The sequence below is a fragment of the Chenopodium quinoa genome, unplaced genomic scaffold (assembly GCF_001683475.1).
Source record: "Chenopodium quinoa cultivar QQ74 unplaced genomic scaffold, ASM168347v1, whole genome shotgun sequence".
Taxonomy (NCBI): Eukaryota; Viridiplantae; Streptophyta; class Magnoliopsida; order Caryophyllales; family Amaranthaceae; genus Chenopodium; species Chenopodium quinoa.
In genome coordinates, this window is record NW_018745054.1 from 555,769 (window position 1) to 627,857 (window position 72,089).

The 72,089-nt window shown below is 38.3% G+C and overlaps 4 protein-coding genes across 10 annotated transcripts in view; 2 read left to right on the plus strand and 2 right to left on the minus strand.

Annotated features, from left to right (window-relative positions):
- Positions 1 to 25,638: 25,638 nt before the first annotated feature.
- Positions 25,639 to 28,962, minus strand: LOC110709160 (origin of replication complex subunit 4-like). 7 transcript variants are annotated; one of them, XR_002508867.1, is made up of 5 exons: positions 28,511 to 28,962; positions 27,624 to 28,337; positions 27,039 to 27,131; positions 26,902 to 26,966; positions 25,639 to 26,180 (listed from the first exon to the last, which is right to left on the minus strand). XR_002508867.1 is itself a non-coding variant. In XM_021887374.1 (4 exons), exons 1-4 carry the CDS (start codon positions 28,496 to 28,498, stop codon positions 25,992 to 25,994), a joined length of 369 nt encoding a protein of 122 aa, XP_021743066.1. In that variant the 5' UTR covers positions 28,499 to 28,943; the 3' UTR covers positions 25,708 to 25,991. The 7 variants fall into 7 exon arrangements, 2 of the variants coding, with proteins under 2 accessions (XP_021743066.1, XP_021743067.1); XR_002508864.1 differs by having other exon boundaries at positions 25,708 to 26,180; positions 27,624 to 27,784; positions 28,218 to 28,956; XR_002508865.1 differs by having other exon boundaries at positions 25,708 to 26,180; positions 27,628 to 28,949.
- A 1,780-nt stretch (positions 28,963 to 30,742) lies between these two features.
- Positions 30,743 to 35,678, plus strand: LOC110709213 (zinc finger MYM-type protein 1-like). Its single transcript, XM_021887424.1, has 4 exons — positions 30,743 to 30,763; positions 31,074 to 31,911; positions 31,960 to 33,078; positions 35,605 to 35,678. The coding sequence occupies exons 1-4, from the start codon at positions 30,743 to 30,745 to the stop codon at positions 35,676 to 35,678; spliced, it is 2,052 nt and encodes a 683-aa protein (XP_021743116.1).
- A 1,268-nt stretch (positions 35,679 to 36,946) lies between these two features.
- On the minus strand, positions 36,947 to 52,117 carry LOC110709214 (putative transporter svop-1). The gene is given in 8 exon segments (XM_021887425.1): positions 36,947 to 38,997; positions 39,078 to 39,448; positions 39,450 to 39,511; positions 39,999 to 40,153; positions 50,556 to 50,864; positions 51,169 to 51,211; positions 51,578 to 51,870; positions 51,994 to 52,117. Coding segments are annotated over 8 exon segments (1,572 nt in total). The 3' UTR covers positions 36,947 to 38,782.
- A 19,535-nt stretch (positions 52,118 to 71,652) lies between these two features.
- The window catches only part of LOC110709215 (protein FAR1-RELATED SEQUENCE 2-like), a 489-nt gene continuing 52 nt past the window's right edge, over positions 71,653 to 72,089 (plus strand). The window contains exon 1 of the mRNA XM_021887426.1: positions 71,653 to 72,089. This exon is cut by the window's right edge and continues 52 nt beyond it. Within this exon, the coding sequence (XP_021743118.1) occupies positions 71,653 to 72,089 (437 nt within the window).

The window sequence follows — 72,089 nt, forward strand, 5'->3', positions numbered from 1 at the left end:
GTGATTATGTGTCGAAGTGGGTGGAAGCAATACCCACTAGGACTGACGATTCTAAAGTGGTTTCAGGTTTTATCAAATCTTACATATTTTCTAGGTTTGGAATCCCGAGGGCGTTGATAAGTGACCGAGGAACGCACTTTTGCAACCGTACAGTGGGTGCTATGTTGAGGAAGTACTCCGTTCACCACAAAATCTCCACGGCTTATCACCCACAAACCAATGGGCAAGCCGAGGTGTCCAATAGAGAGGTGAAGTCAATTCTGCAGAAAACGGTTAATCCGGATAGGAAGGATTGGAGTTTGAGGTTGGAGGATGCTCTATGGGCGTACCGCACCGCATACAAAACACCTATCGGGATGTCCCCTTACCGCCTTGTCTTCGGAAAACCGTGCCATCTTCCGGTTGAGCTTGAGCATAAAGCATATTGGGCGGTTAAGTCATTTAACATGCAATTGGATGAAGCGGGTAAACATCGGAAATTGCAACTCCAAGAACTAGAGGAGATCCAACTTGAGTCCTATGAGAATGTCGATACTTATAAAGCAAAGACCAAGCTATGGCATGATCGAATGATCACGCGGAAGGAGTTCAAAGTCGGTGACAAAGTACTCCTATATCAATCCCGACTTAGATTATTTCCGGGAAAACTTCGGTCCCGTTGGGAGGGCCCTTTTCAAGTGGTGAACGTATATCCGCATGGAGCAGTTGAAATTCAAAGCCTCGAGACCGATAAGGTTTTCAAAGTCAATGGACAAAGGCTCAAACCCTACTTCGAGGGTTTCTAAACCGAGAACGTGGAGAGCATCGATCTCTACGAGCCATCAATGGAGTAGCGAAGTGGGATGAGCCGCGTCGAGCCAACGACGTAAAACAAAGGCGCTAATCGGGAGGCAACCCGATCGAAAACTCTTCCCCATTTCTTTTCGTAGTTTATTTTTTTTTTAATTTTTCTTGTGATGTGAAGAGTGTTTTTGTTGTTTCTATGTAGGTGGAGGCCTCGGGAGCATCTTTTATGCCCGAAACACAGCAAAAACAAGCTGAAACAGAGCCAAAGGGGACATTCCCTGCTGAAGCCGCTGGCAGCTGCTCTGCAGCCGCTACCAGCGGGTCTTCAGGCAGCCCAAAAACCCCAGGCTCTGTCCCAGCCGCTGGTAGCTGCTGCAGAGCCGCTACCAGCGGCACCCCCCCTCAAAAAAAAAATAAAAAAAATAAAAATAAAAAAAGAATCAGTATCAGCCGCTACCAGCGGCTTCACCAGCCTCCCCAATATTTTCCCCCTTATTTCCCCCTTTCCAACTCCTACCTTCATTACTCCTTTCATAAACCCCAATTCCCACAAACCCTTACTTCTTTTCTCCTCCTTCTCTCTATTCTTTCATCCCCTTACTCCAATTGCACCGATCCCCTACCAATCTCCCTTTCCAAGTCCTTGCCTTTCATCCACTCCTCAATTCCCATCACAATTACAACCTAGATTTTCCATTTTCTCTTGATTTCAAGTGTGACATTGAGTTGGTTGTGAAGTTGTGCAAGTTGAATTTCTCGTAATTGAAAGTGAAGGTAAAGGTACAAGCATACAATTAGAGTCATGGGTGGGGATAACAAGAGGTCTAAGGCATCATCTCCATCAAGACCCCCAGGGGGCAAGAAGCAAGGTGCTTCTTCTAGTCAAGGTAAGGCACCTCCATTGCCTCGAGGGGATGGATTCATGGGTATGCGGTTGAATTCCAAGGAGAAGGGGATATGGACTAAGCTTCAACAACCACGACGAACGGTGCAATGCACCAAGTTTTTTGACTTAGAAGCTTTGCAAGAGCTAGACATGGAGGAAGTAGTGCGGCTCTTGCTACGGAAAGTGGGTCTGGAGAATTTCATGACCAAATGCGCCCCCACCTATGTCAGGTATACCTATGAATTCCTTTCAACTCTTACTAAAGGACGTGATCAAATATCCTTTAATTTGAATAATAGGAATTATGTTGTGTCTTATGATGATATGCGAATGGCATTTGGTTGGGATGCACCCCCATTGGTGAACCATTGGGGTGATTATAGCACGTACTCGTCCCGAACATTTTGGAGGGCTATAACTGGTTGTGAAGTTGACCCTCATGGTGATCATAGCTTCAAGATCACTCACCCATGCCTTAGACTCGTTCATAGGTTTATTTCGTCCACCATACTATGTCAAGGAGAAGCTACTAAGGTTCCCAAGGCTACATTATCTTATTTGTGGGCGATGACCCCTGAGGGTGTCGGCACCCCCAATTGGGTCGATATTTTTGTAGATAGCTGTGTGAAAGTGCGGTCAAATTCAAGTGGCCACATTAGCATGGGTGGTATGGTCTCCCTGCTCGCTTGTTATTTAAATGTTCCACCCCCCGCAGATCTTGTGCCAGTAGATTCGACGTACCTAACTTATAACATCATGACTCTGGTCAAGATTGGTTTGTTATCGCGTTCCCCCGTCGTCGGTAGTTATTTCTGGCGATATGGGCCACAGGGCCTGAACTATTTGAGAATTCCTCGTCCCGAGGGACGAGCTTTTCCTTATCGCCTTGCCATCACAGACTTCCTCCTTGCGCCCGACCCAGATGTTGCTCCTTATTTAGGAGATGCCGAAGTAATAGTTGAGAACATGGGGGAGGAGAATCCCGATGTTCAAATGGGCGGGGAGTATGTGGATGAAGAAGGGGGTGAGGATGCTGCTGAAGTACGGCATGATGATTGGCCTCACTGGAGGGCTGATGTAGATGATAGACTAGAGGAGGTGTGCGATGGGATGCAAGAGCTGCTTGCATATCAGAGAAGCATGAGTCGGTTTTATACCGCTCAATATCCACAGTATGAGCCCCCAACTGAGGCGTTCATGGATCACCTGGCATCCCGTGCTTTGCGTCGTTCCGAGAGGCGTGCTTCTCGGGGTGATGCCGGCTCTTCTGGCTCTGGAGGTCCCTCTCATTGAGATGGTAACGATTTTCTTCCTTTTCCCTTACTTTTGGTTTCATTGTAGTTGTTCTTGCATCGAGGACAATGCCTCATTTAAGTAGGGGGGGAAGCTTTTCATTGCATATTTTTGAAATTTTGTATAGTTATCTTGATTTCATGTTTTGTATAACTATCTTAATTGTGGTTCAATGAAAAAAAAATGCAAAAAGAAAAAGAAAAAGAAAAAAAATTGAAAAAAAAGAAAGAAAAAGAAAAAGAAACCCGCTAAGCCGAAAACCTAAAAAGGCGGCTTAGGCAAAAATGGGGGCCCGGTTAGGTTGAAAACCCGAAAGGGCGACCTAAGCAAAAAAGTGGCTAATGAGTGGGTGAGAAAGTGAGATTTGGAAAAAGATGAGAGGCTAGGATGAAAACCCGAAAGGGCTCCTAGGCAAAATGAGAGAAGAGAGAGAAAAATTCGTGAATTTGCGCATCTATTTGCCGGAGTCGGTGTCATAAGGGGAGGAGAAATATGGAGGTGTCGGGTAGGTCTCATCTTGATGTTTTCGGGAGATAGTTGAAGTTCGGGTGAAGTGTTGATCATGCTTAGAAAGCTAGAGTTATTTTTCTTGACTTTTGAGTGTGGAAGTGTTTTTTTTTTTTGTGGACTTTTGGTTTAGTTGAGTCTTGTTTGCCCAATTTTATCAAAATTTTCGTGTGGTAGGATAGTTGAGAATATCTATGCTCTTGGCTATGTGCTTGTTGTTCTAGGTTGGTTTTGGGGGATGAGTTGAATGTAAAAAAAATGAAAAAGGGAGTTTGTGAAGTGAGAAGGCGGTTATTTGGTGGTTGCTAGGATGTCTTCTTGAGTTTAAATGCGTAGAGCTTGTTCGGTTCCGCCATCTTCTGTTTTGAACCTTAATGGGGAGATGTGTTTTATTCTCTAAGTTTACTCGAGGGCGAGTAAAGGTTCAAGTATGGGGGAATTTGATAAGCCGTCTTATCAAGGGTTGAGAGAAGAGTTTTAGGGTGTGTTTTGATGTTGTGCATGAGTTTTTAATAGCTTTTGTGAGTTTCGGGCGGTGATCTCACTTGTGTGCAAAAGCCGGGATTTATAGGTGTTAGTGAGTGAGTTCGGGAACTAATGAGGAGGATTATAGAGTATGGACCTTAGCTCGTGATTTGAGAAGCGTGATGGAGCTTGGAAGAGCAAGGGAGAAAGCTTGAGTAAAGGTGAAGCAAAGCTAGAAGAAAGAGCAAAGAAGACAGCAGAAGACAGCAGAACCGCTGCCAGGGCCGCTGGCAGCGGGTCAGCCAGAGAGGACGAAGTGTTTTGCTGCTTTAGCCGCTGCCAGCGGGTCCCGAGCAGCTGGCAGCGGGTCTTCCAGATTTCGGGGCCTGTTTTGGTTATTTTTCAGTAGTTTGCTTTGTCTTGGCTCGTGTTTTGTATTTATTTATTATTTTTATTATTGTTTTATGTTATTTAAGTATGGAAACATATATATAGTCTATTTTTATGAAGATTTAGGAGAAGTTAATGAGTGAAAATTAAGTTAGAGAGAAGTAAAAGTTTTCTAGGGTTCTTGGCAAATTTCAGAAATCTTTGTTTTTGAATTAGAATCCATGGAAGCTTAATCTTCCGGATTCTTGGTTAAAGATTGAAGCTTTTGGCTACGAATTGTGAGACTTCTCTTCTCTTTATTATCTATTGAATGTTTATTATTCCTTTGAATTATTTCATGATTTGCTTTAATCAATTGCTAGGTTAGAATTGTTAGATTCGCTTGCATCTAATTAATCTTTCCAAAGTAGCAACTTTGGGTTATGTATGCAAGGTTTTGATTGATAACTTAAAGAGGGAATAATATTATTGAAGAAATTAGACCGCTTGTGTTAATTTATTCAATCCTTGTTGATTTCTCCGTTTATGTTCTTCTTGTGGATGATTTAGAGCGCTTGTCTTAAATTATACATTAGAAAGGGTTAGAAAGGAGCGCTTTGCTATTTCTAACTAGCTTATGAGAATTTAGAATTTAGAATTCTACAACAAGGTGTTCAATAGTGTTTGATTGAAGAGGCTTCTATGATCAATTTGTATGTTCAATTGTGGATTTCGCATAACCAAGACCGTTATTCTCATTGATTGCATACTATTTACGTTCATTGTTCTGATTTAGTTTAATTGTCACCATTGCTTGTCAAAACCCCCTTGTTACTTAGATTACTACGTTCCTAGAGTAATTCCACTTAGGTTTGCAGTTATTAGTCCCTTTTTTCCTGTGGATTCGAACTCGACTCCCCTAACTACGTTTATTTGCAGTTAGCTTAGTTGTGATATTTTTGGTTGCATACGACTGAGGCACACCATCTTGTCTCTTGGAAGCAAGTTTGCCTTCCTAGATCTAGAGGGGGGTGGAATGTCATTTCTTTAGTTGAGTGGAATATTGCTGCTATTTTCAAAGTGCTTTGGGACATCACTCATAAATCTGACTCGTTATGGGTTAAGTGGGTGCATATATACTATTTCAAGAATAAGAATTTTTGAGATGCTCCTGCTCCTCAAAAGAGTTCTTGGGTTTTGAAGAAAATCCTTAAATGAAGGGAAGTTGTTGATCGAATAGGTGGTTGGGATACAGTTCAGCAAGGAGGGAAAATGAGAATTAGGAAGGTTTATGACCTTCTTCGACACCAAGCCCCCATAGTGTGTTGGAAGAGGTTACTTTATAATAATAAAGCCTCCCCTAAGAGTCTTTTTGTTCTGTGGCTTGCAATTTGGGGGCTATTGTTGACTAGTGAGAGATTGCTAATGTGGAATATTAACTGTGATCCTATTTGCTTACTTTGCCTCTGGGAACTGGAAACCATTCAACATCTTTCCTTTCGTTGTAGTTACTCTCGAAAAATTTGGCAACATGTTTTGGATTTGCTGATGAATTGCAGGAAGATAGTGTAGAATTTTGATTTGGAAGTTGAGTGGGCAATCCGATATTACAAGAAATCTAAGCCTACTAGCAGGTTGCATGTAATTTTCCTTGATGAATCTCTTTACAGCATTTGGTTGCAGAGAAATGCAACAATGTTCCAAGGCAAATGTGATCCAATTGATGTTGTTTTTAAAGAGATTGTTTTTAAGGTTGCTTGCCTCTATATTACTCATGATAGGAAATTGCTGCTAATTTCTTATTGAGGTTTCGCATGCACTATTTGTTTGTAGTTGTTCTTTGTTCAGCCTGCTGTTTCTATTCCACTACTTTCTTGGCTGTTGCGCCTTTGCTCTTGTTGTGTTGCTACTGCCTGGTTGATTGTGGATGGATTTGTTGGGTGCTAGTATTGACGCTGCTTTTGCTCAGTTTTCTAGTGCTTCTCCGCCTGTTTGGTTCTACTGCTGCTTCCTGCCTGGTTCTGCTGATGCCAAGTGCTGCTGCTGAAGCCTTGCTGGCTCTACAGGGGCTGCTTTTGTTCTCTAGTAGTTTCTTCCATCTAGGAACTGTTTGCTGCTGCTCTATTGTTTGTTTGACTGTCACTAGGTTCTCAGCTGCTGCATGCTGCTTTTTTTTCTAGCTACTGCATGCTAGTGTTGCTTCAACCTGTTGCTTCCTTTGTGTTGGCTAGTGGTAACTAGGAAAGTTGCCTTTGAGGGCCCAAATACCTAGGCAAGCCCAGTCAGTCCTTGGTTTCTGAAAACCTAGTACTGGGCACAAATTTCAAGACCCTATACAAGGGAGATGTTACCTTCGAGGAACATCATTCTGGAATTCCCAAAACACACGTGTACATTGATTGCTGCGCATTAAATCCAGCATTAATTGCACTCTTTGAGAGCTAAGGCTCGGATATTGAGACTATCTCAGGCAGTCGGATGATCACTCCCCTTTTGAGAGGAGCCTGTTCCCTTTACTTTCCGTGCTTTTTACATCCGAACACGTTCTAACTTGATCGTTGGAGGCGGAACTCCAACCCACAGGAGTCTTCGTTGTTTTGCAGGTACAGGCATCTAGAGGTCAGTCTTGATGTTGTAACTCTCCCGCAGGACATCCAGAAATGAGCTCATGACTCTCATGATAAGTTTCAAAGGGGAGATTAAGGACCTAATTGACAATTAGACGGTTTATTCCACCAGGGACCAGTCGGCCAAGAAGCCCTCTCATTCTTGGAGGAATAAGTTGGTTAAAGACCGAGAGGCCACTCCTTACCCTAAACCTAGGGAACGGTAGAGGCCCTTGTTAAATTTGGCTAAACTCCGATTCCCTGAGCAAGAGAAGAGGAAGGCCATCCGGCATGTACAGCCGAATGGTTCAAAGAAAACTTTTTCTGATGCTCGAAATCCAGCAGAAGAAGAACATGCAACTGTCGGAGTCGGCTTCAACGTCGAAATTGCAAGACATCTTTCAGAACAACTCAATAAGGTATTCACAATCAAATCGAGAGAATCAGACAGGCGACATGTCTACCCACTCTAGTCCTCAGATGCTCCATGCATACCGTATGCGCAACCTCGTATGCGCCTCAACAACCATACATACCGTATGGACAACCTTATATGCAGCCAACTCTCTTCGGGGGTCAGGCGGCACATAATGTCCAACCCTTAGACTGCCAGCTTTGACTACTAAGACAAGGGGAACAGCCCTCTGTGTTTTCCAAGGAAATAACCGAGGCTGCCCAGCCGTCCAAGGTGAAAAATGTGTTGGTAGGTGCCTATCACAGTACCACATATCCAGAACCTCACCTTATGGCATACACCAACCTAATGTATCTACAAGGGTTGGTTGATGCCGCATGGTGTCGACGCTTCTCGGCCACATTGAAGGATGTCGCCCAACAATGGTTCGGCAACCTGCCAGCCGGATGCATCAATAATTTCAGGACGCTTGCATACTTGTTTGTGTCCAACTTCTTAATGAACATCCCTACGAAGAAAATACGTCTTGACTTGGGAGCTATATAACAAGGAGAGAAGGAATGCCTACGATCATACATCAGGCGGTTCAATCTGATAAGACTTCAGATTCAAGGACTGTCTGATGAGGTGGCCTAACAGACTTTATCAAAGGTTTGAAAGACGGGTCGGCCTTTAAGTTCGACCTTGACAGGAAGAGGGTTGCTACCCTCCAAGAAACGCTGATGGAGGCGGACGCCTATATATAGACTACCGAGCTCTGCAACATTAGTAAACAGTCGGACTCAAAGAAGTCTGACAAAAAAGAGAGTCGGCCATTACAGCCGGTTAAGATAGAAAAGAAAAGAAAAGAAGTCTGGGAGGCTGATACTTCTAAACAGCCGTCCTAGAAGAAAAATAGAGAAACAAAAATGTACTACCCAAGGTACAAATTCAATAAAGACTGTCACTCCATCGTCATGAAGATTAAGGACCGGGTCTCCATTGAGAAGTCGATTGCTATGAAAGGTTCCGCCAAAAATCGGAACAAAAATAAATATTGCCACTACCATGAGGATATTGGCCATGACACCAACAAATGGTTTAGTCTCAAGCGACTGTTGGACCGTTTGGCTGATAAAGGAGTTCTCAAGTCTTATATCTTGAGGTCCAAGGTTACCTTGCAAACTAACCCTGGTCAGTCGTCTAAGAAGAAACCCCATTCTGCTAATAGTTCGGACACTGATGAAACTCCAATATATACAATAGCAGCGAGCTTTGCTGGAGGCGGCCCAACGATCCGGGGTAACAAGGACTACATCAGACGGCTCGACGTCAACTCGGTCGACAAGGGGCACACGTCTAAGGACTCCTTCTCTGAAGTTGTAATGTAATCATTGAGGATGACAGGGGTAAAGTCAGGAGGCCGCATGATGACCCTATTGTCATCGAATGCAAAGTGAGCAACTAAAGAGTTGGCCAAATCCTCATTGACACTGGGAGTTCGTTTGATCTCATCAGTCACAAGTGTCTGCCCAAGCTCAGGTACACGCCCGAGAGCATGCACCAGGTCTCTCATCCCTTAGTGGGATTTGGGGGTGGTGTGGTACATCCGGTAGGTCGAATAGACCTACCCATTCGTCTGGGCGAAAAAGGGGAGGGCCGCCACATGGTGGTTCGGTTCTTCGTTGTTGAAGAGCTGACGGCCAATAACAAGATTTTGGGGCGCCCCACCCTGAATGAATCCAAGGCTGTAATCAATCCTTCTCTTATGCTCTTCAAGTTTGAGAAGGATGATGGAATAGTTAGCTCCCTTCGGGGAGACCAAAAGATGGCCACGTAGTGTTATCTCTCTGATGTCAAACCCACTGTGGTCGCAGCCGGCCCTAGTGGAGAAAATACTGACCTTGACCAAGTCAAGGAAGCAGCGCGTGCTGCCACAGCAGCCGGCAAGAAGAGAAAGCCCAGCCAAATGGTGGCCGGAAAAAATGACAACCAATAGCAATCACTGACCGGTGAACGGCCGGATGAACTCTGTCCCCAGCCAGCTGGTGAGCACATGAACATCGTTCTGGATGAATCTCGTCCTAAACGAACTATCAAGGTGGGGACGATTGCTTTTGCTAAACTTGGTGTAGAATTGCACAACTTGCTAAAGGAATTCAAACAAATCTTTGCCTTTGAGGTGGACGAGATGTCAAGCATCAGCCCGGATCTAGCCGTCCACAAGCTTGCTGCAGATCCCAAATAGAAGCTGGTAAGACAAAAGAAAAGGAACCACGATAACGAAGCCAGGCAGCAGCTGCCGAGGTGAAAAAATTATTAGATGCTGGGTTCATTTGGCAATGCTATTTCCCTGATTGGGTTGCCAATATTGTGCTCGTAAAGAAGCTGAATGGAACTTGGCGCATGTGTGTAGACTATACAAACTTGAACAACGCATGTCCGAAGGATAGCTATCCTCTCCTAAACATTGAGAATTTGGTCGACTCTACAGCCGGCCATGCCTTGATGAGTTTTATGGACGCCTATTCAGGTTTTCATCAGATACCCTTGTGGAAGAAAGATCAAGAGAAGACGGCATTCGTCACTGATCAAGGGTTATTCTGCTATACTGTGATGCCGTTTGGTTTGAAAAATGCGCCTTCTACCTTCCGAAGAATGATTAATACAGTCTCCATTAATCAAATTGGAAAGAATGTGGAGGCGTATATTGATGATATGATAGTCAAATCCAAACTTCAACCAGACCATCTTACAGATCTCCGAGAAACATTCGCCACACTAAGGTGGCACCAGGTCATGCTCAATCCCAAGAAGTGTGTTTTTGGTGTTGAGTTTGGGAAGTTCCTTGTATTTCTGATTGATCAAAGGGGGATAGAGGCAAACTCACAAAAAATATAGGCGGTCATAGACATGAAGTCGCCCCGCACTGTAAAAGAAGTTTAAAAATTAACAGGTTGTCTGGCGGCATTGGGGAGAGTCCTCAGTCGGTCAGGCGACAAGTGTCTCTATTTCTTCCAAGAAATCAAGAAGAAGACTATGTTTGAATGGGGGGCGGATGCAGAGGCGGCCTTCCAAAAGTGGAAGGAACACTTGCACTCTTTGCCAAGGCTCGTCAGCCCTCTACCAAGGAAGTGTTATACATGTACTTGGTCGTCTCTGATCACGCTCTTAGTGTCGTTCTCCTTGCTAAACGAGACGGCTACCAACTCTTGGTACATTTCATCAGCTATGTCCTGAGGAATGCTGAGTTACAATATCCCATGGTTGAAAAAAATTTCTTGGCCCTCTTCATGGCAGTTAAGAAGTTAAAAACTTACTTCTTGGCGCATCCGTTCGTGGTCTATGCTGACCAGCCAATCAAGCGGCCACTAACAACCATGGAATCATCCGGCCGAATGATCAAATGGAATCATCTGGTCGAGTGATCAAATGGAACTATGGAATCATCCGACCGAATGATCAAATAAGCCAAGGAAAGTAGTGAAGGGGCAGGCGTTTGCCGACTTCATTGTTGAAATGACTAGGCCGGCGGATCCAGAAAATCTTGAGCAAGTCTGGAAGGTATATGTGGACGGGAGCTCCATAGTGAATGGTTGTGGTGCAGGCGTCATATGTTAGTCTCCTGAAGGAGACAAGTACGAATATGCACTACGGTTTAAGTTCCAGGCCTTGAACAGTGAGGCAGAGTATGAAGCCCTACTAGCCGGCATCCGCATGTGTATGGCGGCTGGGGCAAAGAAAGTTGACGCCTGTTCTGATTCATAATATATTGTTAGCCAATGCCATGGTGACAATGAAGCCACGCATCCGGCTATGATCAAGTATTTACAGGCGGTAAAAGAAGAGAATGAGACGCTTGAGGAATTTCATCTAAGTCAGGTGCCTAGGTCTGAGAATAACCAGGCGGATGCCCTCTCCAAATTGGCATCATCTGCCTCTTGTGACACAACTAGGTCAGTTTTTTGGGAAGTGATGGAAAAAAGGAGCATCGAAGAGGAACCCATTGGAATCCTAAATCGAAGCTCAACCTGGATGGATGGCATCCGGGCTTACTTAACAGACGACACCTTGCCGGATACCTACCCAGAGATGGTCGCCATGAAAATGTTTTACTCTAGAGAAGGGACGAGAGGTCCTAGAAGACTTGCACTCGGGCTTCTGTGCCTCCCACATAGGCGGTAGGACCCTAGCAAAGAGAGCCTAGAGGCAAGGCTACTTCTGGCCTACCCTAGAAGCAGACACCATGGAGATGGTGAAAAAATGTGACAAGTGTCAAAAGTTTGGCAAGCTCATCAATCGTCCGACCACTCACTTGACGACTATCCATAGCCCAATACCATTCGCCAAATGGGGCATGGACATTCTGAGTCCGTATACGCCTGCGACAAGCGGACGGAGATGCATTTTGGTTGCTGTCGAGTACTTCACCAAGTGGGTAGAGGCGGAGGCGGTCAAAGGCATTAAAATAAAGGATGTTATCTCCTTCATCTTAAGAAATGTCATCACCCGGTTTGGGGTGCCTATGTCTGTGGTCTTTGATAACGGTCCTCAATTTGAGACGCCCACTCTCAAGAATTGGTTGGGAGACCAAGGGATTTCCCACTGTTTTGCGTCAGTCGGCCGTCCTCAAGAAAACGACCAGGTTGAAGCTTTTAACAAGTTAATCTTAGATGGTATCACAAAGAAAATTGAACAAGCTGGTGGTCTGTGGGAAGATGAGCTGCCGCATGTTCTTTGGGCTATCAGGATGACTGAAAATGGGGCGACTGGTGGAACCTCAATTTTCATGTCTTATGGTGTTGAATCTGTTTTCCTATTGACTACTATGAGCTGACTCTTCGAGTCATGCTTTATAACGAAGAGGCTAACTAGGAGGCCATGCGGCTAGCATTGGACTCACTTCAAGAACGCAGGGGCAATGCGGCCTTGCATCATGAGATCTACCGTCTGAGAATGACGAGAACTTACAATAAAAGAGTGCACAAGCGCCCCCAGAAAGTAGGGGACTTTGTGTTACGAAAAATGGAAGTCATCGGTAGGGCCAACGAGCATGGAAAGCTGACTCGTAATTGGGGTGGCCCCTACCGAATCTATGAAGAATTTAGAGGTGGCACCTACCACCTGGAAACACCAGACGGTAGGCAGATAGCCAGAACTTGGAACGTAGACAACTTGAAAAAGTACTACTTCTGGGATTTGTAAATTATTTATACATGAAAGTATATCAATAAAATTTGGAATTTATTTCCCATAAGTCTCCTCCCAGTGGGGCAAGCCTCCTTTGAAATACACAGTCGGCCTTATTTCTTTTCATCACCTACTCTAGACAACTTAGCAACTATGTTCTTTTTTGAACAACCTAATGAGGCCAATGGCCGGATGATGAACTTGAGGCCCATGGCCGGATGATCCTAATAAAATTAAACTAATAAGTCTGTCCCAAACATGAGCAGGCATCTGGCGAAATCCATCCTGGTGAATTCGTCGCAGAGAGAATCTCCCGTTTGGGTTGCACATTGCTCTATAAACCTAAAAAAAACCGGCCCTACCTAATGTCTCTAAGACAACCTCACATTCGTTTGACATGAGATGAAGATAAACGTGCCGCTTACTATAAGCAAGCGGTAGACAGTTAAAATCTAAGTCAGAATTCTCTTTATATTGCTTGGGAAAATACAGTCGGCATAAGCTGAGTTCTAACTTGGCAGCTATTTAGGTAATAAGCTAAGTCTAACTTAAAAAATAGAGAAACAACATTCGGCCATAGCTGACTGTTTCTTCTATTCACTCTAATTCAAGTCACAAAGACTGATTAACCCTAGAGGTTAACTCATAGTCACTACACCAACCTAGCACGGAAGCTAAACGGTGCGAACAAGACCGCCTGTTTTTTGGTAAACAGAGGCACTCAACCACTACTCTTCTAAAGGTTGGCTAAACTTCTAAAGCTACCGCCTGTAACCCAACAGGTGTAGCTACTTCTGCTAGACATCCCGTTTGACGCCTGCTTCTGTGCAGGCACCATAACAGACGACCAGTTAACACCTAATTAAAGAACTAAGTACAAAACTTTGTAAATGAAATATAGTGAGGCTGAGAGCCGGATTATACTATGTGTTCGCCTTCGTAATGGCCGACTAATCGCTTGGCTTGGGGCAATCATCATAGTGATTGATTGGCTTGAAATTAGTCATACTCTTTTAGGTATCAAAAAATCCAAGACAATCAACTCACCTATGAAAAGCAGGCGCTCAGTCGCCCAGGGGCAAGAACAGTCGGTATAACGCATTCATACAAAAAGGCAAGCTATACAAATTCAAAGCAAAGTGCAAATTGGAAAATCCGACAAAACTGCCGGATGATTCATATAAAACAGTTGGCCATAAAACCGACAAAAAAGCTTAAATTGTTAATAAACCCCAACCCCTTGGTCGGGTAATGATACAACACAAACGGCACGCAGGCCAAAGAAAAGTTGATATAAAAAGGGAAAGCTTAAGCAACCGAAGGGGGTACATCAACATCAGCAGCCGCATCCTTTTGGTCCCTAGTCAGCTTTTGTTCTTTTTCATTAATCTCCCCCTCCTTCTCCTCTTCCTGGTCCGACTCCCCTGAAGTAGAATCAGACTCCTCCTCCTCCTCTTCCTCGCCCTTTTGGGCTTGGTTCAGAATTTTTTCATTATATTCCTTGGAGGAGGCGGCAAACTAATTCTCATACCTGGTCTCTAGGAAAAGAGCCCCCAGGTCATCTTCATGCTGGCGCTATTGTTGTCCATCATTTCCTTGATTAGGGCCTCCTTTTCTTGATCAGCCCTTGAAAGGTATTTCTTGGAAAGTCGGGTCTCCTAGTTCTGCAGGCGGAGTTTGAGCTTGTCCACCCTAGTGCGGAGGCCGACTGCTTCTTGGTCCGCCTCCCTAAGAGGCTCGAGCTCAGCCTTGAGGTCTTTAACAAACGACTCCAGCTCTGAAATCCTCTTCTTGGCCGCCTCTAAGTCCGTTTTGACGTGCAAGTTGGCAGCCGCCTAATAATATAGCATGTCAGTAGTCAGAAGTTCATTTTGAGCAATCTAGAACATAGCTTTGTCAGAAACATAGGTGACCCAAGCCTTCGCATCCTTTACCTCTTTGGTTTTCTCAATTATTGGCCTGCGAAGACCGTGTACTCGCAGCATAGAATGCACCCGGCCAAAAATAGACGTCAGATACAGACGGCTAACAAACCATATAGACACGAATTTTTATTGCAAGTATACCTCAGCGAGAAGACCGAGGATGGTTGGTTGCTTGCTCTAACCGCCTCCCTGTCCTCAAGGGAGAGATTTTGGAGGTTGGTTGCTCCCTGTCCATGAGGCCACGTGTATCCTGGCCCTCCTAGGAGTCGTTATGTCACCAGCCATCTGCTTCCTAATTTTAGGATCCGGCTGTAAGGAGGAGGAAGGCTTTGTTAAGTTGCCCTGCAAAAATAACCACAATAAGTATGAAGCAGGCGACAGAAAAGCTAAATAAGACTTGTTCAAAGTTGAAAGAAGTTCACCTTAGGCGCCTGCGAACCAGGCGACTCTTCAGTTGACCGGTTGCCCAAGATAGCCGAGCGGTACTGGGCATCATCTTTCTTTGAGGCCGAGAGCTTTTCCATGGCTTTGTCTGCAAAAGATGAATCAAGGAGTTAGTTTGACACAAAATTAATCAAGTTTTACAAGACACTTGAACAGGCGGTCAGCTACCTCTCGGCATCTTTTCACTAAGGCCACAAGCGGCCAGATATGTCCCATCGTATAGCCTATTATACTTCAGAATATAGTTTTGAGGAATGAACTCCCTCACCCCAGTCTTGGGGTTCACCTGGATATCTACTTTGAAGAGCCCTCTGTCAAGGATCTCTTCTTTTTCTTTACGAAGAACATGCGGCAGCTCGGAACTGCCTGTTAGGAATGGTGGGTTCCTGTTCCACCTGTTGAATTTTTTGTTCTTGGCTGTGTCAGGGCTAGAGACAATGTAGAAAGTGTTCCTCCAATCTTTCTTGTTCTCCTTCCCCATAGTCATCACATAGCCCTTGTGGCTAGACAACTGGTACCAGCCGGTACCACTTGTTTTAGGGGTCCGGCTGAGGTAATGCATGTGGGCGAATGCTTCAAAGCTGGGGTCTACTTGATGCATTTCACAGCCGGCAATGTAGCCTAATATATTGAACCAAGAGTATGGGGCCAGTTGTTAGACACCCTGCTGGTATCCGTCTAGGGTTCGCTCCACAGCCGGATGTAGAGGAAATCTTAGGCCTGCCTAAATGGCCACCTCATAGCAGCCAAAACATGCGTCCCCATAGCTGGACTTCTCGGGCCAGACTACAGTGTCCTCGGCATCCGGCGTGCACAGGACATAACCATGCCCCATGACATGATCGGCTCTGAAGCTCCCAATTTCGTCCGCCATCATTTTTCGGCTGCCTGCGGGAACATGCTAATAATAAGCGGCATATTGCTCTCAGGTGGTAGTAGACAGCTCCACCCAGTTTGCTCCCAATTCTACTGAGAGGGACTCTCGCGCAGTCTCTAGCTGAGAGTGCCTCTCTTCATATTCATCTGAGAATTTGCTATAAGTACTTGGCTTAGAGTCGCTGTCTGAGCTCTCGGACCTGGTGTCCGCCAGATGGGCTAGATCAACAAGCCCCGACATGTCATTTTGAACCTCCTCCTCTCATTCTTCTAAAATGGAAACTTGGGAGTGCTTAAGGCACCAGGCGGCACGTCAAACAATTCGCTGACAGGCGCATAGAAGGAAGAGCCGTCTGAATTTGTCACCTTTGCAGTTCTCTTAGTTCTAGCCATGGTGTCCTTCACAGACACATAAACAGTCGGACTTGGGGCAGTTTGCAAAGGGATATCCAACAAGGGGCAGTCGACACTCCTAGTTCTATATTCAGCCGTCCCCGGTGACCGGCTGATCACTAACCTAGGTTGTGCCGTGTGCTTTTGGGAAACCATTTTCAAAAAGAAAAAGAAACAAAGAGAAATTACGAAAGAAAAACAGGCGGTTACCTTTAGTCGGTGAAGATGAAGGTGCTTGAAAATCTGCGGTGGTTGAGAGAGCAGGCGGTCTGGTGCAGGCGATAGTCGTTCTTTCTCACCGAAGGAAAAAGTTCTCAAAAGTTCTTTCTGGAATTTTTAGGAATGTCCAAGCAAATGATTTGGACATCCCCTATTTATAAAGGGTGAATTTCAAGGGGCAGTTAAAAAAAAAAAAAGGGTAAAAACCGTTTGGCCAATCAGGATGTGACATCAGTCACACGCGCCATGTGGCAAGCCACGTCACCCCTATGTGTGGTAAATGCTTAGGGGATTTCTCCCACCACGTGGACCAATCAAATTATGCCATGTGTCATCCATGTGGACCAACCAGATTCCGTCATGTGTCTCCTCGTTAGAGGTCCAAGGCGGACCAATCAGGCCACGACACGTGGCAGGCAGATGGCCAACTAGGAAAGTGGCCTTTGAGGGCCCAAATATTTAGGCAAGTTCAGTCAGTCCTAGGTTTCTGAAAACCTAGTACTTCACACACATATCAAGACCCTATAAAAGGAGATTTTCCCTCTAAGGAACATCATTCTGAAATTCCCAAAACACACGTGTACATTGATTGTTACGCATAAAACCTATCATTAATTGCACTCTTTGAGAGCTAAGGCTCGGATATTGAGACTGTCTCAGGCAGTCGATGATCACTCCCCTTCCGAGAGGAGCCTGATCCCCTTTACTTTCTGCGCTTTGTACATCCGAACACGTTCTAACTTGATCGTTGGAGGCGGAACTCCCACTACAGGAGTCTTCTTTGTTTTGCAGGAACAGGCGTCCAGAGGTTAGTCTTAGTCTTATAACTCTCCCGCCGGACATCCAAAAAACCTCGAAACAAGGCTCTTTTTTAGCCTTTGTTTTCTTGTTCCTTCGTGTTATCTTGTTCCTTAGGTTTGGGGTTTCCCTCTTAGAGGGTTGTTCTTTTCCTTTGAGTTTAGGTGAGCCTTTGTTTGGGTTTAAAAATCTTAGGAACCCTTCTTAGAAGGTTGCCTTCGGTTTTTGTTCTGTGGCTGGTGGTTGGTTGCCCTCGGGGCTTGTGGTGTTTGGGGTGTTGTTTGCTGCTTTGCAGCTCCTTTTAGTTATAAATTCTATTTACTGAAAAAAAATAGGGAATGGGTGCACAATTAGGCATGCAAGATTCATCAAAAGTGGAACATGAAACATAACAATTATCCATAGAAGTATTTGGATAACCATAACCACGATCATAAGTGTCCCTAGCAAACCACACATAAAATTCCAAGCATCATCAATTGACAATGCTCGAAATTCATCATCAAACATAGTTTCAATAATGTCTCTAGTTTGCTCATTCAACACATGAAAACAAATCTCACAAGCCTCCCAAAGTTCATAACCATGGTAACTAATGAAGATCTCTAGCCTATTGAAGTACATCCAAAACGGCTCATCCTCAAATTGAGGAAACTAGGTACTTACCGATTTTATTTTATTTTAAAAAACAAGCAAAAAACAAATAAAAGAAAAGTATATATAAAGAGCTAGACTAAAGCAATCAAAAACACTCAAACATAGACACCGTTCCTAGTTTCGCAACGGAGCCATTTTGACATAGGAAAAACTAGGTTGTTGACTATTTTTCCCTAAGGCCAAACAAAATTATAATCACTTAACAAACATATATATAAGTATAGAAGTAAGTGTAGGGTCGAACCACTAGGAACGGTTATGCTCAAGTATTTCCAATTAACGCCTAAGCTAGGTCGAAGTCAAGAGTGAAGAAATAATATTCAACAACCAAAATAAACAAGAATTAAACAAATGAAACACTAGGGAATGGGAATAAATATATAATCATGATAATTGCATCAATTTGGGAAGGTTAAGCCAATCAATCGTTGTGAGGACTAATGGTAAGAGCTATCAATTGGTATTGTAAAACTATTGCCTAATCGTCAAGCTAGGTCTCGACTATGAATGACAAACTAGGAGAATCACAATTTAAACCAATCAACAATTGCAAATCCTAAATTGAGAGTCATGTCAAAAGGATTTACAATGCAATCTAGCTTATTCCTCAAGGCCTAACCAAACTAAGCACCTGCAAACTTACATTAATAAATTTGACCATAACAATATATTAACATAAATCCCCAAATTAATCACAATCAATCAATCAAGCATACATGCTTTACCCAAACCCTAGCAAGCTACCACTAACTAAACTTCATCATCAAATCAATGCAAGTAAATAAAATCAATCAACAAAATAAAATCAAACATGAAATTAAAGAAAACAATAAAGATGAGATAGAGTAAGAAATGCTCGTTGATAGTTAAGAAGATCTTCAATACAATTGCCACCCTTGCATCTTCAATCTCTCAAATCACCATTGATTTTCCTCACTTTCTCTATATAAAACTTCTCCTAAGCTAATCCTAATCTAGAGAGAGAAACTCTTAACCTAAGCCTAATTGAAGTCTCATTCATTCTCTCTCTAAAAATCAGAGGAAAGGCTATTTATATAAGTATAACTAACTTCGAAGGAAATAAGGAAAATATTCTGAAATAGACTGAACCAGGCGCGTCCGCGAAGCCACCAGCGCGCCCGTGATAATTAGGGAACGGAAACGGAGACCCATGGAAGCACACCCGTGCGTCCGTCGTGTGTGCCCCCGCAAATGTCATGCGCGCCTACGCGTTTTTTGTGCGCGCCCGCAGTCTTGGCCAACACACTTCTTCGGTGCGCGCAATGCAAGACGAGTGCGCCCATATGACAGTCACATAGCATTGTAGTTTATAAACACGGTTTTAGTGGGTTCAACACCAAGATTTCTTGAGAGTGTAGCCACTAAGTCTTAGAGCTAGCCATCTCTTGCTTCATGAGCTATCCATAAGCTAAAGCCCTGCACCAAAATTCTCTTCCAACCCAGAAAATCATTGTGAATGGGTCTTGAGCCTTGCCTTAGACCTACAAACAAAGAGAAAAGAACAAATAAAGGAGAAAAAACGAGAAAATCCAAAACAATGAACGAAAACGGAAAATAAGCAAGAATAAAGAAACTAAGGAACAAATGAACAAAACTAAGACTTTACTAGGAAAGAAAACTGTAAAAATAAGGTAAAAACAACCTTCAAACTCATCAAATGAGTGTCATAAATAAAACTAATCAAATTTACCCAAGCTAAACCTTTTGCTCATATTCGAGCAATACAAAAAGATGACATTATTTAAGCTAAGAGAAAAGAGATGGGAATATACACTAACTCACTTTCGTAGGAATCATGAATGCATTTAGCCTATGCGTCAAGCCATTTAAACCTCAAAGTTGCAAATGAGCACGAGCGGTGCTCTCGTAAGGGGGTTTCCAAATATCTTAACCCATAACTCTTGCAACAAAAAGCAAGGAAAAACATCTAAAAATCAAAGTAAAATAAGGAAAACAAATGTTATTGAATGGAATTTTACAAATTAACAAGCACAAATAAAAACAAGTCTTTCTAAACAAATAGAGGAGGGCACGCTCAAGGATGTCCAACGTTGATTGAAACATAAGATATGCTAAGCATAGAGAACTTACAAGACACAATTCATCTTCGTCCCAACCAATCTTACCGCGTTCTCCCTACTTGCTTCAAATTCACCTCAAGTGAGCATCTCATGATTCCTCGAAGGAACCAAAAAAGAAAATAATTCAAGGCTACCCAACATATTTACTATGCAGACTCGCTCCATAGGCTTGACATATATTTCCCTCCACCGACTAGAGACTCAACCATTAGGGTCTAAAGGTCTTTGAAGGGATGTAACGTTAGGGCAAATAGGGTAAATGTAGGCTAAAATTTGAATTTGGTGGTATACGCAATTATGAAGCAAAGGGTGATCATCACTCAACACCATAATTAAGATTTCACAAAACTCAAACAAAAATACAAACACCCCCAAGCTTATTCAAAGCAACATCACAAAACTATATACAATAAGCGTAGACATGCTTCCCCCAAGCTTAAATGGAGCATTGTCCTCAACGCACTAAATTATGGAGATAATGACTACATCAAAATCTTTTTGTGCTGTTCATTTTTCATTCTTTTTTTTTATTTTCACTTTTTTCAATGCATTTGCTTTTCTCTTTTATTGATTTGTCCTCGCCTTTTTTTAACTTTGGACGGATTTCACTGAATTGCACTTGCATTATTCACAAACTTTTACACAACACATACTTGCATTCAAATTGAGCTCATCGCTTCAAACCATTGCTCTTATAATCATCAAACAAGGTCATGACCATTAGCTTCACAAAAACCAAAGATGAAGAGAATAAAATAAATGATAAGAAGTCTAGTAATATGGCTAGAAAAGAAGGTATAAGGCTCAAATGGTTAGCAAGAAGGCAAATGTAAACCAAAACCCAAAAATATAAAACCTATCCTAGAAAAGGAAAAGTAAGGACCCCAAAAAGTTTCCTTTGTTCTTCCTAAATGGTTCGGGCGCGATCTCGGGAGATAAAAGACAAGTTCTAAATAAGAGTAAACAATAGTCAAGGATTCATGCGCCGTTCAATCAAGATATGTGGAAAGCTAGAAAAATTAAATCTCTCATGGTGATAGAAAAAACTCACTTTTGGCTTCAAATTCACCATAGGAAGCAACACCATCTTACCACAAATAAGTGGACTAGGGTTTCATGGTCCCAAAGTTCTTAACAAAATACCTTAGCACATCATATTCTAGAGTCAACCCAGGATATCTCAAGGCGTGCAAATCACTACCACTTAGGAAGAAAAGATTCAAGAACGCAAGTCCAAAAGTATTATGTCCAAAGCAAGAACAAAATAAAGAACATTGCAAATTTTCCTTGATAGAAACAAAAATATTTTTAGAGTTTTCAAATAAAAAAAATAAAAGAACATATACAAATGTGCATGGCATATAAGAATTAAAATCCCCCCAAATCATGATAGAATACCCTCCCCTAAGCTTGAATGAGACAACATGCTCAAATATAAACCAATGAGTCCATGAGAAGGGAAAGGAAAGAAACAATCCAAAACACCAACACGTGTCTAACAAGTCACTAACCAATAGAGAAAGAGCAAGAAAAGATATTACCGGATATAGGTGGGTGTAAATACCCGCAAATTTAACCTTTCAAAGCAAATTTTTCTCTAAAGTTATGCCTCATATGCCATATGCTAGGGAAGAGGAGTCAAACTTCCTTAATTCTTGATTCAATACAAATGCGTAAGAGTATATCAAGTCTTGTACCTAGAACAAGGCACATAAACATTTCCATGAGAGAAAATCTATATTAAAAAGAAAAGAAAAAGAAAGCAATAATACACGGGTTACTTCCCGAGAAAGGCTTGCTTAAGGCCCAAGCTTGACCGCTCTAGTAAATAATCGCGTTGCATATATTATTTGGTAATGAAAATGTGAAAAAAGAAGAGCTAGTAGAGGCCGTATTAGGGCTAGGATTGCGATTCTCAAAGAGAACTTTTTTCTAGTACCCTCGCTCCTGATCTCATTTTTGGTTTTTTAGACCAATTTGGACATGAGTAAACTTATGATTCATGTTAAATATCCCTTGAACACTAAATGGGAGAAAGATATGAATGAGGTTTATGAGTTTTATCAAAACTTATTGGCGACTCTCTATTGGTTTCTTACAAAAAAAAAGTAATGACGAACTCAATTCTAATTCAAGGACTCCCAAACAGACAAGAATTCAAATCCTAACACACCCCTAAAAAGTGTAAAGTCTTATGCTTTTAAAAGGCCATGGGCATAGAAGAAACGGGATCCCCAACGACGGGCTATTCTCCTCACTGGGATGATAATCCAAAATACTAGCAATTGTACTTCTTGATGGTCAGTATGACGCAGGGAATCGTGTAGGTTGTTTTCCAGAGCTGCGAGAAGATATTATTAACAGTCTTATGCATGTGTCAGAAAGCAATCCGTATGCTAGATTCTTTCGGTAAAAGGAATACAAGTTTCTGAAGATACGCGGATTATTCTTAACCAAAATACTATGCTTGATCAGCGCGTCTATAATGCTCCTACCAGTGATGAGGTTGCTGTTATTTGGCCTGAGAATGCATCAAGTCAGAGTTGCAGTCCTAACATTCTTGTACACGAGAAATCACAGCTTAATGTCATCGTATTTATCATCATTATGGATGTTATGATCCTTTGCAATATCCTTTGCTATTTTCTCATGGAGAATGTGGGTTGAATCAGGGGCTGAAGAAGAAAATCGTGGGGTGCACGTACGCAAGTTGCCACGCAACAAGATCCAATTATGTCTTGTGCCGTCCACACTTTTGCTGATTTGTTGCAGCAAGAAGCATCTCGTGAGTATTCAAATGCCTACATTTTGGCATCTACTCTCTACTTCTTCCATACCCTCTTTCTTTCACTCTTTGTACCATTGTTGTTAACTGATAACACAATAAATTGGTTTTTTTACAAAGTATTCTACATTTAGATCGTGGGTTATATTAGGTTGTTCGTACATAATGTTAAATGTTTGTTTAATTGCAGGGGCATCTAAGAGACTAACCTGAGCAGAAAAACTCATTTCCCCAAGAGAAAATTATGCTTATAGGTTGCAAATAAGGCCTAACAATTTCTTGTTACGTGGTGGGAGATGCTTTAAACAATACATAGTTGATATGTATGTGAAGGTTGAAAACACACGGCTTGACTTTTTCCGTAACACTTAGGAAACTATCCGAGCTGACTTATATCAAGGCATTTTGGATTCATTACAGAATGGAGAAACTCTTCAATCTAATGTTGGTAGAAGGGTTATTTTGCCTCCAACATTTATTGGTGGCCCTCATGATATGAAGAAAAGGTATTTAAATGCAATGGCTTTGGTGCGGAGATATGGGAAGCCAAATCTTATTATAACAATCACATACAATGCAAATTGGCCTGAAATCAAAAATGAGTTGGCTCCTGGTGAAGCTGCTCAACATCGGCCTAACTTAGTGGCCCGTATATTTCGAGCGAAGCTTCTAGCTCATAAACGAAAAATCATGGATAACAAGGTCTTTGGCGAGGTTGCTGTAATGATCTACATAATTGAGTTTCAAAAAAGAGGCTTGCCCCGCAGACATTTTTTTATTATTCTCAAAGATGAGTCCAAGCTGAAATCTTCTGAACAGTTTGACAAATTTGTTTGTGCTTAAATTCCACCTATTACCAGTCTAGTGTTGTGTAAAATTGTTCTAAGGCATATGATGCATGGACCTTGTGGCTGGTTGAACCCGCGATGTTCATGTATGGTCAAGGATGGTAAAAAATCATCATGCAAATATGGGTTTCCGAAGCAATTCTCGATAGAAACCACAACAAATGAGGAAGGGTATCCTACTTATAGGAGGCGAAACACTGGTGAAAAGATCACCGTCAGAAATGCTCAACTTGATAACCGGTGGGTGATCCCGTATAATCCTTACCTTTCTATTTTGTTTTACTGTCGTCTAAATGTAGAGGTGTGATCAACAATACAAGCTGTTACGTATTTATACAAATATGTTTAAAAGGGCCATGATAAAATTCGTATAATGTTGTACCTGTTAATGGTAAGCCAGGTTATAAGATGGAACAGTATCAGCCAAGGCGATTGGTTTCCACATGTGAGGCTGCCTAGAGACTCTTTGCATTTAATTTGTTCGTTATTTACCCCCCTTTGCTTCTTCTCCAGGTGCATCTGCCAAATCAACAAATTCTTCAGCTGCATCCACATGAACGGCTAAATATTGTTATGACAAATTCAAAATGATCTCGAACACAGCTAATTGAATTCTTTGTTATAAATGCTGCCGTGCCTAGTGGTATAATCTACTTATACAACGAATTTTGTGAACATTATACGTGGGATGCGTCTGCTAAGGAGTGGACTGAACGAGTTTTGGACAGATTTCAGGTAGGCCGTTTGGCATTTGTATTCCCAGCTGAAGGAGAGCGATTTCACTTGCGCTTATTGCTTCTATACATCAGACGTCCTACATCATTTGAAGCACTAAAAACTATGAATGGTCATTTGTGTTCGACATTCCAGGAAGCAACTCTAAGGTTAGGCTTGTTAGAGGAAGATGATCTGCCAACTCTATGCTTGACTGAGGCATGAAGTGTAGATGCCAGATGAATTGCGCCGTCTTTTTGCCACTTTTCTTGTTTTTGGTCAGCCAAGTGATCCTCCTGCTTTATGGTCTAAGTTCTACTCATTTCTATTAGAAGATTTTAGCCACCAATTTCCTGATGATATAGTAAAGGTTCGAATGTTGACTGCAAGATCAGTTGAGAAACATCTAGAAGCATTGGGTAAGTCGCTTTTAGACTTTGGATTTGATGACCTGAATGCTAAACCTAATGAAGAGTTCAAACGCACGAAGGATATTATTGATGTTGTAGATGAACCTATTCCCCAAGAATGTGTTGATTGCCGAGAGCAATTAAACTCAGCTCAAAAGAGTGCATTTGATAGTGTTATGCAGCATGTTATTAAAAACAAACTTGGTGCTTTTTTTATAGATGACCCTGGTGGTATAGGGAAACAATATCTATACAATGCTCTGTATGCTGAAATCCGACTGCTACATCAGGAATAGTAGCAGCAAACATCCCATCTGGTCATACAGCTCTTTCGAGGTTTAAAATTCCAATTGACTCTAAAGCCTCACTATCATGTGCAATTCCGAAACAAGATAGCTTAGCTGCATTTCTTAGAGAAACAACATTATTTATCTGAGATGAAGCTTCAATGGAAAAAAAGGAAAATATTGAATTTAGATTTGTTGCTCCAAGATTTGTATGGGAACACAATCTTGTTTAGGGGGAAGATTGTTGTTTTTGGAGGAGATTTTAGGCAGGTTCTGCCAATTGTGCCACAAAAAACGCAGCATGAGGCAATTGAGAAGATCTCAAGGCTAGAGAAGATCCTCACTATTCTTCATAATTGTTGTCCTTGGGAAATGGGGAGTTGCAACAAACAGAAATTGGTTTTGTTCAGTTGCCGCCAGATATTGTAAGACCCCTTGCTCTTGACGGTGATCCTAGCTTATAGAAGGAACTTTCCCCGAGATTCGCACAGGTTCTTTTACCACCGAAATATTCACTGAGCGTGTCATTCTTACTCCAATGAATGATGATGTAGATTCCATAAATACATTACTAATTGACCATTTTCCAAGTGATTCTATCGTGTACTAGTGGAAAAAACGCAATTACCAACTGGCGAAAAGTGGCTTTTAGCAACTGGCGCGTGGGGCTGCTATTGCGGGGGCTACTAATGAGAATATTATTTGCAACTGGCACTTGTTCGCTGCTAATAGTAATTATTCGCAACTGGCATATTTTGCAAATAGTCCTTTTTTACAACATAAATAGGTATTATTAGCAACTAGCCAAGTGTTAGGCCCGCTGCAAATAAGTAGTATTAGCAATGGGCTTAATGCAAGGCCAATTGCGAATAGTCTTTTTTAAACTTAAAAATTACAAGGTTATATTGAAGATGAATATAGAAAGCTAACACATAAAGCCAATGTATCTCATTTAATATTTTTTAGCAAAATGACCTTCACTGGCTTCTTCTTGCTGTAGAGTCTCACTACTCTCAACAGCTAAAGCCAAGGGTGCTTCACTGCTCTCCAAAGCCCATACACTTATGGCAAGAGTTAAGCAGAAAATAATGAAGTAGCTGAACAGTAGCACGGAAGCAGAACAATAGCGCAGAAGCAGAACAGCAGCAGCACGAAGAAGAGAAATGCAGCGTGTAGTGGGCGTAATCGAAATCCATAGCAGATCTTTTGGGAATGAACTTGTCCAACTGCCATAATGAATCAAAATTAAACTGATTGAGATGTAAATAATGACATCCAAAACAAATCTCTAATTTATTTTTCAGATTGAACCACCTAAATAATTGATTTAAAATATTGAAGCCCATACACTTATGGCAAGAGTTGAGCAGAACAAAAGGTTCAGCTTCATGACAAAGGAGGAAATAAACCAGAACAACAAGTTTAGCTTCATGATAAATAAGGGCCTTCACAAGGCAAGGCATATAACATTTCAGATTGGAGTACAAAGCCAAGCACATGAACAATAAGTAAGAATCGATAATGCCACTGTCAATTACCAGAAAGTAGCACAATGTTTGCAACAACTTTTTACCAACAACATAGATTTATGTAGTTTTTGATAACAAAGTAGGTTTATGTAGTTTTTGATAACAAAGTAGATTTATGTACCAACAAACATGTAGCTTTTAATAACAGAAGCACAATGCTTCAATTCAGACAAAAAATAAGCATTGAATATCTATAATTGATCATACATCCATCATACCAGTTAAAAATACACGCAACAAATAATATCCAGCCAACTATATCTCATTAATTATGCAATAATATGGAAATTATCAACATACAACCAATTGCATACAACACAAACAAAACCATGAACTTTCAATAAATCAACTAACCCAAAAAAATCACAAGGTTGATTTGCAAGTAATTTTAAAAAAAAAAAAGCTAAACCATGCTCACCCATAAGCAGACATTCCGTGCATAATAGCCAGGAGTCTGGAATGAATCATGTGTATCTTTGTATTCTGCCACATAACCTACAGTAAGTACATGGAAATTATAAAACAAATTGCAACTTGTAGATCATTAATGTGTACCTTTCATGACAGAGTTGAATTTATATGGGTTTTGCTCTTTAATTTCTAGCCTTTTCATACAGACCAGTACATAAAGTTCTAAGACGGAGCCATCTGTGAAAACAAATCGATACATGTCAGAGAAGTCAATAATAATTTTAGGAAGGGAAAGATATTAAGGATGTGAGAGCTTGGCATGCAGCATTGGCCTAATAAACATTAGTTCAAAAGACAACTGTCCAAGACTACTCAATGATCAGTATCCAGCACAGCTACTAAAAGCCTAAACTAGCATATAATATGCAGTACAGAATTAAGTCCTTGAAAGTGCATTCAATTAATGATGCGTGACATATACTAGTCATACAGAGGTCTATCTCACTGGAAAATGCTTAGCAAACTCTATAGCTAGCCAAACTGATTGATTTAAACTCCATAACAGCTCTTCCTCTAGGTTCTCTACCCAACCAAATTTCATACAGATCAACTGCACTGGTACACTATACAAAATGATAAGTTTAAATAATGTGAAACATTAAACACAACTCGCAATTACCAATAACAAGTCATAACCTAACACTGACACAAAGTATGATAAAAATATACCAACTTTCAAGTTTAGTCAAACGATGTTCGACCCGACACTAGAAATTGCTCTCATTCAATTCTGTCAGAACGCTACTGGACATGCATTTCTGCCATGGCTTAACCACAGCATCCTCAAATTCCATAATAAAATCCCCATAACTAGAGATACAAGATGCGTCCTGCAACCCAATTTTAACAATCAAATCAACTACAACATCAAGAACACAACAAAAAGCTTATAGATAACTTAATGAGAACAATGTCCTACAAAATCACCCAAAAATCCAATTAAATACCATAAATAAAGAATTATCAGAAATTAACAAATCCCAAAAGGATATCAACTAAACAATTCAATCAAGCAAAAATCAATAATTCCAATAGAAGCAAAGAAACCAATTTCTGAAAAATTCAAAACTTGAACAGCCCAAATTCAACTCAAAATCACAAATTGAACAAAACCCATCAAAGAAAACCCGAAAAACTAAAAGAACAATCACCTAAACAATCAAATCAGCAAGAAAAAAAAAATTCCAACAAAATCAAAAAACCAAAACACCCCAAATTCACCACAAAATCAAAATTCAAACAAAACCCATTAAAAATCCTCACTTTATTCGATTTAGGGGAAGAATCACCCAATAGAGCATCACCGAAAGGCGAAACAACCTCATCAAATCACCATCGTTGCCACGATAGATAGAAGAAACCAAGGCGAAAACGAGAGAGAAGCTTAAGAGCACAAATCAAAGTCTAAGATCATTAAATATTTCGAATTAAAGGAACTCCAAACAACCAAATTCCAGGAGAAAAAAAAACAGCAAAAAATAACTTTAATTGTCGGAATTGAAGGTTCAGTCTAACGACTTGCCTGACGCGCCTACCACCACCATCTATGTACTCACCCTACATATTAAGCAATTGACCTAAGAAGCGGATTCAGTGAAGAACAGAATGCTCATAAGCCGCTTCAATGGAGAATTCAGAGTACGACTTGGTCGGCTTCAACGGAGCGGAGAGGATTCAGAGGACGATTTCGATCGAGTGTAGCATGAAATTAGGGTTTCGTCCTACTTCAATGAAGTGCAAATCAAATTAGGGTTTCGTTCTTCTTTATTCTTGAGCAAAAATGAAAGAGAGGGCTTAGTAAGTTCAACGACAATGGAGGTGAGGGCTAACTGAAGTTCAGCGACCATGGAGGACGGCTGAGTGGAGTTCAGTGGGGTTTTTGATTTTTAGATGAGAGAGAAGAGAGAGAAAGGGTTATGATGAGAGAGAAGGGTAAAGATGGGTTACGTGAGTAGTTCACAATTATACTTTATTTTATTGTTTTAGCAGCTGGCCTTTCAAGGCCAGTTACTAATAATTTGGTCAAAATTTAGTTGACCTAGTATTTGTATAGGACATATGAATGGCCAGTTGCAAATAAATAATATATTTTAAAAATAATTGATATTAGCAGCGGGCATTGTTATGTCAGTTGCAAATGTTATAGTATTCGCAACTGGCCACATATAGGCCAGTTGCTAATAAAAAAAATTTACTTTTACACTCTAAGTATTAGCAGCGTTCATTACTATGCCAGTTGCTAATAACATAGTATGTGTAACTGACATTATTCTTGCAAGTTACAATTAGTATTTTAGTAGCTAACATATATAACGCTAGTTGCTAATAGGGTGCTGCTAATAGCAATTTTTCAACTAGCTAGCTTTGATTGTACCGAATGACATGTGTACTGTTGACCCTACAGAATTTATTAATATGTTGTGCCCTTGGGGAATGAGCCCCCATGAATTGGTTCTAAGGGAAAATAGTCCGGTTATTTTGTTGAGGACCATACTCCCATCATGTGGTCTGTGCAATGGTACGAGGCTCAAGCAGTGGCGGACCCACGTGTAGTCATAGTGGGTCCGCGGACAACCTATTATTTTCTATAAAAAAAAAAAAAAAAAAAAAAAAAAAAAAAAAAAACTAAGTATCAAGAGTTTTAGCTTGTAGTCTAGTGGTTTTTTCCCCAGCCTACCACATATGAGATATGGGTTCGAATCCCATTACTCACAAACTTTTATTTTATTTTTTTTTTGGCTTTACAACCTCATTTTCACGATTTCACGATTTTAGAAAAATCAGAAGGCAGAAATATCCCCAATTCCCCCAAATTGAAACCCTAAGTCTCAAAATCACCCAATTACGAATTACCCAAATTGAAATCCGCAGGAGCCCCGTCGCCGTTCACCGTATCGCCGGCAGCCCGGCAGCCTTTTCGTGCTTCTCCGTCAAGCGTGAGTGAGGCGTCCATCAAATCGTCAATCCGTCTGTGAGTTTGTTAGCGTCGTGCTCATGCAGACGTGCAGTGGCTCCCCAAATTCGATTTTTTTGAGGTTAGTTTTAAACTTTTAATTTATATAATTACATTGCAATAAGATTATAGAGACTAGATTCTATATTTCTATATGAAATCATCAATTTAAATGTTTAAATCAAAATTATCAGTATGTTTAATATCACTATATCAGTGTATGAGTTTTTTTTTTTTTTTTTTTTTTTTTTGGGTGAAATTTCTTGATTTGATTAGTGCTTGATTATTTGTATGACTTTATTAAAGCTTGAATGTTATGACTTGATTATCGTCACTTGATTAGAGCTTGAATGTTGTGAATTTGTGATTTGTGAATGTGAGTTATGGCCGGATATTTGGCCATTTGATCCCTATTGTAGACTTATAGAATTATTTCTGTTTAATTGATAAATGATAATAGTTGTCAAACTTTCTTATTAGCTATTGAGAATGGTGATTGCTAATTTGGAGATTTGGGGTTGAAGGGTGGACTGAAATTGAGGTTAATGGGCGTTTTTTTTATGATATTATTAGTTTTAATAACCTTGAGAGAACCCTACTTGTATGATTTATCTAATTCAACCTTTAACTTCAATTTCAGAATGAAAAGAAAAATAACTCGAGATATTTCAAGGTTTTTTTACTAAAAAAGTGCCTACTCTAAATCCTCCTCCTACACAAAATGATCCTCCTCCACAAAATGATTTACCCTCTCAAGAAAGTGAACCAAGTACTCCTTTACATCATGCTAGTGAACAACATTCTTCCCCATCTCACAATTTCCCTCAATATGAAAATGGGCAATCTTTTCCCCAAGGTGGTTCGGATCCTAGTGCTCAAATTGGTGAAGGAAGATTAAGTGCACTTGATATTATTAATCTTCCACAAGACCCCGGAAAAAAGAAGAAGGATGTGTGATTTTCATCCCGATGATAGGGATTTACGGCGGAGAACATACATTCAAAGAAAGCCATGTCAACCTAAAGATCATGTGTTTCCTCAAACACTTTTTGGGCTGAATAAAAAACGCCAATTTTGTGTTAAATGGTTTGATACTTGGCCCAACATGGCTTGAGTATAGTGTTGAGAAAGATGCTGCCTTTTGTTTCATTTGCTATCTGTTTAAGGATAATAACACAGCGGGAGTGGATGCTTTTGTTAATGGAGGTTTCAGATATTGGAATAGAAGAGACACAATTGTAAAGCATGTTGGTGGACACAAGAGTGCTCACAATAATGTCGTGATTGCTATGAACTTTTTCATGAATCAAATGAGTAGCATTGCCACCACTTTATCAAAACAAACAGCGGAAACCATGAGTGCCTATCGTAAGAGATTGGAAGCTTCAATTGAAACCATTAGATGGCCATTGTTTCAAGGGTTTCCTTTTCATGGTCATGATGAAAAGGAAAGTTCATTATCTAAAGGTAACTTTCTTTCGTTATTAACTCTTCTTTCAAACCATGATCCTGAGTATTCCAAAGTTGTTTTTAAAATGGCCCCTGGTAATTGTCAACTTACTTCTCCAAGTGTCCAAAAAGATATAATCAATGCTTGTGCTAAAGAAACAACTAAAGCAATATTGGAAGAACTTGATGGTGGATTTTTTGCTATTCTTGCTGATGAATCTGCCGATGTTTCCGATAAGGAACAAATGGCACTTTGTTTGAGATTTGTTAATAAAAAGGGGGAAGCGTGTGAGCGTTTTCTTGGTATTGTGCATGTTCCTGATACTAGTTCTTTGACTCTCAAAGCTGCTATTGAGTCATTACTCATGGAACACTCTTTAACTTTCTCTCAAGTTCGAGGTCAAGGTTATGATGGGGCAAGTAATATGCAAGGTTCAATCAATGGCCTTAAAACTCTAATTTTGAATGAATGTTCTCAAGCATACTTTGTTCATTGCTTTGCTCATCAACTTCAATTGACACAAGTTGCACTTGCTAAGAAAAACTCAGATTGTGGTTGACTTTTTGTTGACGTACTTGCACCTCTCTTGAACTTTGTGGGAGGTTCACCTAAGAGGAAAGAATTTCTTCGAGAAAAACAACGTCAAGGGGTTGTAGAAGCATTATCTTTGGGTGAAATTGAATTGGGAACTGGTTTAAATCAAGAACGTGGCTTATGTAGACCTTGTGATACTCGTTGGGGATCTCACTTTAAAACCATTTTGAATGTGCTTGATTTATATCCTTCAATACTTTTGTCACTTGATTCCATTGCAGAAGTATCCGATACACTTGATTCGAATAAAGCACAATCTATTACACACTTGTTGATGTCATTTGATTTTGTGTTTGTGGCACACTTGATGGTTGATATATTTGGCATTACAAATGCGTTGAATGTGGCATTGCAAAAACATGATCAAGATATTGTAAATGCAATGGTCATGGTTGATGTAACCAAGACTAGTTTGCAAAAGTTGAGAGATGAAGGATGGGATTCACATATGGAAAAAGTCACTTCTTTTATGGCTAAATATGACATTGAGGTTCCAAACATGGAGGGGCGATATGTGGTTCTTGGGAGAAGAATGTATAGAGGTAAAGGTCCACAAGTGACTAATCTTCATCATTTTAGAGTTGAAGTTTTTCTAAGTGTCATTGATCTTCAATTACAAGAACTTGAAAATCGATTTCCCGAGGTAAGTAAGGAATTACTTGTGTGTATGTCTTGCTTTAATCCTGCAAATCGGTTTCATTCTTTTGACAAAAGAAAGTTAGTTCAACTTGCCAAATTTTATCCCGATGAATTTTCAAGCTCTGAGTTATTATTTTTTGAACATTCACTTGAAAATTTCATTGTTGATGTTCGAAATGATGAGAGATTTTGGAATTTGAAAAGTCTAAGTGAACTTTCTACGAAACTTGTTGAGACGGGAAAGTTTGAAACTCATGACCGAGTCTACTTACTTTTGAAGTTAGTGTTGATTCTTCCCGTTACAACGACAAGTGTAGAAAGAGTATTTTCTGGAATGACGCAAGTTAAAGATAAATTGCGTAATAGCATGGGAGATCAAATGTTGAATGATTGTTTGATTACTTATCTAGAAAGAGATTTGTTTTACAATGTTAGCATGGATGATATTGTACATCGTTATCAAAATATGAAAACTCTCGAGAGCAATTGTAATAAAATTAGTACTTTTTTAGTTGTAATATGAATTTGAATTACTTTATGAAATGAAATTTTTTATGTATTTTTTTTTTGTCCATCATTCAAGCTTTGACTATTTTTTGATATTTTATGCGGTCGGTGGACGATGATGGGATGGGACAACCTATTATTTAAATCCTGGATTCGGCACTGGGCTCAAGTGCAAGAGATTCTTTCCATATGTCATTGAGTGTGAGATAACTGGGGGTCATTATAAAGGACGGACTCATTTTATACATAGAGTGAACTTAAGGCCTTCAAGTTCAGTAGGATATCCTTTCAAATTCGAGAGGAAACAATATCTTGTAAAACTAAGTTTAGTAATGTAAGCGTTCACCTTCCAAGGCCATGTTTTTCTCATGGATAACTATATGTTGCCTTATCACGTGCAAAGAAGGCAAGCAAAATAGTTGTTCACATTATGGTTCCTCTACCATCGTATTCTTACAATTACACTAAGAAAGTTGTTTCATACGATGTTCAGTGCTTAGCTGGCATAATCACATGTAACTGATTGCTATGGGGATGTATGGTTTTTCATAAATTCATCTTGCATAATGCTTCCTTATATTGATATCCTTTTGGCAAACTCTGAACAATAAAAGAAGTTGTATAGATTATTTTGTCTGAGATGGTGCAAGTGTTATTTTTAATCACCAATTTTCTTTCTTTGGATATGGAAAACCTTATTTGTTGTTAGCATCATTGTCTTGTACAAGCAATTCCTGTTAGAATTCACCACTGCTTTCTTTAAAATAAAACACACTGTGTTAATGTCTACTTAAGTTCTTAGTTATAGTCCTTCTTTATTTGTGGAACTGATGCGCATAAATTTTTAAAGGTACAGATCCTATTGAACTGATTTATATTATACTCGTGCAAGGTTTAAGTGCTACGATTCTACGAATAATTAATTTCCTTAGTAGAGTATGAAGGACAAAATATACGAGCGGTAGGCTTGTAAGGTCTTGTTTAGTTCAACTTATTTTTACTTATTTCAGAAAAAATTAGTTCAAATCAGATCAGATCAGATCAGAAAAAATAAGTTCAGATCAGAACATCATTTTATGTGCGGTTTTTTATTGCTAAATATTCTTAATTTCGTAATGAAAAAAATTGTGAAAATTACATATTAATAAACTACACATTATTACGAATCTAACAAGATCCCACTTGATACATTTTTGCCTTATAAATTATCGTACACATAAGGTCAAAGTTAGGTCAAATCAGACAATCAGATCAGATTAGACCAGACCTGATCAGTAAAAATAAGGTGAATCAAACAAGGCCTAAGTATGAGGAACAAAATGTAGACTAATTTGGTATGCATTGAGTATGATATCTATTAGAAATTCAAATGATATAAATGATGCTCTTACTTATTCTCAAATGAATACATATACTAAGTCAAAAATTATGTTAATAATTGACATCCATGCAATTGCGTGCGAACATTTCGAACTATAAAAGTTATTTACAGATGCTTAGCATAAACATAAATGACCAGCATAACATTTTATAGATATCAAAGGCTGTGCAATCTTAAAATAAGGGTCACATATCCTTAATTAAGGTTACACAAACAAAAAAATAATAATTTAATTGTCTCCAATATTTAGTTAGAAGGCATAATAATATTTTTGTTATGTGTAGACCAACATGTAGTGAACTGTAACAATGGAATACAGTTAATTTATTTGAACTTAGGTTTGTAGATTAGTTTACTATCAGTACCATTATAACTAATGATATTAGTATAGATTTCCTACAATAAATTATTAATCATCTTAAAATTCTAACAATACCTGTAAAAAATTAAATTAAAATCGACAAAACAATAACACTAATTTCAGACAATAAATAACAATTTAACAACAAACATAGGTTACTAATTCACATTAAAAACCGCAAACACTATAATTTAAAAGTCTTTCAAACTAAACAAAAAAGTCTTTCATTTAGCCTCATTCACCATGTGTATACATTAAATACCGATCTAACGACCACAAAGCACATATTTTATATTTCTCATCGATCTAGCGATCACAAATCACAAATTTTATATTACCTGGCTAATTTCACGAAATTGGGGGGGGGGGGCACGTTGCGGGCGCTACCACAACTAGTAAAGTAAAAAATTAACTATCTAACAATTGTGACCACTAATGTTAATATTATTCTTTTTTTAACAAGTTGGTGTCACACTAACAAGTGGTATAAGTTGGTGTCAACAAATGCAAAACCCCCCAAAATTTGTGTCAATGAGTGTAATTTTGCCCCTTTTTTTGGGTTTGATTTCTTCTAAAATTTTGATTATTGATTGGTTTAGATTATGACTTACTTTTTAGATCTATTTTTTTAAATTCAAATCTGTTTTTGTACTCAAAATTATTGTTGTGACAATATTAGTTTTAATTTATTCTAAATTTTTGTGTTTGGTTTGTTCTTACTTTTAATCTAATTTTACATGTTCTGTTTGTTATTGACTATTGCAGTGATATTGGATGGAGATGGTGAAAAAAAGAATTTGATGTTACTCGTTAAGGGCTTCATCCTGGAAGGCAAATAAAAGTGAATCTGTTGATGAGTTTTCAGGGGAGAAGACAAAAGGTAGGCAAATAAATGACTGGGCTCACAAATTGTATGTGACGAAAGGTAGTGATAAGTCATACGAAGACTTACAAGCATTAGTGGGGAACATTGCAAAACATCTCTGAGATAATTATATGTTGTCTTCTTAAGCTAGAATTTCCGTAACCAAAGAATTGCAATATCATTTTCATTACTTTATTTTTTTAGAACAATATCAATTGCAATTCTTTGGTACACTTGAAACGTAGTATTAATTAAAATTGGTTGGAAGTGATATATTTGATGTACAAGATTTTACGTTTTGATAATTTTATTGTATAAGTATTATGTAAAGTTGCATATACTTGTAAGTATTATATGTATACAAGCTATTTTATTCAATCTAGAATTTAACTTTAGTAATTTAATCTTATAATTTTAGCAATTGTAATGGAGCATAGAAATAAAAATTTTAAAACTAAAAATAAAATTTATCTTATAATGCAGAAAGTAATTTTTAAAAGAAAAAATAAATCAAACAGACCCGTTATTTAATATAATAGCTCTATTTGACTCCGATTAAAGAGACCCCTTATTTAAATAAACGAGTCTTTTTTCCTTTTGATCACTACAAAAAAAAATGAGAATAGGCAACACACAGAATTGCAACAATTTTACAAATGTTGCCTTTTATTACAAAAGGCAACAAAACATGTTTGTTACCTTGATCCTAAACAATGTATAATGCACTACTATGCAACGGTTCAAAAAGTGTTGCTTTAGTTTATGTAAGACAACAATATGTAAAATGTAGCCCATTTTTTTTACATAAGGCATCATTTATTTCCAATGTTGTCCAAAAATATAACAACAATAAAATTGTTTCCTATGCAACAATTTTAAAAACATTGTTTCAAGGTATAAAAGACAATAATTGTTTCATGTGTTTCCATTGCCTTATGTAACTGATTAGAGTCTTATAGGGAAAGTGCAAATGATGTGAATAAGGTATGATATCAAAGAGTCAAGTTTATTGAGAGTATTTGACATCATAATCTCACACGGCAACTTGAACTAGCATAGTGAAGTAGAATCAGTCCAGACTATAGAGATATTTGTAGCTTTCAGAAATGAATTAACACTTTGACCAACAAAAAATAGAACTAATAGTATTACACAAAATTGCAATATATAAGTAATTTATTATCTTATTCATAGGCATACCGACTAAAATGACAGTAATTAGTACATCAATTACTTAAGAGCATGACTATCTTTTTTAAACAAAAAAAAAGCTAAGAGATCACAAAGAAGACTAATTCTAGCATTCTACATTGCTAACAGCTTAAAACTTGCACTTTTTCTTCGTAGTACCCTTCTTTTTAGACATCTTACAACTTCTTCCACTTTCCTGTCAAGAACAAAATCAAGCAATGGCCATCTTCCCTAAAGTGCAAATAGTATGACTGACAATGTTGTGGTGTTTCATTCAATTTCACTGAATTCTAGCAGGAAATAAAGGGAGAATTTTCATGGTACTAAGATATATGACAGCAAAGCTTAAAATATTTAGTAACATGAGCAAAGTGACATATCAGAACAATTTGGTTATACATACCCTTCTATAATGTCTGTAGGCAATTTGACCTATCATGCCTTGTCCATTTTTAGTGGTATACACCTGAAAAAGATTCACATAGCAGAATAAAGAGGTGAGCGCATTGACATTAATCACAATCAGAATAATTGGAGATAATGTTATAAATTTTTCTTTTTTGGTAAATAGTAAATTTTATTACCAAAAGGAGCTGCAAAGCAGCAAAAAGAGAATACAAATAGCCCTCAGGCCTAAGCTTCAAAACACCAAAAGCCCCTAAGGGCACACAAACTCCAGCCAAAGCCCAAGGCCTAAAGGCCACCTTCTAGGAAGGGTTCCTAAGAACCTTGAACCAAACACGACCCTTTTGAACTCAATGGAAACAAGCTACCCTCTAGGAGGATTATCCGAAGCCAAACGAACATGACAAAAAGCAAGCTACCAACAAGGACTACAAAGAAAACAGGCAGCAACAAAGCAACAAAAAAACAACTACAACGATTACAAACTTTGAGAAGTCAAGAAAAACAACAAAAAAAAAATAAACCAAAACCAGCAACTGTACAGCAGTAGCAGAAACCAGCACAACACCAAGCTGACTCTACAACACCCAGCCTAGCAGAACAACAGCAACAACCATCGCACAACACCAGACAGCAACAAACAATCAGGAGATAGCTAACATGCTTTGCCAAACCTGGGCTTCAGAAATCAGCACAGACAGAACAACAGCAGAAAACAGACAACAAACTGCAACAGACTGGCAAGACAGAACAGGAATAAGAACTTAAGCTTCAGGGGTCTACATAACCAAAACAACAGCAGCAAAAGCCAGACACCAGAACAGGAGCAGACAGGAAAAAACAGAAGCCTGCACCAGTTGACAGAGCAGACAACAAACCAACAGTACACAGCACTAGCATGTATAAGCAACAGGCAACATGCACACCAATGATCATCTTGCTTGATAATTTCCAAGGGGGATTACCACGACATTCCTGAAAATAGCTTGGTTCCTTCAAACCAAATACTCTAGAAACTTATCAATCTCACTTACAAATAACAACAATAAAAGAAATAATAATTCCCCTAATCAAACGATGTAGCATCAAGCTGAAAACAATCACACCCAAAACATCATCACAATCTTATCTGTCAAATCCAATTTCAGAATTATTAGAACTAAAATTTTAGACTGATCTCGTAAGTTGTAACTGTACGTAATAAGTGTAATGAGCAAGAAATATAGCGAAATCAATAGAGAAACTCACATCTCTTTCCCCCAATTGCCTACAAAACAAAGCCAACCTCAGTCCTTATCCTCTCTCTTCATCTATTTAAGTCGTAAACTCGTAATATAATTTATGGTTCTGCTAAACATAGTCTTGGTCATAAAAGAGTATTGTGAGCTTTATAACAGGGCTAACAGTGCAAGTCTGTAAGGTTTTTCCATAATTATTCTGGCGGCTTGCTACTGCCTGCTAGTTGCTGGCTACTGCTAACGGCTAGCGACTGCCTGCTAGAGCAAAGATGAAGGCGATGGTGAAACTCCCCATTATAGAAGCACGAGCCCCGAACATCAGAACTGTTGTGACAGTATCTGACTGATGGTTTACAAGAGGAAGTAGGAATATCGCACTAGCAACAAACATAATCGCCATTGAGTACTTCCGACCAATCCGATCAATTAAGATGACAACGATAAAGAGTCCAGGGAGTTCTTCATAAATTACAAATATATCAGTTCAGTATGAAACAAAAATGTATGAAGAAAAAAAAATCAAAAGTAGAAAAACATACCAGCAAAACTAGTGATGAACACATCTCTGTAATCAATATCAGGCTTAGTATTCTCTTTCTTATGAACAATATGAGAATCACAAGTATTATCCTTGGTGATCACCTGAGTTGTGAGCAACACGATACCATAGTACGCGAATGCATTACCAAAGAAAACGACCCAAAGGAGCAAAGTGGTGGGAGCTAGCTTCCTCGAAAGAAGTACTTTACAAGATCGAATGACAGACATATCAATATCCTCATACTTAGAAGCTACTGCATCACCTTCTTCTCCTGAAACCACTTTTGTAGGATTATTCATCTCTTCTTGCTCCATATTAGTTACAAGTGCACTGGGAGGCAATTCTTTGCCATTTATTTTGGCCATTTTCTACGAATGATGGTAGAACAGATAATCCTAACTGCCATCTCCATCCCAATTTTGGCATTATAATCTGCCAAAAATCAGCACCATATTTAGTGATTGATACAAGTATTTGTTATAATTGCAAGATATTAGCTAAGGCTTGGATTATTCCATGTGATTTATTAGAATAATTGAAGATATAAAAGTTGGGTGAGAATTAGCATTGTAAATGATATTGCCTATGATTGGAATTATACAAGAAACTGAAAAAAGAAATAAAGTGAATAACTAAACATTAATTACACTGATCTATGCGTGATTTGTCCTAATTTCCCAAATTTACACTCCGTACTCAAATGTGATCTATGCGTGATTTTGTCCTGGTTTCCAAAATTTACACTCGCATACTCAAATGTGATTTATGCTTGATTTTGCTGGTTTACCAAAATCTCTTCTACCATTTTAGAAAATGTATTTAACCTTATATGCAGCTATTACCTATGTCATATGGAAGCGACTAAAATTGTGATATCATAGAGAGTAAGAAACATTGATCATAGGGGAAACTAACATACCCACGCCAAAGCAACCTCAATAATAAAACCAATGGTCCAAAAGGCTTGGAAAAGGACCATCCAAGTACCCCTGCTTGGTGTAGGTACAAACTCTAGAAACCAAGTGAGTAAAACTAGAATAGCACCTAATCCCATGCCCACCAAACATCGAGCTACGAGTGTAGGGTTTCGTAGTGACCCGACACTACGCGGAAGGAAACCCCCCAAGACCCGCCCCTTAATTAAAGAAATTAACAAGCATAATAAACTTAATCAAACAAGACTAAGAACAAGAATTATACCTTTGTTGCGTGCTTCGCTCCCGAAGAGCTCTTACTTCAAAATCCCGAAACTACGAGATCTCCGACGGATCGTACCCTCGACCCGACCCGAGCGTCCCAAGTCTTGAAGGTTAGTCAAGACCCGAACAAAACAAAACTATGAGTTTTACGAATCAAAGGTTTACTCTAAGAGTTGCCTTTTTAATTCCACTCAAGGTTGTGTATTTCCCAATACCATGCCTTTGGTATTTATAGGGAAATGCACCCTTGAACTTCATTCCCCAACCAATGTGGGATAATGAATAATTTGATAATTAATTTATTTCTAAAATAAATTAATAATTAAATTCAATCACAATGCAACAAGTGTCAAGGGGAGAGAGAAGGTTAGGTGAGGACCATGAAGAGGTAGGGGGGGACCATTGCGTTGCTCCCCAAGGCTTTGCCCAAGCCTTGGTCCCCACCCCTCATAAAACCGCCTTAAGCATAGGCTGCTGGGCTGCTTCCAGCTAGCACGCCAGCTAGTAGTGCCAGCTAGCCCAACCAGCCAGCACTAGCCCACCCACCAGCCTTCGCATCCCAGCCAGGCAATGCATGCTTGGTGTTGGGCGATGCTTAGCGCTGGTGCGTGCCAGTGCTAAGCGCTGGTGCGTGCTGGCGCTGGTGCTGACCCTCGCCTCTCTCGCACATGCTCGCATAGCCAGCATGCGTGCTACTAGCGAGCCACGCATGCTGGCCCCTTGCCTCGCCAGCCATACGCACCACCCTCGCACATGCACTCGCTTCCCTCGCTGCACCTCTCGCACACGCACATGCACTAGCATCTCACGCACACCCACGCATCCCCTAGCACACTAGGTGCGTAGCGATGCTGGGCTGCTGTGCGTGGCCTAGCAATGTGCTGGCGCCCAGGCCCTCGCACATGTATGGTGTGCTGCTTGGTGCTTCCATGCGAAGGCTAGCACGCAAGCCTGCACGCATGCTGCGCCAATGCTAGGCAAGCACCCATGCTAGTACTTGGTGCTAGCGATGGTGCTGCCATGCTAGGCACACACGCACGCCAGCACCTAGTGCCAGCGATGGTGCGTCTGGTGCTTGCGACAGGCTGCCAAGTGCTCCTGGTGCGCCTAGTGCTTGCGATAGGTCAGCGATGGTGAGCCTAGGCTGCGATGGTACGCCTAACACACCTAGTATGCTTAGGCTTACGCCTAGCCTTGCTAGGTGCATGCTAGCTCGAATTAGCCTAGCATCCACATGGTTAGACCATTGTGGTGTTACGGCTACACTCGTACTTGTCGCTTGTGATTTTGCGACGCTCGGCCTTGACGCCCTAGGCTCGATATCCGACATCTGTATTCGTAAAACTCTGTCAACTCATTAAATCCTTTTGGATTAATTCGTCGTCTCGGATCGGTGATTCGATTGGGTTCGACCCGAAGGGTTCAGTTAAGATTAAGCTGTAATATCAATTGTACCTCGATATTATTGATTAGACGTGGCCTCCACCTAGGCATTCCGATCACTTGATCTTACTGAAGAATTAACTCTGTAATAATTCTAAACCCTCTATCGGAAGAATATACTTGTTGGAAGGACACCATTCCTTTCAATCTCCCACTTGTTCTTCTGGACAAGTGTGCATACAGTGTATAGCCCATTTCCTATGTCTCTTAATGTTTCTTCGTGAACTATAAGGTAAGATTCATCGTCATCCTTATTACGTTCAGAAGTGTTTCTCGATCTCCGAGTTCGACTGTCAATAAGCAGATGATTTCTAAAATCCATCTGAGCACGGCCATGCATTTTCACAGTCTCGCTCTTCGAGCGGCCTTGTAAACAGCAAAACATTTTCCCTATTGTTAATAGGGGGAAAATCCCGGTCTTGCATTGTAAGTTCCTCTTACTAAGAGGACTTAGTCTCCCGAGTGTTCCCGTTATGATCCCCAATTACGGCAGACGTTAGGAAACATCAAAGAGTCTAATACTCAAACAAGAAAACTTCACAATACTCATGGTCGGAGGAAACAGGTTCCGATAGTCATAATGAGAAATGTACTTATGACAATTTTTAAATTTCTTAAAGTACTCTCATAGGTCTTATCCAGTACGGTTCCAAACTGTACCTGTGCCAATGATTTATGACTGTCACGTCCTCGCAGCACAAGAAACGGTGCTGTAAATCATACTACATACTAATCTGAGGCGGTCATCAATTGTCAATCCGTTAGATGACCTCGATTAGGGATAATTTTCGATTTTAAATATTCAATGTTCACTTAACATGTGTTTCTTTATCTAAGACATGGTCTTGATACCCTGTTTTGAATATTTCCGTAAATCGAATGGACTCATTATTTAATTCTAAACCACAATTAAATAGTAATGGAGTGAATGATAATTTTGCACAAAGATTAATTACTCCATTAATGAATGGTTTCAATACAGTGTCTTACATTAAATCAACCAGTTTAATTAAACCACATGTACAGGGAATTTCAAAGACAATCTCCAACATGCTTGATTCCCATCGCCTCAATGTGTTTGTTGTGTTTCACCTGAGGCAGCAGTTTAGTCAAAGGATCGGCCACATTATCATCTGTGCCAATCTTACAAATTCTGATTTCACCTTCGGATTTCCATTCCCTTATCATGTGAAATCGCCTTTGCACGTGTTTGACCTTCTGGTGTTCTCTTGGCTCCCTGGCCTGAGCGATAGCTCCATTGTTATCACAATAAAGGTCTATCGGTCCCTTCATTGAGGGTACAACACCAAGTTCACTGATGAACTTGCGAATCCAAACAGCTTCTTTGGCAGCTTCTGAAGCGGCCAAGTACTCGGCTTTAGTTGTAGAGTCTGTAGTGGTGCTCTGCTTGGCATTCTTCCAGCTAAACGCTCCTCCATTTAGGCAAATATGTACCCTGACTGTGACTTGAAGTCGTCTCTATCAGTCTGGAAGCTAGCGTCGGTGTAACCTTCAACAACTAGTTCTTTGTGGCCTCCATACACCAGGAATTTATCCTTGTTCCTTTTCAGGTTCTTTAGGATATTCTTAGCCGCAGTCCAATGCGCCTCTCCTGGGTTCGATTGGTATCGGCTCGTTGCACTCAGGGCATACGATACATCTGTCCTTGTACATATCAAAGCATACATGATCGATCCGATCAGCAAAGCATATGGGATCTGATTCATTCTTTCTCGCTCAACAGGTGTCTGTGGACACTGTTTCTTGCTGAGAGTTATGCCATGGGACATGGGTAAATGCCCTCTTTTGGCATTCTCCATGTTGAATCGAGCCAGTACCTTATCAATGTAAGTACTCTGGCTTAATCCAATCATCCTTTTAGATCTATCTCTGTAGATCTTGATGCCCAATATGTACTGTGCCTCTCCGAAGTCCTTCATTGAAAAGCAATTTCCCAACCAGCCCTTTACGGACTTTAGTAATTTTGTTCTGTTTCCAATGAGAAGTATGTCATCAACATACAGGACTAGGAATGCAATATCACTCCCATTGACCTTCTTGCATACACAAGATTCATCTGGATTCTTGATAAAACCAAAATTGCTAATGGCTTTATCAAATCACATATTCCAACTTCTGCTGGCTTGTTTCAGTCCATAAATGGACTTCTTCAGCTTGCAAACCTTTCTAGCATTGCTTGGATCGAAAAAACCTTCTGGTTGTGTCATATACACAGTTTCTTCCAAAATTCCATTTAGGAAGGTGGTTTTGACATCCATCTGCCATATTTCATAATCGTAATATGCAGCAATCGCTAGGATGATCCGGACGGATTTTAGCATTGCAACTGGTGAAAAAGTTTCATCATAGTCAAGCCCGTGGATTTGTCTATAGCCTTTTGTCACCAGTCTAGCTTTGTATATTGATACATTTCCATCCTTGTCTGTCTTCACTTTGAAGATCCATTTGCAACCAATGGGTGTATAACCCTCGGGCAAATTTACCAAGTCCCAGACTTGATTTTCAGACATGGAGTCCATCTCGGATCTCATGGCCTCTTGCCATTTTGCAGAGTCGGGGCTCGTCATAGCTTGTTTGTATGTCGCTGGCTCATCACCATCCATGACTAGGATGTCCTAATCTTCGGTTAATACGATACTGAGGTATCTGTCTGGTTGAGATCTTTGCCGTTGCGACCTACGAAGGGTAATCGGTTGAGCATTTTCATTGTTAGTTTGATTCTGACCAATCTTCTTAGATGCTTCTAAAGCATCTAGATTGTCAGTTTTATTAGGTTGACATTGTTGCTCGTCCTCTCGAACTTCGTCGAGTTTGATTTTCCTCCCACTTGTCATTTTGGAAAGGTGATCCTTCTTTAAAAAGACACCATCACGAGCAACAAAAACTTTGTTCTCGGACTTATTGTAGAAGTAATACCCTTTGGTTTCTTTTGGATATCCCACAAAGAAACACTTATCCGATTTGGGGTGAAGTTTGTCCGAAATTAATCGCTTGACATATGCTTCGCATCCCCAAATCTTGAGAAAAGACAACCTAGGAGGTTCCTTAGTCCATAATTCATATGGAGTCTTTTCAATAGCTTTTGACGAAGCTCTATTCAGTGTTAGTGTTGCAGTTTGTAGCGCATGTCCCCAGAAAGAGATAGGGAGTTCACTAAGACCCATCATTGATCGAACCATGTCTAACAAGGTTCGATTCCTCCGTTTGGACACTCCGTTCCATTGAGGAGTTCCGGGAGGTGTCAACTCTGAAAGAATACCATTTTCTTTCAAGTGATAGTTGAATTCATGGCTCAAATATTCGCCACCTTGATCCGATCGAAGTGCTTTCATTTTCTTGCCAAGTTGATTTTCAACTTCTTTCTGAAATTCTTTGAATTTCTCAAAGGATTCAGATTTATTCGACATTAAGTAGATATAACCATATCTACTAAAATCGTCGGTGAAAGTGATGAAATATCGATAACCTTGTCTTGCGGGTGTACTCATTGGTCCACATACATCCGTGTGTATTAGACCTAATAAGTCAATTGCCCTTTCTCCCAACTTGGAGAATGGTTGTTTTATCATCTTGCCTAATAAGAATCCTTCACAATTTTCAAACGACTCTAAGTCGAATGAGTCAAGAACACCTTCTTGAAGAAGTTTCATGATGCGTTTGATGTTAATATGGCCAAGACGACAATGCCACAAGTAGGTTTGATTTGACTCGATGGTCTTAGCCCTTTTGGCAGTATTATCGATGTTATAAACCTGTTTGTCTAGTGAAAGCACATAAATACCATTTTCTGAATGTGCCTTACCATATAAAACATTATCAAAATAAATAAAACAACTATGGTTTTTGAGTCGAAATTCGAATCCTTTGGCATCCAACGCCGATATTGAAATAATGTTTTTTATCACTCTTGGAACATGATAGCAGTTTTCAAGTTCTAGAATAAGCCCTAAGGGCAAAGACAAACTGAGAGTTCCAACGGAGACGGCAGACATCCATGCTCCATTGCTGACCCGAAGCTCGACCTCTCCCTTCTCTAGCCTCCTATTTATCCTTAGTCCCTGAGCATTGGAACAAAGGTGTGAGCCACATCCGGTATCTAATACCCACGATGTTTTGCTAGCGAAGTTTAAGTCTATAACGAAAATACCTGATGAAGAAGCAACATTGTCGTTCTTCTTATCTTCCTTGAATTTGAGGCATTCCCGTTTCCAATGTCCCTTCTTCTTGCAGTAGAAACATTCGGAATCAGATTTAGAAGAGGCTGCCTTTTTGTCCTTGCTGCCCTTGGAAGATTTTGACTTAGGCGGGAACTTCTTCTTTTTCCCTTTAAAGCTCTTCTTTTTGCCCTGACGTTTCAATGGCTTGCCCTTCCTCACCATGAGCATGTCATGCTTGCCCTCATCCTTGAGGGTTTGCTCGGCTTGCTTCAACATACCATGAAGCTCAGTGAGGGTTTTCTCCATACTATGCATATTATAGTTCATTTTGAACTGATCATAGCCTTTGTGAAGCGAGTGGAGAATGATGTCAATTGCCATCTCTATTGAATACCCAGCATCAAGCCTTTCCATGTTCTCAAATAATCCAATCATTTTGAGGACATGCGGGCTGACTGACTCTCCTTTCTTGAGCTTGCTCTCAAGGATCTGCCTGTGGGTTTCGAACCTTTCAATTTGGGCCTGCTCTTGAAACATATTCTGAAGCTCAGAAATGATCTCAAAAGCCGTCTCCTTTTCAAAGAAAGTCTTTTGAAGGTCCGGAGACATAGTGGCCAACATAATGCATTTGATATCCCGATTGGCACTTTTCCATCGATTAAGGGCAGCCTGAGTGACCTCCTCATTGGGAGCGTTGGGCATTTCCTCATCAAGGACATATTCCTTTTGTTCTTGCATTAATACAATGCGCAGATTTCTTTGCCAATCAAGAAAGTTTGGCCCGCTCAACTTCTCCTTGTCGAGAATTGAGCGCAAAGAGAATTGGTTGTTGTTTGAGTTACTTGCAGACATGGTTCTACAATTGAAAGAATTTGAAGTGAAAAAACCATTCATAAATCAATAAGTTGAAATTTAAAACGTTCATGCATATTTTCAATCTTATTGAGCATTTTATCCACGCATTTATAAAATTGTCCCTTTTGGGCGAGAATAAAATGATTCCGAGATCCCAAAGATCAAGAAATGGTTAAGCATGCTTTGGCTTGTCTTAATCATTAAATATCTTAAGGTAAGAAATCTTATTGCTAATAGCTCCAAGCTACTCTCGGTTTGATAAAATGTCGCATCTAATGCATCCTTGACATTTTATCTCTTTTGCAACGACATCTAAGGACTCCTTACTAATATCGTTGAGCTTAACCAAGACAACTCGTATACCTCGTATACCTTACGTTCCTTGGGAAGTAGTGATGTCTCGCTTTGGCGTAGTCCATCACGTACGTGCATTAGTTCGGTAAGTGTTGTTCTTGGAACGAGAAATTTTAGCTTAATATTATTAAGGGACCTAGGGTTTCTATGTTGGTTGATTTAAGTGAAATTAACTAATCGTTGCAACATATAGAAATCCTAGACATGCATCTAGCAATCATATATAATAACAAAATATATATATATATATATATATATATATAAAGCATAAAATCATGCATTTGGCAACTAGCATGACCCCTTGAAATCTTCAATTTCCATGGGTCTTCATCTTGGCTCGTCTTCATCGAAACGCCGTCTTGAGACATCTTGGCCAAAATAAAATAAGCTAGCTAGAACGACTAAGATTAATCTAATAGTACAAAAATACTTAACGGTTAGCAGACCGTATTTAGATTTACAAAAATACATAACGGAACGCAGTCCGTATTTTCTATCCTAGTCAGGCCCCACTAGTTGCCATTTTCAAAGACCTGTTTTGAATAATAATCTTCCATTCACCCATTCACTATTTGTGAATGGCCCATGCAATTTTACGAAATACATAATTAAACACACAAAACTAGTAACTAACTTAGGTGGTTAATCTGATTAACGCGCCTAATTAAAACTAGTCAAAGTTGTTTAATCCATTATTTCTAAACGCAAAATGCTCACACAATTAATTAAGCTCCCACTAAATTCCGCATACATACTTAATTAATCTAATTAATTAAGTCGGCATAACCCAAAATTTGTCAAATTTTGCAAAACCGAAAATCGAGGTTCTAACCTCGTTAAAATAATTACTTAAAATTATTAAAACAACAAAATTTTCGCAAAATCGTATAGCTCAAAATCAAGCAAAAATCCCACGCAAGAGCTTGGTGGGTGCGCACCATGGCTGCTAGGCAGCCTATGCCTTATGCTGTGGTGCGTGGTGCTAGCATGCTGCGCCTAGCACAGCAAGCCACGCTGCTAGCACCAGCAGCCTCCCAGGCATGCTACGCATGCTGGGTAGCAAGTTGGCGCCTGCCAGCAAGTGGTGCGCTGGGCTAGTGCTTGCTGCCATGCTGCCCAGCAGCATCCCCTCGCAAGCCAGCCCCTTGCCACTGCTCCACGCACTCAGCCCCAAGCCTCCCCGCCACACAGCAGCGCACAGCATCATCATGGCACACCCTTGTGCGCACCATAGGCAGCCACAGTGGGCTGCTAGGCAGCCCGGCTAGCCTTGGTGGCGCTTGGGTGTTTTTACCTTGATTTGCGTGCCATTTCTCGAAATTTAATTCCGATTTGTGTGTGACAAAATTTAATTCTAAATTACATTTTAGAATTAATTTGAGGAAAAAATAAAATAAAATAAAATAAGACTTAAATAAACTTTTTTTTTTATTGGTGCACAAGCCTAAATTATCCAAAAAAATTTATTTTGAACAAAATTAGGTCTTTCTTTATGCTTGAAATAAAATGAGCTATGTCCATAATTAATCTATCCAATATGCAAATTAATAATGGATTTGACAAATGGGGATTGGAAAAATAAACTAATCATCTAATGAAAATTTTTCCAACTTTCATACTTATGTAAAATACCAAGATTACATCTTCCAATATCAAGATTAATCAAATTTTACTCACAAGTATTTGAACTTGATGGATTTTAATCAACCCGACACTACGCGGAAAGAAACCCCCCAATACCCGCCCCTTAATTAAAGAAATTAACAAGCATAATAAACTTAATCAAACAAGACTAAGAACAATAATTATACCTTTGTTGCGTGCTTCGCTCCCGAAGAGCTCTTACTTCAAAATCCCGAAACTACGAGATCTCCGACGGATCGTACCCTCGACCCGACCCGAGCGTCCCAAGTCTTGAAGGTTAGTCAAGACCCGGACAAAATAAAACTATGAGTTTTACGAATCAAAGGTTTACTCTAATTACAAGAGTTGCCTTTTTAATTCCACTCAAGGTTGTGTATTTCCCAATACCATGCCTTTGGTATTTATAGGGAAATGCACCCTTGAACTTCATTCCCCAACCAATGTGGGATAATGAATAATTTGATAATTAATTTACTTCTAAAATAAATTAATAATAATATTCAATCACAATGCAACAAGTGTCAAGGGGAGAGAGAAGGTTAGGTGAGGACCATGAAGAGGTGGGGGGGGGACCATTGCCTTTCTCCCCAAGGCTTTTCCCAAGCCTTGGTCCCCACCCCTCACAAAACCGCCTTAAGCATAGGCTGCTGGGCTGCTGCCAGCTAGCACGCCAGCTAGCAGTGCCAGCTAGCCCAGCCAGCCAGCACCAGCCCACCCACCAGCCTTCGCATCCCAGCCAGGCAGTGCATTCTTGGTGCTGGGCGATGCTTGGCGTTGGTGCGTGCCAGTGCTAGGCGTTGGTGCGTGCCAGTGCTAGGCGTTGGTGCATGTTGGCGCAGGTGCTGGCCCTCGCCTCTCTCGCACATGCTCGCATAGCCAGCATGCGTGCTGCTAGCGAGCCACACATGCTGGCCCCTTGCCTTGCCAGCCATACACACCACCCTCGCACATGCACTCACTTCCCTCGCTGCACCTCTCGCACACGCACATGCACTAGCATCTCACGCACACCCACGCATCCCCTAGCACGCTGGGTGCGTAGCGATGCTGGGTTGCTGTGTGTGGCCTAGTAATGTGCTGGCGCCCAGGCCCTCGCACATGCATGGTGCACTACTTGGTGCTGCCATGCGAAGGCTAGCACGCAAGCCAGCACGCATGCTGAGCCAATGTTAGGCAAGCACCCATGCTAGTACTTGGTGCTAGCGATGGTGCTGCCATGCTAGGCACGCACGCACGCCAGCACCTAGTGCCAGCGATGGTGCGCCTGGTGCTTGCAATAGGCTGCCAAGTGCTCCTGGTGCGCCTAGCGCTTGCGATATGTCAGCGATGGTGCGCCTAGGCTGCGATGGTGCGCCTAGCACACCTAGTGTGCTTAGGCTTACGCCTAGCCATGCTAGGTGCATGCTAGATGGAACTAGCCTAGCATCCACATGGATAGACCATTGTGGTGCTACGGCTACGCTCGTACTTGTCGCTTGTGATTTTGCGACGCTCGGCCTCGACGCCCGAGGCTCGATATCCGACGTATGTATTCGTAAAACTCTGTCGACTCATTAAATCCTTTTGGATTAATTCGTCGTCTCCGATCGGTGATTCTATTGGGTTCGACCCGAAGGGTTCAGTTAAGATTAAGCTGTAATATCAATTGTACCTCGATATTATTGATCGGAAGCGGCCTCCACCTAGGCATTCCGATCACTTGATCTTATTGAAGAATTAACTCTGTAATAATTCTGAACCCTCTATCGGAAGAATACACTTGTTGGAAGGACACCATTCCTTTCAACGAGGACCAGGACAGACCACAGAACAACCAAACAACAACACAAACTAGACAGCTAAAAGCAACAGCAAGACCTCTAAATAAACAAAAACCTTCCTGAAGACAACCTGCAATCCAGCAACAAAGAACCACAACAGTGAGAACAGCAGCTCCCAGCAGACCAGAGAACAAGAGAAGCCAGACCTGCAGCACACTAGCAGCTCCTAGCAGTACAGGAAAGCGAGAGAAACCAGACCTGCACCAGAACAGGACAAAAATAACAACAGCAAACAGCTGAGTAGGAAAGCAGCTACAAGCATAGCCAGCCAAACCAACAAAGAAACGAGGACCTGCACAGCTCAACAGAATCAACCTCACAGCAAGCACATCATAACAGAAACAGACCACTCCCAAGCAAACACAGCAGGCAGCAAAAATAGGAGAATAGGAACTAGTTAGGAATTCTCGCTCTAAGCTAAAATAGCCACTGCCTGCTGCCAGAGCTGGCAGATGGCTATAGCTTTCCAGGCTAGTGGCTACATGCTATTGCGTGTAGCTGGATAATAGAAAACTCTTAACATCTCCTCCAAACAGTCATAAGCTGATCTACTAGCATTACATGCAAAGTACAGAAGCTAGTTTAAGAGGTCATACCAACACCAAAAGCAGTTTCTGAAACCCCGTAACGATTGCAAGCCTGTGAGACATAAAAGGGGTGAAATCAATAACGTACAGTTCAGTCAAGAAAGCAAGAAGCTTTGAGCCAGGCAACCTAGGCTAAGATGAGATATAACTACTAGAACTTCATATTTATTTGATTTGGGCAATTGACTGATTCTAATCTGAAACAAACAAATTAAGCTTCATGAGTTTATCAAATAATCCCAAAACAAAACCAAAAAAAAAAAAATGAAACTTTTGATCATTAAAACAAATAATTTTGCAGTTAAACAAAACCAAAACTGTTTAAGCTAAAATCCCTAAGCTTTTATCACTTCAAAGTTACTAAAAACATAATACTAGAAAGGACCAATCATATTTCCTAAGCTTCATCTTCGCTTACTTGCATGAAATCCCATAGAGTATTGTCCTCGATTTTATCATCCGAATCATCAATTTCCGACTTTGCTTGCATTTCTAACATGTATTCTGGAATGTCAACATTAGTGGTAGGCAAGTCCTCTCTCAACCAACTAACATCATAGTCATCAGCAACAGTTGCCCCTGGGCGAACACCATCGCTAGCAGATTCATTCCAATAAGAAACTCCAATATCACCATTTGATTCTTCACTCATATCAAAGAAGTCTCCGGGGATAGTTTCCATAACATAATGCAAATGCTTTTCTTTGGAATCTTGCACATAAAAAACTTAGTTTACTTGATTAACCATCACAAAAGGGTCATTAGTATAGCATAACCTTTTAAAATTTGCTCATGTTAACCCAAACTCATCTTGCTCCACTTGAAATCAGTTACAGCGAAACAATACCACTTTGAAATATCGAAAATAATCTAACTCAATGATATCCTCCACTACTCCATAATATTTGACGTCCCCAACAACAAGATTTTGATCCTTGGAACTTGCAAAACTCGACATTGAAGATGTTACACTAACTCCACTACATTGAGTTTTCCTTTTTGACTCATGTGAAGTTGTATAAAATTTGTTACCATTTATTAGGTACCCTTTAAAACTTCTCACAGTATAGTCAGGACCTTGGGATAAAGCCTTGATTTCTTTGGAAACATTTTCTTCCCGTACATGGTCCTTGAACCATACTCTAATATCATGACTGTGTTCTTGTGCTCTCTCCCACCCATTCCCCGTCTACCTTAACTTCTTTGACGATTCACTAAATCTTGATGTTCACTACATACATATGACAAAGCAACTTAGTTGTATTAGTTAATTATAAATAATAAAAACTAAATGCAGTTAATATAAAATAATACCAATTTAAATTTACTTTATGACCTTATGTAATCACTTATTTCATCACAATTAAAGAGTACATAGCGATGAGCTTTGATCAAAGTGTCTTCATCTAAAGAAACCTTTTTGCCTTTATTTTTCTTTTTTACACTTAAAGGACGTCCAACATTAGGAAAAACTCTTCCATCTTCATTGGATGCAATACCATCATCATCATTTCTAGGTGCTCGATTCAACTTTGAACTAAATTCATCGTGAAGATACCGAGAACAAAAAATAAGGCATTCTTCTGCCAAGTAGGCCTCTACAATGGAACCTTTGGGTCGACTTCTATTTTTTACATATGACTTCAATTTACTTAAACACCGCTCTTTCGGATACATCCAACGACTTTGAGCAGGGCCCCCAAGCCTGACCTCCCCTACAAGACGGAGTGGAAGGTGGACCATTATGTCAAAGAAACTGGGGGGAATATCTTCACAAGTTGGCAAAGTATCTCTATGATTTCATATTCAAGATCGTCAAGATCTTTAGGCTTTAGAACTTTCCAACATAGACCCCTAAAAAAGGATCCTAGCCTAATCAAAGTCGATGCTACTTGCTTAGGCACGGTATTCTTTATAGCAACTTGGAGCAAATAATGAAGCATAAAGTGGGCATCATAGCTCTTGTAACCAGCAACTTTCCTCTCGTTGGATTGGACACATCTGGAGATGTTTGATGCACAATCATCAGGAAACTTAGCACCTTTTATCACACTGTAGAACAAGTTTTTTTCACTAGAAGATAAAGAAAAACAGGCTTTGGAGTATAACTCTTCCCTCTATTAATTGTTGTCTTTGGATGGAGTTCATTTCTTATACCCATATCTTGTAAATCAAAGCGGGCTGCCACATGGTCCTTAGTCTTTCCTGGGATATTAAGCAAAGTACCGAGCACACTGTCACAAATACTTTTCTCAATGTGCATAACATCAAGATTATGATGCAAGGTATTAGTTTGGAAGCTCAAAGAAAATTGATTTCTTCTTCCAAGGAAATTTCTTTTTGCCCTTCTTTTGAGTTTTCCCACACTTATTTTCAAACCCTTCTAAATCTTTTAATACCTCAGAACCTGAGAATCTAGCAGGAGGAGGAGGCCTTGTCTCTACATTACCATCAAAAGCTCTCTTATTACAACACCATGGATGATTTTCTTTCATAGAGTTACGATGTCCCATGTAACACATTTTCTTGCTACACTTCAGGTATTTGGACCAAGTCTTATGATTGCAATTCGGGCAGGAAAATTCTCCTTTGGTGCTCCATCCAGACAACATTGCATAAGTAGGGAAGTCATTGATTGTCCATAGCAAGGCTGCCTTTAAAGAAAATGTTTCATCTTTCACAGCATCATATGTCTCAACTCCAACTTCCCATAACTCCTTCAATTCCTCGATTAATGGTTGCAAGTAAACATCAATGTCGTAACCTGTAGAAGAAGGACCAGGTATAATCAAAGACATGATGTTGTACTCGGGCTTATTATATAACTAAGGAGGCAAATTATAAATGGATAAAACAATATGCCAAATACTATATGACACACTCATAGTTCTGAATGGGTTGAAACCATCAGCAGTAAGACCCAGCCTCACATTTTGAAAATCACTTGCAAATTGAGGATGTGCAACATCGAAATCTTTCCAAGCTTGTCCATCAGCAGGATGCCTTAATTTGTCATCTTTCTTGCGATTAGTTTCATGCCATGTCATGAATTCAGCCGTCTTAGAGCACATGAACAGCTTTTGTAGACGAGGTTTAAGAGGAAAGTAACGCATAACTTTTGCAGGAACTCCTTCGTCAGGCAATGCACCTTCCTCTTTTTGCTTCTCATTTAACTTCCACCTAGAAGCTTTACAAACATGGCAAGACTTGTCATTTGCACGTTCTTTCCAATACAACATACAATCATTAGGACACACATCAATCCGTTTGTAAATAAGTCCAAGGTTCTTCACCATTTTTTTAGCATGATGAAAAGAAGTGGGAAGCTTTGCAAATGGAAAGGCAGCACATTAAAGCTTCATCAACCCATCGAAAGAAGAATCGCTCCACCCGTTAAGGCATTTAAGTAGATAGAGTTGCATTGTGTATGAAAGCATAGAAAAGTCCTTACAGCCTAGATATAATTCCTCTCGTGCATCCTCTAATAATTTATAAAACTTTTTAGCACTCTCATCAGGACCCTTTCGAAGTTCTTTTGCTTCGGAGCTTGAACCTCCTATAACATCTCTGAAAATATCATTAATCATCTCATCCATATTGTCTAATGTGTTTCAATTATCACACTGATGCCCATCTCCCCTTGAAGAAGACCCTGTTGTCAATCCTTCGCCATGAAAGTTCCAAACTTTATACCTCTTATTAAATCTGTTAGCAATTAGGTGATTGAAAACCTCCTCCCTTGGGAACCAGAATCTGTTATCACACTTCATTCATGGAAATAAAATTTCCGGTTCATCATCTTCCTCTGTGTCCATGGTTAAATTAAGAAATGCAAAATCTAGAAAATTCTCAACTCCTTTGATATATTCTTCGGCACTGTGGGGTGCATCAATCTAATCTTTGTTGATGTTTGCCATTATAATACTCTATAACATAAGAAGTTATATGGAGGATCAAAAACAAAGGTAATAAACTAAGAGACAAATATTGACATGAATTCTTGAACTGGCTAAAACAAAATAAGAAGACAAACTTGCTGCAATAAAAATGCATATTCAATTTTTATAACAACAACAATTCATACAATATTGGGGATAAAGTAAGGGTTGCATGTTACTGATGAAAAAGGAAAAAGTATATATCAGATTACTGATGGTAACAAGCACCTAGCAATCCCATATATATATATATATATATATATATATATATATATATATATATATATATATATATATATATATATATATATATATATATCATATTATAGTCATTAAACATCAGATTCTATTATACATATGATACATCCAAAGAGAATTGCAACAAGCACCTAACGAATAATAGAATGAAGAAATTATATTATCCGTACATCACATTATAAAGCAAGTACGCAATATTATATACAACCATTACCTAGAGGTTGTCAACATTTAAGGATCATCTACCTATGTTATCCCACTATAAGATTGTTTTTCTTCTTTATTAATTTAGATTATCAAACCAATTAAACCATAAACATACTAATCTAATTTGATGAAAAAAAAAATTCTCTAACTTTGCAAACCTACTAAGACTTAGCCTAACATTGAAATTAAAATAGCTAGTTGAGTCGAGTTGCAAAACTTACTTGTCTTTGTTTCTTCCTCAATCTACAAGCTGCTATCTTTAATCTACTCCACGCAAGATGATACCAAACAATCTATGCTGTTTGTTGCGCGAATTGTGGTTGCGAGGTGGGAGTGCTGGGAGTTGGATGTGCGTTTGGGGAATGGCTGAATGGGAGATCGAGGGGCTGCGGTTGTTTACCGGCGTGGGGGAGAGAGGGGTGAGGTAGTGGGGGCGGCCCGCTGACCGACGTCAGTGATTGGGTGGCCGGATCTTTTGGGTTGGGGTTGGGGTTTGGTTGTGTTGAGAAACGTGGGGGGGGGTGGATTCTGTTATTTTATTTTATTTTAATTAATTTATTTATATTTTGGTGAACCAATTAGCATGCAACGCGTATCAAATAAATGGTTTAAAATTTTTTTAACCCTTTCTTCAAGTAACCGGTAATCCAGACCGAAGAAAGAAAATGCACCCTAAAGTTGGGATTATTGCAGAATAATCAAAAGTTGGGATTATTTAGAGTAAATTGGGCAAAGTTGGGATTATTAAAGTGTATTATTCCTAATAATAATATAATATGAAGTATTTTGTGAGGGGAACATACATTATTAAATCATGATTAGATTTATTGATAATCATGAGCTTAAAAATATGTTATTATCAATTATAATCTATGTTATGTCAAAAAAATTATACTCTATATGTTAGCTATGGAGTGTATTTTCTTAAATAAAGTATGATTAGTGATGGTTAGACGAATAAGTGTGTAATAATGAATGAGTAATTGACTATTAATTATAGGAAGAGTTGTCAACTTGAAATACTGTATCAATTACGGGCTTACCCTAGATGGATCGAGTCCTAACGAGTCAATTACGAGCTTACCCTTGACGGATCGAGTCATAACGAGTCATTCATCAATTGGGTAAAGATAACATGTTTGACTTTTTTCACTATATGTGTGCTAATTTTGACCATCGTTTTTTAGTAACGTATAAAAATAAAATTTTATCCTAAAATATATTCTTAAATAGGTATTACTCCGTAATAATAAAGTTTTGTAATCTCAACTTGTTAATATTTTTTACCAATATAAAATCATATTTATCTAAAGTCAAAGTAATGCATATGTGTCAAGTTTCACTAGTTGTGTCGATTATATAAGAACATGATTAGTATCGACTGGTTATATCGTATCAATTAATTACAGGTTGATCATTTAGTGATTATATCATAATGAGTCAAAGTTACCATATTAATCCACCTGATCCGTTTGGATTAGATGAGTCATGTTAATTCAACTTGATTTGTTCGAAAACAAGTTGGGCTAACATCAAATCGACTCAAAAAAGTTTGGATTACATCAGATATCTGCATAGGTCGATGTTGCGTCGGGTTAAGTTCATGATTGTCAAACCGGAATCAATTGAGATTAAATTTGGTGAAATCGGCATAAGACTTACTAACATAATAAAACAATGTGACTCAATATATGATTATTTTTATTCTATATAATAACTTGACTTTCACATTTGTATAATTCAAAATAGATTGTCATAATGGTCAAGGTTACCCTTTTAAACCACCCAGTTTGGGTCAGATTAGTTTTTAGTCGGGCCAATAACTATCGAGTCCATGTCAGGTTTGAGCAAAGCCATTAAATTCGTATTGGTTAATGCTGAAATTGGAGTATTAGGTTCAACACGGGTTTGGGTGGGTCTATTTCATATCAGTTGATTTTTGGTCTCCTTGATTTACAGTTTTTTTGATTTCGATTCAATATTACATTTGTATAAAACTTCGTCAAAAATTATTACAAACTAGACTTTATTGTGTTCAATTTTATTCCCCTTATTTTACAAAAAAATTAAGCTCCCGTAAGCTTAGATAAAATTAAATATGCTTTAGAGAAAATTGAAATAGTTCAGTAAGGTAACTTTTTTGCCAATTTTGGATAACTTTTAATTTCTTGGGCAACTTTGAAGCTGATAAGATTTAAATGTAAATTGCCATTGAAAATAAGTTTTATAAGGATATTATAGTTACTTTTACTTACAAACCTTTAATTTTTATCTGTTTATGTAAGTTTATCATTAAAACATAGACAACATTTTATTTATATTGGGGGGTAATATTTGTTCATAACAGACTAACTAATAATCACTTTAGGGAAATATTAATATGAATATACAATATTTATTGTACATCCAATTTTTATTTTATTTATATTTTTTCCTAAAAGAAAAATAGTTTGGTTTTTATTTTAATTTTTTTTATCCCAATAATAGATTACCATCCACAAACTAGTAAGTTGCAACTAACTTTTAGCCATTTTAATTTATTTGTTATATCACATTACAACTTTGTTTCATAAGATTAAGATATTTTTTAATCCCACCCAAGTAAGATCCCCTAGTATATTCCCAAGTAAGCTACAATGAAGTGAAGAACCATCTTTCAACCAAACTTTAAAAATAATTTTTTTTTTAAAAAAAAAAAAAAAAAGAAGTGAAGAACCAGAGTTGGTCCTATAATCCAAAACCCATCAAACTCAACAACTTGTCAATTCGTCAACTCCTAAACCCCGGTTTCTTCTCCAAACCCGCGAAATGGGGAATTATTTTTGGCTCCAAAATTTTTTCATTATGAATCAGCAGTTACTCCACTTTTTAGTTGTTGATCTCATTATACAACAATCTCATCACCTTAAAATCATCATATCCATCAATCGGTTGCTCACCTCCTTTCTTTCTACTCAGGTGAGAGTTAATTAAGAGTATAAAGTATCTATTTTGTAATTAAATAGTTGATTTGATGTTGGATCTGATTATTAGATGTAAATATCTTCTGGGTTGTCTTAATTCTGTCGATTTTTTTTTTGTTATGTTTCTGGGTTAGCTTTATGATTGATTGAATTACTAAAAGTTATCTAACTTCTTGTTGTTGCTTGCGGTGATTATGCATTTGTTAAGGAGTTATATATAATTGCAATTAGTTGATGATACAATTAATTGTGGTGGTTTTTTCGTTTTGGAAAGATTTTGGATTTAGGTTTCAATCAGTTTATACAATGTTTTGATTGTTTAAATTCGTGCAGTGATGAAGTTAAATTTATGCAGTCATGTACAAGTGTTTTGATTACTCTTTATTTGTACAAGCTTTCTTTATGAGTGCTTATATATGTATATGATTTTTTTAGGGAAATAATTTGATTCGAATATGTAGATTAAAGAAGCTTCAAAGTTCTAATTTTAGGGAAATAATTTAATCGATTTTCACTACCGCAATTAATTCAATCGAATTCGAGTAATTTCGATCAAATTACACTTATTTTATTTGAATTACACTTATATTCCAAAATCAATTAGCATGAAAGAGAGAAAGTCCTTTAACTAGTATCCAATTACGGATTAATTATGCTTGTGATTTTCTGTAGTTTTTGATAACAAATAATGCTGATTTTTATATTGTGCATAATGACAAAATTATGTAATGTGTTGAGAGGGGAAAAATTAGTGCCAAACTTCAAAATTAATGTTAAGTTTGTATTACATTTTTGACATAGGGTGCGTTAATGTCTCAAAGTTCAGCGAAACTTGTTATTAAATGTGAGAATGTTGAAGTTACTTCTGGATTTTCTTTTTATTTTTGAAGTTTAAATTAAGTATTCATAATTAATTGTGCAGCAGACTTAAGTTTTATAAACAAAACGGGTCAGTTTAAAGTTCGGTACCTAAAAGAGTATGAGTGGTAAGTTACCTGAGTACTCATTTTTTACTTTTGATACTTAGGACAGTGAAGCAGTTCTCGTGATGATTAGTTAGTGTGATTCATCTATATGTCTGTTGATATATTTAAGTTCGAAGAACGTCGAAATATTCTTTGACATGACTCGAGAAATTTCTAGCTACCTTGTCAAGACCTTCACATTTTAGCTCCCATGTGAAACACTAGCTCCCTTCTCTTAAGTGTTCCATCCCAGTGCTGCCTCCCACGAGTCTATATTCCTCTTTTTTCGTCTGATTTCTTCCAAGCCCCATCCATTTGAGAAACAAAATCAGGGGTATCCCTCTTTAATTCTGAGCTCTAGGTTAGTTCCAAAGCTTGTTATTTATCGCTTTTTTCATTTCCTTGTGCAAAATCCAACTCTTAATAATGTCACATAATTATAGCATTGTTGGCTTTGATACTTTAGACAAGAATTACTTCCATTATATGTTACGATAACTCATCCCCTATACCTACCTAGAGCGTCACTACAACACAATCATCTAGTAAATCAGTGGTTTATTGATAATGCAAACACTAACCAAGTTATATTTTGATTACTCTTTATTTGTACAAGGCTACTTTATGAGTGCTTATATATATATATGATTTGTTTTCTTTTGTATAATTGGATTTATTTTCAAATTAATTAGCTCCAAGTATGACAAAGAAAAAATTCACTGAGCTTGGAGCAATAAGAGGTTTAGGTGATGAGCATCAAACTCATGAACCAAGAATGTCTGAATATGAGAGGCTGAGAATGGAAACCATTAAAAAAAATTGACAAGAATGGAAGAATTAGGTTTGAAGGAACAAGCTAAGTCACTGATGGCGCGAGTTCAAAATAATAGAGGCAATCAAAGTAAGGATAAAAGTAATAAGGTTTCGAGAGACGATGAGCTTTATAGGCCTAACTAAGATATGGAGCATGAGCTTGATTCCACCGACGAAGAGTTTCCCGTTCTATAGTCTAACAGTAAAGTAAAGTCCAATTCTATTCAATGGAAGGTAGTTGTTTCTATGATATACATTTATCAATAAGCATGTCTCTTATCTTTACACATGTAAATTTTGTATGCATCAAAAATGTGTTGTGCTGCTACATATATTGTAGGGTTTCGCAGAGACCCACTTTACGCGGAAGGAAACCCACCAAGACCCGCCCCGATAACTAAAGCAATTAAAGCATGCAAAACTTAATTAATACATAATTAAGAGAAAAGGGAGAAATAATTATACCCTAGACGCGTGCTTCGCTCACCAAAAGAGCTCTTACTTGAACCCCACAATCGCAAGGTCTCCGACGACTCGTACCCACGAACCCCGACCCGAGCGATCCAAGTCCCGAAGGTTAGTCGGGACCCGATCAAATAAAAAGGGAGTTTTACGAACTTAAGGCTTTCTCGACTATTGGAGATACCTTTTGAGTTCTACTCAAGTTGTGTATTATGAAAATCCCAACCAAGGGGTATTTATAGAGAATGGGGACTTGAATCCCATTTCATGATCAATGTGGGATCATGTGCAATTGCACTAATTTATTTAATTCCAAAATAAATTATAAAGTAAATGCAATCACAAAGCAACAAGTGTCAATAGAAGAGAATGGGTTAGGTGAGGACCATATCCCATGGGGGGACCATTGCCTAGCTCCCCAAGGGAAGCCTTGAGGCCTTGGTCCCCACCTCTCCTAAACCGCCACTCACAAGGACTGCTCGGCTGGCAGCCAGCTAGCATGCCAGCACACGCCAACCAGCACAGCTAGCATGCACTGCACGCACCAGCAAGCACATACGTGCTGTTAGCGAGCCACGCATGCTGCTGGGTGCTGGGCGCTGGGCTATGCCTCGCAAGCTGCTGGCCCTGGCACTCGCATATGCGCACATCACATATACTTGATGGCTGGTGCGTGGCGATAGGCCTAGGTATACACACACGCATACACGCAAGCGCCTAGCAATGCGATGGTGTTGTGTTGTGCAAAGGCACACACGCACGCACACACGCTAGTGCCTAGCACTGCGATGGTGTTGTGTTGTGCGAAGGCACGCACACACGCACGCACACACGCTAGTGCCTAGCACTGCGATGGTGCTGCTATGTGCGTCTAGCACGCAAGGTGTGCCTAGCAATGCGATGGTGCGTCTAGGCTTGCGCCTAGAAACGCATTGAGCATGCTAGCTCGAGCTTTCCTAGCGTCCACATGGTTTGGCCATAATGAAGCTACGGCTACGCTCGAACTTGTTGCTTGTGATTTTGCGACGCTCGGTTTCGACGCCCTAGGCTTGATATCGGACGTCTGTGTTCGTAAAACTCCGACGACTTATCGAATCCTTCGGATTGATTCATCGTCTCGGATCGGTTGTTCGATTGGGTTCGACCCGAAGGGTTTAGTTAAGATTAAGCTGTAATATTAATTGTACCTTAATATTACTGATCGGAAGCGGCCTCCACCTAGGTATTCCGATCACTTGACCTTACTGAAGAATTAGCTCTGTAATAATCTTAAACCCTCTATCAGAATAATACACTTGTTGGAAGGACACCATTCCTTTCATATATGTGGGTATAAATTAAGAATGGAACACTATTATCTCATGCAAGTATGCAACTAGACATAATGATTGATGTTTGAATGTTTTGCTTTGCTATAAACTCTGAACATGTATTGGTAGCAAATTTGTCAGTTCTCTACAAATTTAGAAAGTAGTAAGAACCTTATTTCCAATTCTTTCCCTATGACTATGTTAACAGTACATAGGATGCTGCTATACCCCAGCTGCCTTGACCTCTAGCTCTCTTTATTGATGTCTTGGTGTACTGCTACAGCTTTATAATGTTATTGTTGCCTATTGCTTTGCGGTTGTTGAAACACTAATTGTACTACCCTAATGCTGAGTTGCTACCCCCCCACACGATGTGACATGGCAGTGATGGTACATGCACTGGTCAGTGAAATTTGGAATGTAATTTAAGCTGTAACTGGACACCCAATATCCTGAAGCATAACATCAGTGAAATTAAACCTCCATGTTTATCTATGCAAAACATGTAATGGAGTAGGTACCTTATTGCATCCAAAGTTACTGTAATTGACAATATTAAGTGCTCTACTAAAAATTTGAAAAGAAGGATAACGAATTCTAACTATTTTATAAGGACCTACAATCAAAGTTAAGTATTGATTCTCCCTTCAAATTAGAGCATAAGAGCTAATAGGTACAAGCACTGGTGCACTTGTGTTAAAATTTTGGCCTGGAAATGTACTTGTAAATATAACGGATACCTATAGCTGTGTCCAGTAACTTTGGCTGCAATAAGGTACCTACTCCATTACATGTTTTGCATAGATAAACATCGAGGTTTAATTTCACTAATGGTATGTTTCAGGATATTGGGTGTCCAGTTACAACTTACATTCCAAATTAGACTTAAAGGCATAACTGACTCCTGACATAATGCTGAACAGTATTTATCTATATTCCTGAACATGAGGTTATTTAGTCATATCCTTTCTAGTCTTAGGGTCAATTGTCAAGCTGCTACAGCATACAATCTTGCATAACACATTTACACTGTATCCCGTTGCTTGCCATTTGTTATTGCAACGAAAGAGAAATTAACAAGAGATATGAAGTGTGAAACTTTAGTTTTTTGTAAGACATTATTGTTTTTTGTATAATGTTTACATATATATATGTGTGTGTGTGTGTGTGTGTGTGTTGTGTGTATATATATATATATATATATATATGTATATATATATATATGTATATATGTATATATATATATATGTATATGTATGTATGTATATATATATATATATATACATATATATATATATATATATATACATACATATATATATATATATATATATATATATATATATATATATATATATATTAGAGTGTTGTATATCTTTCTTTTCCTTGTTTGTTCACATTTGTAGATTCGCAAAATGAAGGCTCTGACTCGAAAAGCAGTAACAACAGCTTTAACTTTTAAGAAATGCCGGAAGACAGTTGATTTGGCTTCTTCACGTGGTGGCTTATCTACCCCTAATCATACATCACAACAACAATATTTAACCAGAAGAGAACCTGATGAAACATTAGGATGAGAAGTCGAACACTTAAATGGAAATGAGAATGATAAAGAAAATGGCAAGCTCTCTTTTGTTTTTGTTTTTGTATTTTAAAATGTTTACCTGTATGCACGATCAATCATTATTATTTATTTTTTTTACTTTTGAATTTCTTTGCTCATGTTAGGTGAAAAGGATAAGCCTAGAAGAGGACCCACTATGTGCTACAACGTTCATGGACACAACGAAGAAGAACGCTTGGAAATTACCTTGAATGAGCATGGACAACCTATTGGTCCAGATGAAAAAACATGTAATGAGTTCACTAGTTTCTTAGGACCAATAGCCCGAAAAGAAAATATCATACCATTGACTGTCAAGAATTGGCCCATACTAAGGAACGAGAAGAAGGAAGTACTCTAGGAATATGTCTTGGTGAGCTTTTTAAACAAATATGATAGAAATGTTTTATAATTGCTTACGTTGTGTTATTTTGTCTTTCCTACCATCTCTTGGTGAATTACTCATACTTTCTCTAAAGCTTAGTCGAATTCTAGAGCTTTAATTTTAGTTCACTGTATAATGTGTTAGAGTGTCACGTTTAACTTTCTTTATTGGTATATCTTATTGTAATAAATAAATAAATAAATAAACCCCCCAACTGTCATTATTGCTACTGATCTACTACGGTTAGCAGGGGCAGCTGCAGGCCTATTGCGGTTGGGTGATGTTGCATGATGCATCTGTTTGGCTGCTTATTGCGTCTGCTAGCTACTACTGCATTGTATTGTGACTAAATATCATTGAATGTACTAATTAATTAATGTTAGAATTGTGCAACTGCATGGATGCAATAACTATTGTTTATAATTCAGTGTTCTAAGTGGTAGAATAGGTTTCAGTGAGCTGTTTTCTTATGTTCTTGATTTGTGATTAAGATTAAGTGGCAGTGAGTTGTTTTGCAATGCTAATTTGATCCCTTTTATTTAGTTCCTTTTAATTTTATTGTTTTTGGAAAATATGTAGAAGTGCTTTTACCCTACGATTTACCAGAATGTACTTAGTATGATAGTTGAGGTTGGAGTCCTTTTTTGTAATTAGTGCAGTTTAGGAGTTATGACTTAACTTAAATAGCTTATTTTGTAAAGAACTTAAATAGCTCGAAATGAGCTAAATTAGGCTAGTGTGTGAGTTTAGGGGTAGAGGTGTTATTGGTCATACTATATTATAATATTGATGAAGTAGAGACAAGAAACTTTTTAATTTTTAATATGTTACTATCATAGAGCTAGTCTGTTTAGTGGTACAAAGGTGAGATGTAGGTGTGTGCAACACTTGTTTTCCTTTATATGTTGTTGAACTTTGGTATAACTTACTTTTTTTGAATTGTGTAGAGACATTATATTGTCCCTATTGAGGCCAAAAAATGGGTTTTGCAAACCATTGGCGCTGCTTGGAGACGATACAAATGTTATTTGAAAATAGTACACTTTCATAAATATGACAATAATAATAAAAAAAAAAGGATGATGACACGACCAAAACGAGTGCCAAAAACAATGTTCAAGGATTTGTTAAAGATTTAGAATGATGACAAATATGAGGTATTTACATCTATACAAGTCTCTTATATTCCCCTCTCTTTATAATGAATGTTATTTCTTATCTTAAGAAAAAAATTATTTATTTAGTTCACCATCTTAATCTGTCAGGAACAATGTATGCAAATAAAGCAAATCAGTTAGTTGGAAAGGAAAAGAATATTATGCATACTTCAGGCCCAAAGAGTTTGGCTAGGGTTCAATATAAGTGGGTGAGTTTGTTTGTTTTCTTTTCTCATCACTCTTATTATTGGTTTTATTTCATTGTTAAAATGATTGACACTCATCACTCTTGTATAATAAAAGAACACAAAATCCTACTTTAGCTCAAATGTTCATAGCATCACGCAAGGAAAAGCTAACAAAGCGAAAGCCTGGTGACTTAAGGGACAAACTGATTGTAAGATTCATTCCCACTTCATGTAGTTAATTTTTTTGCATTTATTTTTGTCAATACTAATTTTTTTCTTTCTCTTTTTAACAATCTAGGATGAACTTCAGGATTCAGAGAAGGATGTTGATAGTGTAATTTCAACTTTTATTGGTTCTAATAACAAGAAAAAGTCTCCATTAATTTTTATGGAAGGGGTGTTTCATCAACTCAATTACAACAGGAGGCTTTGATGAATGAAGTTGAAGAGAAGCATGCTCAAGAGGTTGAAACTCTACAAAAAGATTATGAGGACAAAAGGCCCTCATTTCTAACTCCCTCATTTCTCAACTTCAACAACAAAATCCTCAAATGTCTTTGATCTAAGCATGTTTGGTCTTTATTTCTTGATAATCAATGTGAGAAGGATGGTAATACGACAAAAAAGTTCCTCCTTCATTCTTCGGCTTCTACATCCAAGGTATAAACCTTTTGTTTTTTTATATTACGCAAGGTAGAGGTAGATAGTGACTAAGGTCTTTATTATTTTTTTCTATTTTTTTTTGGTGCATTTGAGAGATATAACTAAGTTGGGAAATTCTCCACGATAGCTAAAGACACATTAGAAGTCATCTTCCTTTCACAAAAAATTCATTGAATTTCGAATACCCTAAGATTACTATTTATTGCTAGGTCTGGTACCTTATATGTTTGTTTGCAGAGCTTTTTTAGTGTTACACATTAATTTAAAGAATGCTTCAGTTTTATCAACATTAATATATGCCTTATTTAGCTAGCCTTGTAACTTTATGGTAATAGTAGTATGAAATTGTTGTTATTAAATTTCTGTTGGTTATAATTCAAGCTAGTTAAATTTCCATTCTTGCATTTGCAAATATTTTGCTAAGGGAAAATCTAATTGAGTTGTATTATAAATAAATAAATAAAATTTGCTGAATAAGTAGATAATTCCGAACAATGCTACTGTTGAAAACTGGTTTCTACTTGAATTGTGTTTAATATACTTATCATTTTCCAGTAATTAGGCGTTTATTAATTATGGGTAAGGCATAAGATTAACTTAATAAGGTTTCTATGTGTATTACTCGTATTAATAAAGAGTAGGGTGCTACTTTATGGAATATATGTTTTGTCGTGCCATCATACGTAATTTTTAGAGCTAATGCTATTGTATAGAATTCTCATATTAAGTTTTGTTATTTTGTACAAAAAAAAAAAAAAAAAAATCATCCTAGCCTTGTATCTATTATTTTATTTATACCTTTCTTTTTTGTTATTTTCATCATGTAGGTTATGTATTTACATTAGGACATTCGAAATACAAAGTATTTTAATTCCTAAATTTTTAAAAAAAAAATTTGTAGGGAGTGAATAGTATGGAGAATGAACTAGATTAAGATGAAGAAGGCAGCGTGTAAGAAGAAGAAGAAGAATGTGACGTCATTGTTCAATTTGAATTTTCTTTAACAATTCTATTGTTATTTCTTGTTTGGATATAATTTTTCTTATATTTATTAGCTTAACTAATTTTATAACGTATAATATACTATAAAACAATAGGTTATTGAGATGGATTTGGTGGTGAAAACATGTTGATACTGCTTTGTTTTTTTTTTTACTAATTAATTATATAAGTTAGGGATCTCGAGTCAAATGCTTATTACATGTTTTAATGATCAACATTTTTCTTCTTTAATAAATTCACAAGAATACTACATATTTCACTCTTTCAATATTAAATAGCAATGTATTACAATCGGAAAAAATAGCCAATTCATTCTAGTTATTCAATTTTATATGACAACTTTTAAAGTGTTGTCTTTAAAATATTTGGCAACACTTATGTATTATTGCTACCAAATACAACAAGTGAAAAGGTTGTTGCATATTATAACATAAGGTGACAATTTTGAATTGTCTTTTAAGATGACAATAGTTTTTATTTGTTGTCTTTGTTAAACTGTTGCCTTAGGTATTATTTTACCTTGACTTTTAAAATTATTGCCTTTGAACTAAAAATTGTTGCCTTATGAATAGACAATGGGGGCATAAACTACGCCTCATATGTGTTGCCTTAGGTACAAGACAACACTTTTTTAATATTAGGCAATGGTTTTTCACTGTTACCTTAGCTTCATTTTGTTCGATATATCTATCGTACAACACACGTAAGAGACCCCTTATCTCTCATAACGAATCTGTTTGTTTTTTAAAGCAGACCCGCCTTATCAAACAGACCCTTGAGATGCCATATTAAACAGGTTTATTAACCTATTTTTGTAGTAGTGCTTGAATTATATAAAAAATCAAAGTAGTTTGAGAGATATGGCTAGTTGAAGTTCGCCCATTAATTATTCCTTGCTCAACACAAGTGATTCTTCCTTTAGCTTAAATGTCAAACCTTGATCGATTATTGAGTTAAATTCCAACATATTCAACATAAAAAGCATGATAAAGTAAGTAAAGCATTGTCGTGAGTGTTATGCAAAAGTTTGTCACTCTACTTAATTAAGTCGAGACCTTTAGCGATGTGAACTTGCAATGCTACAGGTGCCTTAGCTTGTTTAACAGGTGCTCCATATTTATTCTTCGAAAGTGTCGATCTATCGTCTCCTCCTTTAAAAAAAGGAATATATAAGTAAGTTTTAGGGGATTATGACCTACTACTAGTCTAAAACAAACAAGACCATTATGTTTATGATTACTAGATATAGCGTAGGTGAGAACCATTCTAAAGATGAGAACCCATCTTACACCATCCGTTTTCATATTATGGATGGTTGAGATTGAATTTCGGATTGCTGACTTGTACATGTGGGCTTCTTTTTTTTTTTTTTTTTTTGTATTGAAACATGCAATCAGTCATCATTGTTTTCTTAGAACATGGTTTTTATTTTTTATTTTCTGCATTGAAACACGGTAATATGCACTGGAAAACCAAGAGATTTAAGCCGCCCATTTTTTGAATTGTAATTAGAAAATTGTTCCTCAACATTCTTCATTTGTTATGACGTTTTGGTCTGATTTTTTTTTTCTTTGTTGAAATTTTCATCAACCATGAAGCATGGATGTAGAAGCAAATTGCGTTGTTTCAGTTGAATGCGATACAGTGAATGTTGTCCATGTTTGTACTCTTGGCGGAACAAAGCTTTGGATTCCATGTTGTGATAGTGAAATAAGACCATGCATAAGTATGAGATTTTCAAATGTGGATGATGGGTTACGTTTTTACGAGTCATATGCAGCTGTTGTTTGTTTTATTACTAGAAAATCTACGAAAAAATAAAATAAAAATGGTGTGATTTCTTTTCAAATATTATGTGTAATAAAGATGGGTACAAGGGAAAAATGGAAGAACGTTGTTCAAGATAAATGATATATTAGTGAAGAAGAAGACAATGTTATTCAAGATAAAGAAGTCAATGATGTTAAAGATGAAGAAGACAATGGTGTACAAGATAAAGGGGATAGTAATGAAGAAGAAAACAATGTTGTTCAAGGTAATACTCGTATTATTAGAAGATTGGATAGTTGAGTTGGTTGTAGGGCCAAAATGATATTAAAGAGATATGAAGATGGAGGTTATATTGTTTCTAAATTTGAAGAAGGGCATACTAATCCTATGTATTCTCATAACAATGCTCATTTTTAGAAGTCGAAAAGAAAGCTGACATTGTTGCATAAGAAAATGATTATTGATAATTCAAAGGTATTTAATTATGGTTTTATTAATTTTATTTATATTTCTCATACTATAGAACATTAATTTAATTATATGGAACATTAGGCACAATGTTATGAAACAATAGTGTTTGAATATGGATCAGTAGATACGGTATTATGTACGACGACTCATGTAGGTATAATTGTGTGGAACATAGTTTTTGAAAATGAAACAATATAGTGTGTAGGAAAAATTATTGTAATTATTATACTTCAAATATATGGAACAATCGTTCAACAAAATGGAACTTGCTAACTTATAAATGGAACAGTAGTTCAAGTCAGTGGATTAGTAGTTACTATAAAAATGTGTTCATACTGAGTGGAACAATAGGTTAATAAAGCGGAGCTATAGTTAAAATATATGGAACAATAAAGTAATAATTACAAGCAGTTGTATTAAATTTTTTGAATTTCGAACTACACATTTAGAATAACGTGCACTGTCAGATGTAATTAAACGTGCACCATTTTTTTTTCTTCCTTTTCAATTAAATGTACACATCCATAATATAGATTTGTTTTCAATTTCCTTTTTTTTTTATTAAATGTGCACCGTCAGATCTAATTAAGCCCTAGATTTGTTCTCATATATAGCATGGTTTCCATATAAGGTAGGGTTTTCACCTACCTTTTTATACACATTTATAATAATTTTATTATTGTTTTTATTGTACACAGGTTAATATTGGCCTTGTGAAAGCATTCAGAATGATGAAAGAATATGTTGGGGGATATGAGAATATAGGTGCTAGTAAGTCTGATTTCAAGAGCTTTCATAGAGATTTGAAGGCTTATATTGATGGATTAGACGCCTAGATGTTTGTTGAAAATTTTAAGAGGAAAACATTGATGTCGTCGGCATATTTTTTTTATTATGAAATGGATGAAGATGACTGTCTTTGTAGAGCTTTAAGGGCAGATCCTATATATAGGAAGAATTATGTTGTTTTGGTTATGGTATCCTTTGATACTACTTACTAAAGTAACAGATATTTGTATGTGTATTATAATGGTACTTTTATATATGTATAAGTCGACTATTATTTTCATATATGAATTCATGTTGTACAGAAATGGAACATTAGATCATATATTTGGAACATTATAACAGTTATGTGGAACAACAGAGGAAGAATGAAGAACATTATGTTTAAAATATATTAATATTGGTTATATGAGTTTTTGTATTAATTTCAGTTACAGTATGGTCTTTAGGCTATTCACAGGAGTCGATAACCACAAGAAATGTGTTACTTTTGCTGCTGGGTTTATAGCAAAGGAAGATGTAGTTTCATTTCAATGGCTATTTAGAACATTTCTTAAAGCAATAGGCCATAGAGAACCTAATTGTTTAATTATGGATTAATATCCAGCGATGAAAATTGCTGTTAATTTTGTTTTGAGCAATGTGAGCACAGACATCTGATATTCTATTGTCATTTTAATGTTCTAGTTTTTTATTGTATTGTCCCAAATTCTTGTTTTAATGTTCCATATTTTTAATTAGCTATTCTGAACTAATTTTTTTAAAATGTTCCATTTTGTTTATCATATGTTCCGAATTATTATGTAATTGTTCCATTTTTTAATTATATTGTTTTGCATTATCGTTTTACTTGTCCACATTGTTAATGATCTGCTCTAAATTATTGGTTATTTTTTATTTATTTATTCCGAATTATTATATTAATGTTCCCGTTTTATAAGACAGTGTTCCGAAATGTTGTTCTAATGTTCCATGTTTTTAATTAGCTGTTCCAAATTATTGTTTATTTTTTATTTATCTGTTCTTAATTATTATGTTAAAGTCCCATTTTTATAGGACATTGTTGATGAATTTTGTTCTAATGTCCCATACTTATTTTGTTGTAATGATATTGGTCTGTAGATTTTGTATGTGGCATATTATGAAAAAGCTACCTGATAAAGTAGGAAGGAGTATCACTCAGGAGACTAAATTTTTGAAGAAACTTAGAAAGTGTGTTTGAAATTTAGATATTGAGCCAACTGAATTTGAAGAGAAGTGGAAAGATGTTCTTGTTGAGTTCAATTTAGAAGACCATAATTGGCTTAATTTGATGTTTGAAATGAGATCTATATGGATTGCTGTGTATTTTAGAGACATTTTTATGGGAGGAATTATGGGAACTACATCAAGGTCTGAGTGTGAGAATAAATTTTTTTCGTCATTTGTTAATCCTCATGTGTCTCTTGTGGAGTTTTTCATGAGGTATGAAACTGTGTTGGATGCACAAAGACACAGTCAGGCACAAAATGACAATGATTCATAGGAGAAGTACCCTCGATGTAAGACATAAATGCTGATTGAGAGGCATGGTTTAGAGGTATACACCGTTTCTGCTTTTTATGATTTTCAAGATGAAGTTTATAGTGATTTTTATTCCTGTGGTGTGGATGAATTGAGGAAGGAAAATGAAGTGAATATAGCAGTAGTTATTGAGGCTAATAGGAGAAGAAAATTTAAGGTTTTATTTGAGTTTGTTAATTATGAAACTACATGCTCATGTAAAAAGTTCTATAGGATAGGAATCCCATTTAGACATATGATATGGATGTGGAAAGCAAAGAATTTAAAAATCTTTCCAAAGCAATATATCTTAGATCGGTGGATAATAACTGCTACTCAGAAACCAATGTTAGAGAAAAGTTGTAAAAATATGGATGATAGGAGGGTGGTATTGAATGAAATGTGGTCTGAGATACATTCTTGTGTGAGTTGGGTAAAAGGTCATGA

Coding starts and splice junctions, on each gene's coding strand:
- LOC110709160 (XM_021887374.1), bottom strand. CDS start 28,498: ATGGTGGTGGTAGGCGCGTCAG. Junction 27,132..28,476: donor GGTGGTGGTAGGCGCGTCAG/GCAAGTCGTTAG, acceptor TTGTTTTCACAG/ATGGCTCCGTCTTAGAACTT. Junction 26,967..27,038: donor ATTCAACTCTGTCATGAAAG/GTACACATTAAT, acceptor GTTATGTGGCAG/AATACAAAGATACACATGAT.
- LOC110709213 (XM_021887424.1), top strand. CDS start 30,743: ATGGGCAATCTTTTCCCCAAG. Junction 31,912..31,959: donor TAAGAAAAACTCAGATTGTG/GTTGACTTTTTG, acceptor ACTTTGTGGGAG/GTTCACCTAAGAGGAAAGAA. Junction 33,079..35,604: donor GAAAACTCTCGAGAGCAATT/GTAATAAAATTA, acceptor TGACTATTGCAG/TGATATTGGATGGAGATGGT.